The 69622-nt window shown below is 53.9% G+C and overlaps 1 protein-coding gene and 1 long non-coding RNA gene across 4 annotated transcripts in view; one reads left to right on the top strand and one right to left on the bottom strand.

Annotated features, from left to right (window-relative positions):
* Positions 1–15202: 15202 nt before the first annotated feature.
* DHRS3 (dehydrogenase/reductase 3) lies at positions 15203–53139 on the bottom strand. 3 transcript variants are annotated; one of them, XM_032393360.1, is made up of 7 exons: positions 52708–53139; positions 50920–51069; positions 23586–23729; positions 22811–22930; positions 22284–22522; positions 17947–18072; positions 15204–15715 (listed from the first exon to the last, which is right to left on the bottom strand). In XM_032393360.1, the coding sequence occupies exons 2-7, from the start codon at positions 51067–51069 to the stop codon at positions 15631–15633; spliced, it is 864 nt and encodes a 287-aa protein (XP_032249251.1). In that variant the 5' UTR covers positions 52708–53139; the 3' UTR covers positions 15204–15630. The 3 variants fall into 3 exon arrangements, with proteins under 3 accessions (XP_032249240.1, XP_032249251.1, XP_032249248.1); XM_032393357.1 differs by lacking the exon at positions 52708–53139 and adding an exon at positions 51236–51966; XM_032393349.1 differs by lacking the exon at positions 52708–53139 and having other exon boundaries at positions 15203–15715; positions 50920–51762.
* Positions 53140–68041: 14902 nt separating this feature from the next.
* The window catches only part of LOC116641096, a 3156-nt gene continuing 1575 nt past the window's right edge, over positions 68042–69622 (top strand). Inside the window, exon 1 of the long non-coding RNA XR_004301128.1 lies at positions 68042–68151. This is a non-coding gene — a long non-coding RNA (uncharacterized LOC116641096). The remainder of the gene's footprint in view (positions 68152–69622) is intronic.

Raw genomic sequence — 69622 nt, 5'->3', positions numbered from 1 at the left:
CCAGTGGGCTGGAGGAACTGTTCGGGGGGTGGTGCAGAGAGGGTGGGGGAATTCTGGGCTTGCAGGAAGAGCTAGCACAGAAAACCTCCTCTCAGGCTCCTAGCTTTGGGGTCCGAGACAGGACGGGCTTCTCAGCAAACCCCCCTGCTGACTGTGCTGGGCCTTTTACTTGCTGTGCAACCTTGAGTGAATTCCCTAACCTCTCTGAACCTGAGAGCCCTCATCTGTAAGGACCACCACTGCTTAGAGCTCCATGACCAGGTCCCTGCACCCACGACAGGAGACCTGTTAGCAGAGCCTCCCCTGCTAGGAAGCAGGGTCCTACAAGTGAGGCCTCAGTTTACCTGGCTGTCTCCAGCATCTCCATTTTCCACATGGAGAGACAAGCTCGGAGAGGAAAATCTGCCTGGGATCCCACAGAGAGTAGAGGCAGATCAAGGATTCTGACCCAGTGTTGTCTGGCTCCAAAGTCTATGCAGACGTTCCCAAAGCCCCAGCTTCTGGGCTGGAATTTCCCGGTAAGGATGGATGGGAAGGCCAATGACATAGCTCCTGGGCGCTTGCAGAGGGAAAGAGCCAAAGCCTCTTTTGGAGAGCTCCCTTTGCAAGTCATGAAGTGCTCAAGGTGGGGGACATCCTCACTGTCCTGGTGCCGCAGAGTGAACTTGAGGTCTGAGCCGTTCCCTGTACCTTGAGGGACGTTCCTCCTGCTCAGGGGAGTCACAGTGGCCTGGCGCAGCCCCAGGGTCCCTCCGTCCAGGGTCCTCCCACCAGGACCCAAACCTGTGCCCGGGACAGGACCCGTGTGGAGTCCCTGCTGCTTCACCCCTAGAGCTGGGAAGTGGTGGGGACAGAGCTGGACAAATGATTCTTTGGGTCCCAGTGAACCCTGGAAGGGGAGGAAGGGGTCTTCCTGGACCTTCCCAGGCCTCTCTGGAGGGGAAAGAACCAGCCTCCCCTTGGAGGAGACTTCACCTCCCCATGAACTCCCGAAGGCGGGAGGCCAGGCTCCAGCTGAGGTCAGAGAAAGCAGCAGGGTGACACTGGGGCTCTCCATAGCCTTCCTTGCTCCCCGGACACCTCTCCCGCTGTCAGATGAGGTGGAGCGGGGGCAGACGGGCCCCTGGGGGTGGGCTGAACCAGGAGAGGGTCCCCCTAAACACTAACCCAGTGGACCAGGAGGGACCCAGCCTTTCAGCCCAGAATCCCGGTGCCAGACCTTGACTCTAGCTGTGTGGAAGCTTACAGTTCTGTTTCCCACCCCAAGCGTTCTGCATGTGCTATTCCCTTTGTCTCAAAAAGACTTTGCCCACAGCACCTGGTTAACTCCCCGCCAGCCTTCAGAAATCACCTGCGATGTCACCACCTCTGGGAAGCCTTCCCTAACTGACACCCCTGGGCCCCCGGATCAGACTAAGTCACATTCCTGTGTCATGCAGCCCTCTAGCTCCATGAGCCCTTCCTTTGTAGTTCATCCCTGTTAAATGGCACCCTCCATTTATTTGTTAATGAATGTTATTTGGTTCATGATGATGAGCGCATGAAGTCAAGGGCCATCTCTGTTCACTTGGATGTCCCCGGCCGCCAGCAGACAGGCTGATACACAGTAGATGCTCAATAAATATTCACTGACAATGTGCTGTTAGCCAGTGTGTGTCTCCCCATAAACTGTGGGTTCCACTGGGGCAGGGACGTGTTTATTTTATTTACCGTTATATCCCCCAAATTCAAGACTTGCACATAGAAAGCTGCAAATTTGCTGCAAAAGAAGAAAGAAAGTGAGAACAACCACCAACACAAAAATCAAGAAAACTAACCCAGTTTGGGGCAAAAGCCACCCAGAATGGGGAGATTCTGAGTCCTTTCATTTCAGAAGAATGATTCCACAGGCTTCAATGAGCCAAGTCCCTGGGGGAACCATGACATCAGGGAAAGCTGACTGAGCTTGACACAAGGTCAACTAACTTACTCCAACTGGTAGACCTCCAGATTCTGGCTTCTGCTCACTTGGGTCTTGGGCAACCAAAGGAGAGGGGGGACTCTAATGCGACCCAGGACACCTTTGGGGAAGGAACAGATGTCAAAACCCAGAAATTTTCCAATATTCTAAATTCTGTGGACAGAGTAAAATGTCAAGGAATATGATGTATAGGAAGAATGGCTACAATATATAAAGAGCTTATTAAAATAAATAAGAAAAGAAAATCACGAGTCCAATATATGTGAACAAAGGAAAGGAAAAGATCGTTTACATACAAAGAAATTGGAGTAAGGCAGTTGGCGTGCCTTGAGCGCTTATCCTGCGGTAGGTACTCATTAAGAGTTTTACACCTCGTTTAATTATCAGAGGAAGTGCAGCAAGAAAATCCAACCAACAAATGTAGAGTTTGGTGACAGTGACATGTTCCTAACTTTTTCCTACATTATCTGTGAAATGCTATAACCCTTTTATTTGTCCCAAGAAAACCCCTGAATTCCCATCTTAATTAAATCTCTCCAACCAAGCAGATTTCTGATATCATCCATTCATTCGGGTGTGAAAGACTGGCAACTGCTTCCGTATTCACAACCCCGATAGCTGTGTCTGGAATAAAATTAACTTATTTCTGAGTTGTCTGGGTTCTGCGAATAATGTAACTCCTATTGTATATCCAAGCTACTCTTGAAAGACTCAGGGCAGTTCTGAGAAATACTAGAAAGACAAAAATACATATTGTATTTACATATTATAAGCTCTTGGGGCAACGAGCGTATTTTGATTTGGGTACTCTGAAAGTGCTGTGTGGGCCTAAAGCTCCTATAGATATGCAAATAAAAAGAAAAAAAATTGGCTGAATTGGAAAAATAAATGATGACAATAAGGCCATGAGGAGGTGGAGGTGTTATTCCCTTTCTATGTGATGAGCTGGGGCTCAGAGATGAATTCACTGGTCAAGCTCACTTGCTCCAAATTGCTACATTATAAAACATTTCTTTACACTAACAATCTAAAAAGGGCAGATTAAGGAGGTACTGTGAGATTATTTTATATTTACTAAATTGGCAAAAAAAAAAATGTTTTTAAGGCCACACCCAGCATTGGCAAGAGTGCAGAGAAATTCATATCCTTACCCTGCTGCTGATGGAATTGCCAATTGGCGTCACCCTTTTGAAAAGCAAGGGGCTGACACCCAGAATAAAAGTCATAAAACTACTTGTGTTCTTGGTTCCTGTACCCCCCCCATTGGAATCCATCCCAAGAAAAATGTTTAAAAGGTGCAAACCCCCACAGCTGGTAAAATATCCATGACCACAAGTTATCAATGGCAAAAAAAAAAAAAACCCGACACAACCTATACACCCATTAGGAAAGGAATTTACCAAAACTATGGGAAAGGTGAATGAAGGAAGAGTCCGAAGCCATTGAAATGATCTTTAAAGTGAGAATTCTGAAGGTTATGCACAGAAAACATCAGGGTGTTAAGTAAAAATTGAGAATCATAAACATAAGTAAAAAGCCTGGGCACATACAAATTTTGTGTGTGCTGAGCTGAGTCCCAGGACCATTCGCAGGCAGGAAAATGGTACTTGCTCGGGCAATGGGTGAGTGCCCTATTTTTTTTTTTTTCATTTTCTTCTTTCTTGACACGACACCATCTTTTTAATAATACTAAAGAAATACTTTAGAACAATGAGCCCATGGGCGGACCATCTGCTCCGGGAAGCCCCTGGCCCAGGAACTGTGGGAAAGACAGGAAGCAGAAAGGTCAGTGTGCCCCAGGGAAATCCCACTGTTGGACAGGCCGGAATTCAGGGAGAACCTGTTTCTTTGAGCGGGGGGGCAGGATGCTGATGGGGGCATGATGCCCCATTCTTAAAGTTGTCAGCTCTCTTTGAAGGATCCTATAATTTTCTTCCTCCTTCCTTCTTTCCTTCCCTCACTCCTTCGACACATCTGCGTGGGACACCTGCCCCGTGACAGATGCGGCTGTCGTGGGGCGATCAGGGAAGGCAGCCCTCACACCGCAACATGGATGCTGACACCTGAATGCCTTTTAACAGTATTTTAATTTTTACAAATAATGAGTGTATATTATTTTTATAACCAGGGAACACAGAGCTAATTTCATGTCAGGAAGTGCAAGAAAGGTGATGCTTTATGGAAGATTTCCTGGCATCAGGGTCTCTTTGTAGGGAGGGCCCAACTCTCATCTTTCCACGCCTGGCCCAAGTTCTCTGCCTCCGTGGCCCCGCTCTGGAATGATGGGGTGAGGTAAGCGGGGCCCATCCCCAGTAGCGCCCTGTCCACCACAGCCAGGGTCCTGAGCCCCAGAAGCCCCAGGTGGGAGGGAATGACTACCTCCGTGCCGCAGAGCCCCCTCCTGGGAACGCAACCCGGGGGGACCGGGTTCTCCACATCAGTTGGCCGCAAACCAGATACACTTGCTGACTGGGGAGATGGCTCTGGGTCCGATGGTGGAGCAGGCAGCTTCTCGGAGGCCTCCTCCCCACCCTCCTTGCCTACAGACGGCCCGGGCCTTCCTGCTGGTGGGGACCAAAGCAAGTGGGTTCTCATTCCCCCCAGGGGCTGCGGCCGCATTTCTGTGCGGAAGAGGAACACCAATGCTCACGCCTTCCTGCCGGGCTGCCCTCCACCCTCTCCCCGGGGCAGTGCCGACTCCCAGGCAGCTCTCCTCTTCCTCCAGCCCCGGGATGGTCGGCACTGAGTTCCCATCTTGCAGAACCTCCACCGAGGCTCCAGAGGCCGCTGTCAGGTGCTCAGGTCCACCCAGACCACCCACCTCCATCCACAGGGCTTGTCACTGCTTAGCCCTCCGTGCTTCTAGGTGTCCCTGTCAGGGAGGCAGGCTGCCTTGAGCAGATGACAAGAAGATAAGCTACCAGAAGGGCCAAGGGCAAATCCAAGGTCGTCGCCTTGGCCCGGCCTCCGCTGCTGCCCATCAGCCCTGTGCCCCAGGCCTGCCCCGCCCCGCGCCTCACCCCACACCGCTCCCTCCACAGGGGCGTCTCCTCCTTACGATTCTGACCTCAGCTCCCATAGCACATCCTGCAGGCAGCCTTCGTCGACCACCCCAGCCACCGACGGCTATTTGCCCTTGTGGCTGGTCCGTGTCCTCGTCTATCCGTCCATTCACCTGCTCCCGTGCTGTCCACTCAGCTGTCCCAGGCTCCTGAGCCCAGCTCATTCTGTGTCCCTGGGCCCGGGCCCAGTGCTTAGCATGCAGCGGGCGCTCATCCGCACGTGCCCCGAGAGCCAGTGAACACCTGGCAACATCCAGCCCCCTCCCCCTGCTGGTCTCCTGGCCCCGCGTACCTGCACGTTAGGGTCGTGCATTTCTTCCGAGCACCGTCTATGCATCCAGGCTGGACGGGAGAACGGGACAGTGGGAGGAGACAGCCCGGTGACCGTCCTCAGGACCTCCTCCTGCTCTTCTGCAGACTCCCTTCCTGGTGATGCTCCCTGGGCTCTGCTCAACACCGGTGGCCTCCCCTGGCACACACTTTGTAGCCTGATGACCCATGAGGCTGTGTCTGTCCATGGGACCTGGCACAGACCTATTTGCGGCACCGAGCCTGGGACAATGGCCATTGCTTGGAGGACCCCTCAGGCCCGCTTCGCCATAGAGAGGGCCTCTTGTCTTGCCCCCGAAGATGGAGCTGGTCCCCGTAAGGTGTGGCTCAGGCCAGAAGCAAGCCAAGAGAGGGAGGTCTGGGGTGAGAGGTCCCGCTGGAGATCCTGCCCTAAACCTCTAGGGCTATTTTCAGGAAAGACAACTCTGGCCCCACCGTAAGAGTCTCCGGCTCCATCAAGGACACGTGCCGGGTCTCAGAATCGTGCGACCCTCTCAGGATGAGGGTGTTGGGTGGGGGGAGGGCAGGGTGGGGGGTGCAGGAGTTCAAACTTCAGGCTGGGCAGGCGAGACAAGAACAGCTCCTCACCGGGCCGATGGCCTAGAAGCCAGAGGGCTCCATCCTCACCCCCTCGCCTCAGGTGGTCGTGGTGGTGGCTGGGGGAAGAGGCGGGTGACAACCCCCCCGAGAGGTGACAGCCAGGGGGCGGGAGATGCTCCCACCTGAGTGGGTGTGGAGCAGGTTAGCTGGGGGAAAAGTTCACCGAGAGGGGAGCTGTCTGTTTCCCTCGCTTAATTTATCCACTATTTGGCTAACCTTGCTCTGAACCCAGGCCCCGAGACCCTTTCCTCTCTCCCCCGCCTCCCCACTGGGCTCCTGAGCCCCGCCACCAGACCTCCCGCCCTGTGCGGGGAGGCGGGGGACACACCGGCCTGGAAGAGGCCTCGGCCCGCGGGCCGCCCTGGGGGAGGGGCTGGCTGCCCAGTCAGGCTCTTATTTATGACCTGAACCTTCCCATCCTTAGTAACCAAAATAAAGTCCCGTTGCTGTCGAGGTCCAGGCTCCCAAACGCCAGACTTGGGCCAAGCAAGCGCTCGGAAGGCGCCCCACCCCGCCCGCCTCTGCCAGACACACAACCACTGCTCGGGACACACTGACCTTTCCTTCGGGGGCCATCTGTCATCCTGGCCTGGGGCATGTCACCGGGCGCATGGACCAGCTGGTCGTGGAGAAGGGGCTGGCCTCCTTCCCTGGCCCTGGGGTGGCCTCTGGCCCGGCCTCCGGTCTGTCTTGGCCTCTCCGGGGGCTGGGGGCACCGACCCCTCCTCATCTGAGCCTGCTTTATTCCTGACATGTGCAGGGGGGTGGGGGGGGGGTCAGTGGGTTGGGAGGGATTTGTGGGGGGGGGAACCGGAGAGGACAGCCATAGCTGTGACAGCCGGCCCTGGCACTTACCATGTGCGATCTCCGGGACCCACCCGGTGGCCCCGGTCCTGGCTGGCAGAAGGGACTGGGCTGGGCAGAGCCGCCATCCGAGGCCTCCGAGCCAACCCAACAGGCCCGCGCCGGGAGCCAGCACGCTCCCTCTCGCGTTCTCACCTTTCATTCATTAGATCTCTTCTCAGAACTATGAAAGTGCCCCGTGTGGCAGCCACCAGTGACAACAGAAGACGCATAAAGCATGAATCGTCCCATCCCGCCCTCCCCCACATCTCAGGCGCCCTTCCTCCGCTCGCTCCGTGTGCACACATGCTCACAGACGGGGGGTGGGGGTAGGTGGGCAGATGCAGGGGTGTGTGAGTATGCCCGCGGGCACCGCGAGCGGCCGGGGACCCCCTTGCTTGTGTAATCACGGGACCCCACAGCCCCGTCACTGGGCGGCTGTTGACTAACTGTCTGGAGTGGGGGCAGCCCCCAGGCCCCACGATGCCACCTCCAGCGAGCTCACCCATCCGTCACATCCGCCCCTTTCTGCTGGGGGCCACCCCCCTCTCATCGGGATTACCCAGTTGCTCCCCACAATCAGTTCCCTGCATCCAGAAAGACCTTTCTAAAAGCCTGATCATGTCACTGCCCTTGGGAGAAGGGCCCAGATCCTTACCAGGGCCCAGCAGACCCTCTCTGGTTCGGCCTCCCTGCTTCTCCAGAGCTGGTGTACCCCTCCCCGCCCCCAGGCTGCTCTAGTCTTCTTTCCCTGCCTCAGACACTCCTCTAGCCGGGCCTGCGCTCTCGGCTCCTCCGGAGGGAACAGGCCCGGGCCTCAGCTTACATGTCCCCTCTCTGGAAGGCCACCTCCACCCCCATCAACATGGCACATCTAAGTCCGGATCACACGGTCGCGGAAGAGACCGGTTGCAAGCTCAGTGAGGGCAAGCCCTGCCTGTGAAGTTCATGGCCCCCACCGCTCCCCACCACCCTCCCCCAGCCCCAGCACCTGACCGGTGATGGGCCTTTCAGAACTCTTGGTGGAAGCTGAGTGGGACGGACCGTCGGGGCAAACCATGCGCCATTCTCACATTTCCTGAATCCCTGCATCCCGGGACCACTGTCCCCTGGCTTTCAGGGGCCACAACTCGCCCCAGAAAGTCCTCTAGCTCCGGCCTTCCAAACGCCATTTGCTCTCGGCCGCGGCTGGGGAGTGGCGGTGCAGGGAGGGGCAGACAGGGGTAGCGGCGAGCCCGGGAGATTTCCCTGTCCCCCTCAGGGCAGCCCCACGAAGGACTGCCAGATAGGGCTGGTCAGCTGCCAAGCATGCCAGGGCCAACTGCCCACCGGGGTGCCTGCTGACTGCCAGCCAGTAGGGGCCAGGGGGCAGCAGGGGGCCGCCAACCGCCTGTCACCACACCGGCCAACTGTCAGTCAGGAGAGGCCAAAGTCCCGCTCCGGGAACTCAGGACGGCCCATCAGGCACGGCCCAGGGGCAAGTCGGGGAGTCCGCCAGCGCTCATTCTGCCGATCGCTGCTTTCGCTACCCAGCATCCTTTCACCTTTCTTCTGTCCAGGGCAGCCCATTGGACTTCTGGGGACCCACCCCGGTTCCAACTCTCAGTCCAGGCGTTCCAATGGGCTTAATGCCCTTCCAGGCTGCAAGGACAGACCGCACGGCTCAGGTCTGGCCAATCAGAGCATTGCATTCCTCTGGCTTCTGTGATTGGATCACAGTGGACACGTGACTCAAATCAAGCCAATCATAACCAATCAGAACTAACTTGGATTGACTAGGAAAACCCAGTCTGGCTTCTTTCTGCTGCCCTTGAACCTGGGAGGGTGCGAGGCTGGAGCTGAGCAGCTGTCTTGCCCTCACTAGAACAAAATGTCTGAGAGTGAAGCCAGCCCAGAGGATGTGAACTGAAGGACAGAGAAAGAGAAACTGGGTTCTGAACCAGGTCCTGGAAACATTGCTAAAACTCCTGGATCCAGCCATACCTGAAATCATTTATCATTGGGATTTCTGATTATGTGAACCGATAAATCCCCCCCCCCCCCACCTTTGGCCTTAGCAAGAATCACTGTGGGTGGGACCCGTAGTCACTCAGGGAGTCCGCCCGTGTCCCATGCAAGGCCGTCTGCTGGGTAGGGTACCTGCTCTTGTCTGAAGCCCAGGCTGGCTCCCAGGGAACTCCTGACCGAAAGCCAGAGGCACACAGCTTCCATATGTGCTTTCCCCGCTCCTGGCTGCTGAGGCGCGTGATCGTGACTCCCCTGATCAGATCCTCCCTCAGCCTTTGACTCAAATAAGTGATGGAGAAGTGGGTGGTGGGGATTCTCTTCGGTGGCGGCCAGAGCCAGGATTGTACAGATGAGGAGACAGGCTCCGGGAGGTTAAGGGACGTGCCACACAGAGCTGGGACTCAGATTTGGCTGGCTCCAAAGTGCAGCCTCTTCCCCTCTCTGTGTGCACCCTGGCTCCTGGCTAGGTCAGCTCCCTGGGCCGGCAGCCGACCCTCAGCCAGTGGGGGCCCTGAGAAGACATTGGCCAGGCCAGAATCCTCCTGTTCCCCCATCCACGCCCCCACCCCCGTAAGAAGCCCACTGCCACGGGGCATCCATCGTGGCGTTTTGGGGCAGTTTGCCTCGCTCTGTGAACACGCCAGGACTACCCACAGCTCGCCCCAGGCAGGGATCTGCGCACGGTCCCCAGTGTGACCTCCCCAAGCAGGATCCAGTTACATCGCAGCCAGCAGCTAAGGAACAAACGCAGCTTGTGTCTTCCTCCAAGTGCTTATTTCCTTTGTCTTGTGAACATTGAAAAATGAAAGGAATGATAAGGATTTGGGGGCGGGAAAGGGGGGGAGAAGCCCGGAAAATTCTGCAGTGTTGGCAGAACTTGCCAGGAGGGCGGCGTGAGGGAGTTTTCAAACCGAGTCCAAAGACAGAGAAACTCAAGTGTGCTGCCGGCAGGGGAGGCCGGAGGGGCCTGAAGCCTCCTGGGTTCCGGGCTCCCGCCTGGGAGTCGGGGTGCACCCTGGGGTGGGCGCTTCCCGTCCGTCCTCCTCTGGAGCTGGCCTCTCCTCGGCCAGGCCACCGAGCCTCCCTGGGCCTCCGCCTCTCTGCCGGCAGGTGCCCCGGGTGCCAGCTCCCATTGCTCCGGCTCGTGATGGGAGAGAAAGGGGGCAATGTGTGTGCTCAACCCGGGGCCAGTGAGCCCCTTGGGGGACACGTGGGGAATGGCTTGGTTGTCACAACTAGGAAGGTAAGGCGCTCCTGGCGTCTAGTGAGTAGAGACCAGGGATGCTGCCAAACATCCTACAGCGCCCAGGACCATCCCCACGGAGAACTGTCCCCATCTAAATGTCCGTAGTGCCTCGGGGAGACCCTGGTGTGGCGCCCTGAACACTTCATGGTAAATGTTGGTTTTAGGATTCAGGGGCCCATCTGGAATGTAACGGGAGGTGGGTGGGGGAACGGGGCATGCTGTGAAGAGGGGAGCCCACCGTGGCTCCCTCTGGCAAAGGCTCCGTCTGACGGGCTTGCGTCGGCGCCTTGCGCTCCTGCGTGGACCTGCCCTGCTGCTCACGGGGCGTCCGCTCTCCAGGGGAAGGGAGCCAGATGGACCCAGGGGGCAAGGAGACAGGATGGCCCGGAGTACCCTCCCAGAGTGCGGCCTGGGTGAACAGACCATGGTGGACCCACACGCTGGACGATTACTCGGCCGTGCAAAGGCCCGGTTACCCTCGGCCACGGGCAGGGTGAGGCCTGAACACGTTTGCTAAGGGAAAGAAGCCGGCCACGAGAGAGCACATCCTGCACGCATGTTCCCAAAGGTGTCTGTGCGGCTGGTTGCACACCCCCGTGACTATAGCGAGCGCCACCGCACTGCGCACTCGGAGCGCTTGAACTGTGCGGCACGTGGATTCTGTCTCAACACAGCCGCGCACACGGAACCTTCGTCAAGGCTCGAGCCCACCTCCCGTCCGGTGAGACAGGCGCTGAGGGAAGGAAGGGAGCGGCTGCGGTGGGGCAGCCCAGGCCTCCGGGGGCAGGTGCACACCTCCCCGAGGCCCCCTCCGGGGCGGGCTGGTGTGCGCTGGAGAGGGGGCTATGCAGGCGCGCCCAGGTGACCTTAGCGACCTGGCGTCTAGGCTTCAGGGCCCTGCAGAAGTATTCCCTCCCAGCTGCTTCCATCCAGGGAAGTCGGTGACCCCCGGGTCACACAGCTGAGCGCTGGCCGACCAGGCTGCCCTGCCCGGGCTAGTTTGGGGTGGCGGCCCTGCCTCCAAGGCCTGCCATCCACCTGAGGGGACCCACGTGCCGAGAGCAGCTCCCCAGCAGGGCCTTGGCCATCGTGCCCCTCCCGGCGATGCCTGCCCCGGGGACTTCTGTGCTTATTTTCTTCCCGAGCCACCGAGAGACTTGGGCGCAAAGGACCTGCCCCGAGCCAACCATGGTGGGAGGGGCCAGAGAAATGTCCTGCCCCCCACCCCCCGCCGTGTGCTGGAAGACAGCAGTCCCCCCCACCCCCCATGAAACACCTCCCCGTCGGGCCTCTTTGCTCTGCCCTCCCCGGGGACCTCCTCCAACCGCTGCACCTACTACCCGTGCTGGGGCCTCCTGAGCTCCAGCTGCGTTCCACCCCAGCCTGCTGTCACAGGGCTGGCCAGCCCAGGCCAAGATGGTGACGCCAGGTGCCCTGAGGGGCACTTGGGTCCTGGCTGGGAGCTGTGGGAGCCGCCAGCATCATGTCATGCCCTTGAGTTTCCGGAGCCTTTGCACTGGACACTCATCCCTGCCCAGGAGGCCAGAGGGCAGGAACATCTCGTCCTTTCTACAGGAGAGGAGGGGTGGCCTCACATGCAGGAGACGGACGAGCCAGTGGAACTCCAGAGTCTGGAGTCCTCGGGGGCCTCCTACCTCTTGGGGAGCCTCTGGGCCTTGGTGGGCTGGGAGAAGCTGGGTGCTCAGGGGTCTGCTGGGTTCCTGGACGCTGAGGGCCTCAGGGGGACCGTGAGAGGTGAGAGGCGACAGCAGGCCCAGGCTCCGCACCACAGCATGCAGCCCCCAGCTTATGAGGAGAAGCGTGTTAACAGATGTTGGTAAATTGGACCCCAGGATGAGAGCCGTCCGGAAGGGGAACGGAGTGGCTGGGGTGCCCACGGGTGGTTCCAGGCCTTCCTGCTGTGCTGAGGGACAGGTCGTCACCCCCTGCTTTGCCTGAAGTGAGGGGTGTCTCTATACCGACGTTCTCTTCACAAACATAGACCTCTGGGCTCCTATGAATGATTCCCCCTTTACAAGGCCCTTCCTGAAAATCCGAGAAGCCCCCTCCGAGGGAGAAGTCCCGAGGTACTGTGGTGGGAGGGAGAGCCCCCACGGCAGCCCTTCCCTGACCCCCGGCCCCCATCCACCGACCTGCAATTGTTTTTTCCCTCTGCGCTGCTCAGCACCCAGACAGCAGGATTCATCTGTCTGTGACCTGGCTCCTTTTTGTGTCCCCCATCAGACTGGGACATCCCCGGGGGCGTGGGCTGTCCGCCCCGTCAGAGGGGCTCTTGTCGGGGAACGCAGGGCAGGGCTGAGCCCTGTCGTCACCCTGGTCCCTCCTGGCCATAGGTTTGGCCCGAGAAGAAGAGACTCCACTTCTCAAAGCGTTCTGGCCCCGGGAGCGGGGCTGCGGCCACAGGATTCAACTCTTGGCCATTTGCCAGGCCAGATAGCCTGGTGCCTGGAACCCTGCCAGGATGGGCTCGGGTCTGGTGCCTCCTGGGTTTAGTGCCCACCTCCGATCTGGTTCTCTTCGGAGGAACCAATGGCATGGCAACTGGGTCATTTCCCAGGGCCCAAGCCTTCTTTGCAGGGTCGGCATGCCCTGTCCTGCCCCTCGGGGGTGTCAGGGAGCCAGAGTTCAAGGTTTGTCACCCTCTCTCCCTTGGCTAAGCCCGGGGACAGAATTAGCTCTCCTCCCTCACTCTCAAGGCTTTCCAAGCACCCAGACCATCCCGGGGAGGGACCAGGCTAGGGCCTCCTGGGAATCTGCCCAAGGCTTTTTCCCTGGTTCCTCTGGGAAGAGATCCAGAGAAAGACTGAAAGTGTCCCAGCAGAGAGGGAGGGGACGGGGTAGGACCAGGCCCTGCCTGGCTGTCAGGAGAAACCCCTGGGGCTCTGGAAAGATGTGAGGTCCCAGTGGAGCCAAGGCAATTCCCTTCTCAGTGGGCCCTGGGGAGGGCTGGCCGGCCCTTGTCACTCCCAGAGTCCTCACTGTGTTCCTGGTCTGCAGGCCAAATGCTGCATTTTATGGAAACCTTAGGAGTCAAATCCCCTCCAAATGGTTGGCCTGGAGCCAGCTGGGAGCACAGAAATCTTCCTGCCGCTCAAGGATGATCAGAAAAGTCGGGGCTCAGGGGACAGGATCTCCCCTTCTCCTTCCTCATCTACCCCTGCCCACGAGATGTGCCCCCGCCTTCAACCTCCCTCCTGCGAGAGCCAGTGACAGGCTCCTGAGACAGCTGAGGGGCAGGCCCAGCCCATGGACCAACCCCACCATGTTGTCCAGAGAGGCCACAATGGGGTGATCGATACGTGTGGGCATGGACGTTCCAGGCCTGCCCTCACCGGGCTGGCCAGGGTGCCAGGAGGACGCCTTTAGCAGCTTTCTCTCCCCCGCCCCCCTGCCCCCACACTTTGGTGACACATATCCTCAAGCACCAAAACACGGGTGACGAGTCACTTGCTGCAGTGCGGGCGCTTGCCGGCCAGGGAGAGCCACGTTCGAAGGCTGCCTCTGGAGTTACAAGCCCTTGGAACCCGGGCAGGCAATCTCCTTGCTCTGGGCCTCTTCGCTCACCTACGAGACCATCTTTCTGGCACCACCCCCACAAATAGCTCAGTGCTTCTTTGGGGCTCCGCTCGGGACCTGGTGTGTGCACAGAGGGGCCACCACATCCCAGAGCAGCATCTGTCTGCTTCCCTCCATCCTCCGCCATTTCGATTTTTCCCCACGTTCTCGGGGACAGCTTCCGCTGCGTGGCAGACTGCATTATGGTTCAGAGTGATCAATCACGCTTCCACGGAGTGCATGTCCCACGGCAGCCACGGCAGGCTTGACCACATGACCCGCCCTGGCCCGTGAAATGTGAGCCGAAGTGACGCGCCCTGTTTCCAGGCAGAAACCTTCGGAGCCTGGGCTGGGTGGCCGGGTGCGTCTACCTCTGCCCCCAGACAGCGGCCCAGATGGAGGCTGCTCACTCAGCCAGGCTCCCAGCGTGAGGAGGACACAGAGCAGAGCTACCACACCCTCGGCGGACAGGGGGCAACCCTAAGACAAGCCTCCGTTGTCGGCAGTCAGGGAGACCTGGGGTCACACCCTGGCTGACACAGCTTGTGGCTGTTGGAAGGGGTTCCCAGGAGCTGCTGCTAGGTGCGGTGGGGCATTAGCGGTTAAAATGTGATGCTCTCGACTTGGTGGCCGCTTGGCAGGTACTCCACAAACAGTGGATGTAACCACGACTTGGCATTTCTGCGCGGACCCGACTGACGAGCGTCCGGACTTGGAGATTAATCTCCCGATAACGTGAATTGTGCATAAGGGCCGCCATATGCAGAGCCCAGGGAAGCTCCTACCTTGAACTTGCGACCTTCTCCTTCATCCCTGGGGAGCTGCTGCCCATCCCCCCTCCCCCCGCCTACCCACCCACCTGCGAGAGCCTTGTAGACAGAGGCCACCATCCACCTGTCCCCCTGCCCGAGGTCAGGTTGATAAGCTCACTGTAGCAGGAGAGAACACATACCAGAGGAACCATGGGGCATCTCCTCCACGTCTCCTTGGCCGTAAACCTCCTCGGTGACTGAGCCCGGGTCCACTGTGCCATTCCAGACCTCCCCGTTGCTTTCTATTTCACTTCTAGCCCCTGCCGTCAAATCTGGCTCAGGGGCCTGTAGCAGACTCTTAGCAGGGGACCTCTGGTGCTGGTGGTCTTCAGAGTTTTGGCTCCTCGGAGACATTGCCTCTCAGTACCCAGTCATGCTCAGTAGACTGACCCGCCGCTCAGTGGGTGCTCACTAAGGACTGGTTCTGCTCTCCCGAGCTGGTCGCTTTGCAGCTGGTGGGGCTGTGGCAGGGCAGAGGGCAGCTCTCTGCAGACTAGTTCATTCAGGTCGTGGGTGGCGAGGCCAAGTGCCCCCCAACCCACGGCTGTTGGGAGGGGCCTGGCAAAGGTGGCAAGGAACCACATACCCCAGGCACGGGCCCCAATTTCTCTCGCCGTCTCTGCCCTCTTCTTGCCCCCTCCACTCCTGGCAGCTGGGGACCCCGAGCAGACCGACCGTCTCTTAAAGGATGGGGTTTTGTGGTGGGGATCGGTCCCCTCCCCACTGCTAAGGACGAGGGGTCGGGGATTTCAACAAAGGAACTCACAAAAACCATCTCTTTATTTTTCATTCCTGCCATTCAACCAGTTTGCACAAGCTGAGGATGGGTGGATTTCGGAAAGAAGAGAGCATCTGGGTATAGACCCTCCTGGCAACAGTCTAGGCACACTGCTAAGGCTGGTTAGACTCGAGAAGCAATTTAACAATAAAATCTACAGAATTAGAAATGTATCAAAGTGTCAAGGTGGCTGCTGGCTGGTTTCTCGCCTCCCCATGGGGGTCAGAGTTACACCCGTCAGTCCTGTGCAAAGGTCCTGGGGCTGGCCTGGGGGGGGCACCCGGATTCTTCCTGGGGCCAGGAGCAGTCCTGCTCACCCAGCAGAAGTGTGCCAAGGGACAGGCGTGTGGGTGTGTGCCCAGCACCGTGGCCCCCTCAGGTTCCGTGGCTTGTGAGCGTGTCTCTGCGTCCGGCCTTTATGTCCGCCCTTTGAAAGTGTTCATGCAGGTGTAGGTTCCTGAGAATTTGTAGATCTCCTCCAGTGCGGCCTGTGGGAGTATGCTGGGGGAGTGGGGAGGGAGGAAGGAAGGTGGTTAGCAGGGGCGCCAGTGGCCAGGTCACTGTGGGCCACGGAGGACCACACAGTAGAGCAATGGTTCCCGTAAACCACCACCCCCCACCCCGCCCTCCATGGAGGAAGGGCTTTCAAGTAAGTGGATAGACAATGTTTCCAAGGTAAAGATGGGTGGTAGAAACAAACTTTCAAAGCCACATTCTTAGCATTTTGGGGCCAACAGGTATCTGAGAGATGAATTAACTCCACGTGCTACTTATTCAACAAATATTTGCTGTGTGGGACCGACGAGTCAGGTCCTGCCGTCACCTCCTCCAGGGAAACTTCCCAGACTCACCCCCAGGCCTCTCCTTGGGCTCCCCCACAGCCCCTCTGCTTCCCCAGTGGGCCCTGCGGTGTCCTTGTGTTTGCTTGTCAGGCCCATGCGTGCCTCGGAGGGAGATACTTCATCTCTGATCCAAGCCCCACACGCAGGGCTCAGTCCGTTTGTTAAATCAAATCCAAGGGCCCTGGCCTCGGTGCAGGATGGGAAGGGCTCTGGAAGGCTCCCTGGGGCGTGGGTGGCGCTAGAGTTGAGCTTGTAAAGATTTTTCTCGGATGGTGAAAAGGGGGTAGCGTGCAGGGGCTGGGAAGGGGGTGGCCTCTGCTTCCTGTGGAAAATAGTGGGGGACAGAAGAGGGAATGTAGGCTGGGGGCTTACTGTGGGAAACACTGACATGTTCTAGACAAACCAGCTTTTTTCTAGAAGGTTCAGAAAGGCTTCTGAGACGCTCCCTGCGGTGGAGGGTGGCAGTCTCTACTCTCCTAGGGGCTCACAGAGGCAGCAAGGAGCATCTCAGAGCAACAATCAGGATGGCCTAAGGGACGCAAAGATGTGGCCCAAATGCCCCCAGGTGCCCCCTGCCCCTGCCGCCTACCAGGTGTCTCTAAAAGAGCTATGAGTTTGGACTGATTGATGTTTCTCCTCCGTGAGGAGGTCCCCATGCCTGCAGTTGGAGCAGCTCAGCCAGAGGGGAACCGGTTTCCTGGGCCTTGATGTCTCATGAAGTCACCTGGGTCCTTCACTTCCTGAAAAGGCCTTTCAGGTCAGAGGGGTCCAGTCAGCTGGGGGCTGGGGGCAGGACTGGGAAGGGCAGGGTGTGCTGCCCAGAGGCCCAGAGGAGCCAGGAGTCCACGGTCACGGGGCTCCAGCGTCCAAGCTCTCCCTGAAGCAGCAGGTTTAGGTGGGCACCTGGAATGGCCGCCCCTTCAGGGCAGGACTGGGAAGGGCAGGGTGTGCTGCTCAGAGTCTAGAGAGTTCTAGGAAATGCGATGCTGGGCCAATTCTGAAGGAGGATGATCTCCTCTTTAAAGCCTACCTCCTGGTACATCCCACCTGACCAGCCCTGGAGCGTTTCTGGGAATCTCAAACATTGAGATCCCTGTTTTCCCCCATTAGATTGAATTTCCTGGACCTCAGGGCTAAGTAATAGTCTCTGGAAACGGTGGTTCTCAAAGTGTGGCCCAGGAACCCTCAGGGGATACCTGAAACCTCTTCAGAGGTCAAACTGTTTTTTGTAATAACACTAAGATGTATTTGCCTCCGTACGTCTCTCCCCCACATGCAGCTGAGTTTTCTGGAGGCGAGGTGACATGTGACATCATAACCGATTAAAATCAGAAGCAGATCTAAGCATCCAGTTGTCTCCAATTAAGTAGGCAATAAAGAACTTTGCAAAAATCAAAACAATGCCATTCTTCCTACTACTTTTATTTTTGGTGGAAAATACACTTTTTATATAAATATCATATTTATGTCAACAAAGGATGGAAATGGATTTATTACTGCTGTTTATAAATGAATAAGTATTTTAAATATAAACAAATACATAAATCTTGTAAAACTTTTTCCATTTTAATTTCTCCTATGGTAACTAATAATAGATACAACTCACATTAAAAAAAGGGGAGGCGCTTCGGGTTCCTCTAATTTTTAAGATTGTACAGGAGTCCTGAGACCCACAAGTTTCAGAACTGCGGCTCTATCCTAAGTGTAGGAAATCCCTGGCACACAGACCGCCTCTGTTCGCTCTCGCGCCCACAGCAGACATGACTAATCGATCACACGCGTCGTTTCTCCTGCCTGCCGCCCCCTCCCCACCAGCGTTCCCCAGCAGAAGGGGAAATGGCCAGCGTGAGCCTGCCTCGGAGCTGCCCTCCCCCACCCCCCAGCCCTTACCTTTTCAAGATAATGAGGGCATGCATGGTCCACGGGAGGAGGAGCAGGGCCTGATTGAGCTGCACGGCTTCCACCGTCCTCCGGGCCACCGTCTCCGGCTTCAGCGGCGGGAAGAGGTTAGGGAACCTGACGTAGGAAGAAACGATAGGGGATTCTTCTAGAGAAGCCAGTGCTTCTGCTGACCGTCTCCGTGCCTAAAAAATTTGGCCCATCCCTCTGGTGTCTGCTCTTTGGGAGACTTGAGTCCCCTTTAGAAGGTTCTGCCCACCCCCCACCTGCTGCCCCAGAAGGGGTGGGAGTCCACCCTTGAGTCTCCCCTTGAGAATGGAGATCTTGTAGCCCATCCCCTGGGACCCTTCTCCAAAATGCTTCCCAGGGATCCTTTATTTAAAATGTCACTCTGATCATGGCGCTGCCTGGCCCAGACCCTCCCAGGGCTCCCAGTGCCCTCCACCGCCCTGCTCCTTGTGGACCCTGCTCACCCACTGCCTGACCCCTCGCCCTTATCACTCTGCTCCAGCAATCCCGGCCAACCTTTCTGTTCTTGCCACTTAAACTCTTCGCCGGCTCAGGGCCTTTCACCAGCTGTCCCATCAGAGAGGGTTCTCGGCCCGTCCCCTCGGGGTGGCCTCTGATCTCCTCCCCCTGCTAATTCCCTGGACTGCATTGGCCACCTCGAGAATGGCGTTGCTTGTCTGCTTGTTTCCTTGCTCATGGCCTGTCTCCCCGCCTCAGACTGTGCGTTCCACAAGGGCAGAGGTCTGGTCGGTCTTGCTCTCTGTTTTATCCCCTCTGTGCAGAGTCTGGTACCTAGTGGGTGCTCAATCAATGCTCACTGAACGGATGGACACAGAACAACCTGCTGTTCCCCAAATGTGTCCTGCTCGTCCTGTCTGGAGGCAGGGGTCTGCGGGAACTCTGCCCAGCTTGCTGCTTCCCTCGCTGGTTCATTGATTCACTGAGCCATCCAAACATTGACAGAGCGCTTTCATGGGGTTGGTAAATGAACCACTGAATACACAAACGCCAGGGAGCTTTCTCATGCCTGTTCAGAGGCCTCTGACCGGAGACCCACACATCTCCCTAAGTGCCAGGCCTGTGCTAAATGCATCAGGAGCCGTTTGCTCCAATTTATAGGGAAGGAAGCTGAGGCTTTGGGGGAGATTAAGGGGGGGGCCTAAGGGCTCAAGCCAGGCCAGCATGGGCCCCAGGCCAAAGCTCTGTCCTCATCCTCCCTCGCAGCTTGTCCCATCCCTCGTGGGCCCTAGGCACAGGGCTGACCTCAATCCCACGGAGGGCTTGTGTGCTGTTCGGGCCCCAGGAGCACTTAGGGCGGTAAGTCACTCAGAGCTGATGTTACCTTGAGCAAAGGCAACTCTTGGGACCCGAGCATGGGCTGGGTTGGCCTCAGAGAACCCGTGGGTGTCCCCTCCTCCCCATTCTCCGCCAGGGGCTTCCTTCCCTATCCCAACATGCAGCCAAGATGCTCACAGCCCTGTGATCTAGAAGGGCAGCCACCAGGGGCCTGCAGAGCTGAATGTGCTGAGGCCGCTCACGGAGGCCGGAACAGACACCGCGGACAGTCTGGTTTTCCAGCCCCGACCTGGGCCGGTCCTGCTCGCTACTTGGGGGATGGGAAGACAGGATGGATAGGCCAAGCTCCGTGGGTTCAGGGGGGCCCTTCCTAGTAAGACCCCTGTAGGAGAAGCTGACAGAGGATGCCAGAGTGCCCACTGGAGGGTCCTTCTTTCCTTCTTGGTGGGTGGGATGGGTACACAGGGAACAGGCAGAGCCTTTACCCCCACGGAGGCAGCCCAGACTTGTGGAAGAAGCATGTTCAGCCGATTTCCCTCTGTGTGGCCCTGGGCAAGTAACTTCGCTCCTCTGAGCCTCAGTTCCCACGTCTGTGAAATGGGAACAAGAGCGCTCTCACGGGGCTGCTGAGGGTCAAATGCAGCTGCGTTTATAAAGTAGCTGTTGTGGCTGGAACATAGAACAAGATCAGTAAATAGCGATTTGCAGACAACAGCTCCCACCTCTACGACTCGCTCTTGCCAGAAAGCCCATCAGTTTTTTCATGGTTGGGGAGGAAGCCAATGCTTTTCTTTTTCTTCTTCTTTTTTTCTTTTAAGAAATGAGAGTTGGTTAAACACCAATCACCCCTTTATGACTCTCCCCACAGTGTGCGCAGATGTGCTCAGCTGCACATCCACAGGTCACTAACCTTCACCTGGTGGGTACCAACTGCCAGGCAGGCTAGTGGATCCCCACTAACCTGTGAAGCAGGGGGTACATTACCAATCCCTTCTTAGAGATGAAACCAAGGCACAGAAGAGCTAAAGTAACTTGTCCAAGGTCACACGGAGCTGGGGTTTGGCCCGAGGCTGTGTGGGCCCCCACTCGGAACCACTGTAGAAAGGTGGCTTGGGGGAACCTTGAATTTCTTTAATGCGCCAGAGAGGAGACTGCCAGAAGGTGAGACAGGCACCCTGCCAGAGGTCTGCTGATATCCTGCCCACTTCCGTGTTCCGGAGCCCATTGGAAGCCCTGGATTGCCCCTGCTGCATTTACAGAGCACCTCCTGTGTGCCCAGATGAAAAGAAGCCAAACCAAGAGGAGATGGGGGTGGGGGGGAGCCAACATGGAACATTAACTGTCATTAATCCAACCTCCTCCACATACAGAATCTACGATGCTTGGCACGTGAGTCGGGTGGAAATTTCAGTGGCGCACGGAAGGTGTGATCTCTGAGGAAGGTTAATCACCTACGCCTTCTTTGAGATGCTCACTGTCAGTAAGGACAGGTATGCGCCAGGCTTTGCACCAGAACCTTCTGTGTGTTACTTCGACCCCTTCTCATGAGCCCCTGAGGGAAATATGATTTCCACTCGTTTACAGGGGAGCAAAGTACGGCTCAGAGAGGTAGCAAAACTGGCTCAAGATTTTGCAAGTGCAGAGATGCGGGGCTGTCACCAAACCACTCTCGATACTAACAGTTCGGGGGGACTGAGGGATCCCCGTATGGTTTGCTCTCTGTGAAAGGTCCTCCACCGGCTGACTCATTCGATTCCCACCAGGGCCCTCCACGTCGTCCTCGTTTTTGGAAGAAGCTGATGTGTATAATTTGGAAGGCAAATCTATAATTGTATGCCATGTTGCAAAAAGCAAGGAAAGCAGCTGTTGGGTAATCCCGCATTTACATTTATCTATGACTTTATGCCCCTTCACAACCCCACATCATTATAGTGCCAATTATTGGGCAGGTAACATGTGGTGTTGCCTGCCAAGTCCCATTTTATCCTTATCACAAAACCCTAGGTGTGGACATCCTCATCATCCCATTTTTTTTTCTTTTTCTTTCTTTTTTTTTAGAGAGTGAATGAGCAAGCTGGGGGGAGGGGAAAGGGGCAGAGGGAGAGGGATAGAATCTTAAGCAGGCTCCACGCCCAGCATGGAGCCTGAAGTGGGGCTCGATCTCATGACCCTGAGATCATGACCTGAGCAGAAATCAAGAGTCGGATGCTTAACCGATTAAGCCACCCAGATGCCCCTCTCATCATCCCATTTTATAGATGAGCAATGGAGGCTGCAGTGGGGACTCATTGGACCCAGGGCCACAGGGGACATTACAGGTAAAGGTGAGTTGGCACCAAAGCATGAGCTCTAAACCAAGGGTTCCCATTCCCTTTGATTTAACTGGCCTGGAGGAGAGGTGGTTGGGCTTCAGGATTTCTTTAAATTGAGCTATAATTTGCATACAATAAAAAGGCATAAATCTTTAGGGTATAGCATGATTACTTTTTACCTGTGTAACAGCCATTCAGATCAGGAAGAGAGAACATTTTTAAAAGCCTAGAATGTTCCCTTGTGCCTCCTCCCAAGCTATGTCCCCAGCCCTCCAGGGACGGCCACTGCGCTGGTTTCTATTGCCATGGCCTGGCTCCAGAGCTTCATACAGTGCCTTCATGCAGAAAGCACTCTTCTGCGTCTGGCTTCTTTTGCTCCACACAAGACTTTTGAGATTCATCCATGCTGTTCATGGATCAATACTCTGTTCTCTTTTGATAGTTGGGGAATATTCCACTGCACCCATGCATGTAGAACTGATACTTTATAAAAGTCCCCTGACCTGAGAAGCAGGACCCTAAAGCACTACGGATGGAGAATCGGGTCTGAGACCACAAAGCCAAAGATTAACGGGCGTCGGAGATAGTTTTCACTGTCAGCTCTCCATGCACATATGCCGCGTGGCCCTGGTCCGATCTGCTGGGGGCCGTGGTGGGGGGTGTGGAGGGTTGGGGGGTGAGGGTGGGGAGGCGAGTCCCCCGCTCACTCACCTGACCCTCATGCCCTGGAACATCTCGGTGCTGGTGTGGAAGGGCAGCACGGTGGTGGCGCTGACTCCAGGACAGTCCAGCAGCCCCAGGGTGAGGCTCTCCATGAAGGCGAAGGCCGAGGCTTTGGACGTGCAGTAGTCAATGGCGCCGGGGATGGCGGAGAGCGCCAGCACGGAGTTGAGACACACGATGTGGCCGTTCTGCAGCTCCAGCATCCGCGGCAAGAAGGCCTTGGTGGTCTGAGGGTGGGCGGGAGGTCATTGGAGGGCCTCCAGCAGCCCCTCTAAACTTCTTCAGGGGAGAACGGGCCACCCCGAGGCACACGCGCCCCGCCGATGATGAGCTCTCCGAGGACGGGAGGGGAGGGGGCCGAGGCCTGTCCGCCGCAGGGCCCTGACCTCCACATTCCTGTACGTCCACATGCCCTAGCCCCGGTGAGCCTCTCCCCACGCCCAGATGGCACCCAGGAGGGAAGGAACGGGTCACTGTCACACCCGGGGCTGGCTGCGGCCCGGGACAGCCCTTACCCAGAACTGGCCCAGGGTGTTGATGTGCTGTGACTTGAGAAGGGCGTCATCGTCACTGTCCATGAGGCTTTTCCCGTGGACCACGGCAGCATTGTTCACCAGGATGGTGATATCGCCCACCTGCGGGCAAGGGGGCCGCGGGGCTGTTAGGGCACAGGGACCTGCCCCCTCAACACTGGCTGTGTGCCCCTGGACAGCCACATCGTCTCTCCGGGCATCAACCTGGATTTGTGAGACAGGGCTGCCAGCCATCCCGGGGTCGATCTGAGGGTCCGAAAGACTTTATGGTACAGAGCAGGTTTATAATCAATGGGGTTATTGTTATATAAAAGCAGTTAACATTCACCATGTGCCAGATACCAAACAGGGTGGTTTTTGCTCCCTTAGAGCTCACTGAGACATTCAGTGCAAACAGATGGCTGGAGTTAGGGCAAGGATTTTCCTAGAGAGCAATGGGACATTTGCCCCCCAAGCTCTAGGACAGAAACTCACAAGGTCTAAACTTCCAAAGAGGACAACAGGTGATCACTCCTGTTATGCAATCAACCCACACCCCTTATCCCTGCCCCGAATAGCACTCACATGCACACACACACTCACGCACACACAGCAGGGGCCGGCTTCCCAGGAGAGTCCCCAAAGATGCCCTGGAAACAGCCATTCTGCCATGAGCAATGCTCTTTCCCAGGCCAGGTGTGATTGATCTCTTTGGCTGGCATTCTCCTGGGTGTAGCCGAGCTAGAAGGGTGCAGACAGACCCTTCTAGGCCACTTACCTTCTCCCGGACAGCTTTGGCCGTCTGGTACACCTCCTCCCGGTTGCCCACGTCGCAGATGAAGTAGTGGCACTCGGTGCCCATCTGCCGAATCTCCTCCGTCGTCTCCTTCAGGCATTTCTCAGTCCGGCCCCAGAGAACGATCTGGAAGGAGAGGATGACAGAACTGATAAGTGGTCATTGGGTAAGCTGTTGTGATTCAGTGATTGGCATCAGAAATTCAGCAATCTGCCCGAGTAATTGGCAAGTGAAGTAACTGGCCTCCCTGATTGCATCCAAAGAGCGTATGCAAAGCACATGGACAACAGGCTTTTCTAAAGGGATAAAGCCTATTCTGAAATGAACAAGTAGTTTCTGAGCCCATTTATGACCGATCGATTGATGTGTTATTTACAAGTCCCTCTTAGACGTTGCTTTCCATAGGACGCCCTCTGCCAGCTCGATTCCAGAAGCCACAGCAAAACTCCTTCTCTACAGTGTTCTGGAATGCTCTCAGGAACATTAGAGCTAGAGCCAGGTTTATGAGCACCAGCCACCAGGAGGGACTGGAAGGTCCTGGCCGTGAGGCCCACAGAGGCGAAATGGGGCTCCCCACCTCGCTGCAGGCCCACTGGGAAGGAGGGCATGAGGAGAGGCACCAGGCTTCCACTGAGCAGGAGATGCTGCTGCCCCCACCGGTAATGAATGTGGGACCCGCCACACCAGGAGGAGACCCTGGTAGGGCCGATAAATGGATTCCTAATGGGGTGGGACAAATTTATGAATGGCTGGCCATAAAAGGCTCAGAAGAGAAGCCTGGCTAATTCTCAGCCTTGACCTAAGCAGGAACAACCCACCTACTTCCCCATGACATGAGAGAGAGGCCCCTCTTGGTAAAAGGGCCTGAAGATGGGGAACTAAGAATCCTCGGCGCAGAGGGATAGAGGCGGCCCGGGAGGCATCAGAAAAAGGAAGAGGGGAGCCTGGGTGGCTCAGTCAGTTAAGCATCCAACTCTTGATTTGGGCTCGGGTCATGATCTTGGGGTCGAGAGATAGAGCCCCACATTGGCTTGCACTCAGCACGGAGTCTGCTTGTCCCTCTCCCTCCTCCAATGCCCCTCCTCTCTCTATCTGAAATAAATAAATAAAATCTCAAAAAAAAAAAAAGGGAAGAGATGAGGTTTTCCTGGGGATTAGTCTAATGGGTTTCTATTTTTGTTTCTTCTTTCTTTCTAAAATTATCAATGAAATTCCTCCTTGAAGGGCGCCTGGGTGGCTTAGTTGGTTAAGTGTCTGCCTTCAGCTCAGGTCATGATCCCAGGGTCCTGGGATCAAGCCCCAAGTCAGGCTCCCTGCTCAGCGGGAAGTCTGCTTCTCTCTTTCCATCTCCCTCTGTCCCTCTGTCCCTCCTCCTACTTATGCTCACTCTCTGTCTTTCTCAAATAAATAAAATCTTAAAAAAAAAAGAAATTCCTCCTTGAAAAATAAAACTCAACATGAAACCCAGTGTGTGAAACGAGGGAAAGGAAGAAATTACATGTCCAACTGCATATTTTCTTCCTCTAGAAACAACTAAGGGGTCCTAGGAGAACAACTGATCACCTCAGAAGGTCTGGAGCAGCAGCACGGATAGGGTGCCCTTCACTCTGGGAACCTTAGGTTGCTTTTCGGCATAAACAGGTGTGCGGGGGATTCCAGCAGAAGGGGCACAAAGGGCCCAGGGGCTCCTGACCCCCCAGTTCTCAGATGGGGCAAGGAGGGTAGAGTATAAATCCCCCTACCCCTGGTCTGCCCAGAAAACCAGCAGCCAGGAAACCAGGGAGGCCAGGACTCTCTACGTGGCTGGAAGAATACCCTGAAGAGGGAAAGGGGCTGGAGTAAGGGGGTAAAATGAAAGCTGGGTCCCCTCGTCTACCATGGGCAGGGGATACACCCAGGCAGGACCCCCAGGTTTGACCATTTCCTTTTCGGGGTCTGTTGAGGATGCCGTGGGGGGCTGGCTTCTTCATACTCTGTGCTCAGAGTCCCCACCTCTGCCTGGGCACTGGGACAGGTTTGCTTTCTGCCCGCCTCACCCCAAGCCCACTGGGCTGGGAGCCCCGTGCGGGCCTCAAGTCTGGCTTGTTCATTTTCGTATTCCAGTGCCCAGGAACGCATGTGCTGTTTGCTGAGTGAATGTTCGGGGCCATAGGTGGGATGGGCTGGGAGGAGGTTTAAGGCTGAGACCATCCCATCTTCCTTGACTGAGCCATTTAGGGTCCCAGAACCTTCAACACAGAGTCTGCTTGGACCAAGATTCAGTGAGATCCAGATTTCCCCAGCGTCTCAAAACAGTCCTGGGGCTGAGCTGTGAGATAAAGAGTAAGTCAGAAGATCGGACCCTTGAAGGGGGGCAAGCGGTCAGTCTCAGGTGAAAATGAGGCTCAGGCCCATGCGTGCGTGCCTTGCTGGGTGGCCCCGAGCTGGTCCTCCAGGGATGGGAGGTGCGGGAGAGAGCTGAGGGGACGAACAGTTGGAGCTGCTCCTGCCACTGTCCCTTCCTGGCTTCTCCTCCTCCGATCCCCTGCCCGGACCCCTCTGAGGACCCAGAGGCACTGAGCAGGGAGCCGGCAGGTTCAGCCCAGCAGGCCTGCCCTTGTGGTCCCTGCCCAGGGTCACCTGCGGGTGACCTGGGCAGCTGACAAGACAAGAGTCCCACCCAGCGCCAGAACGAGGGAGAGGAGAGGACGGGCAGGCAGCCGGCAGGGGTCTGAGGAGCGTGAGGTGAGCAGCCTGAGGAGGGGGCAGATTTGTAAAGTAAGGGCTCAGGGTGGCTTCACATCTGCGGCCTCCCTGCCCCTCTAGGGGGAACAGTTAGCTCCCGTCCTTCGAGCTGAGTGGCTGGCCTACATGCAGGGAAGGGGAGCAAGACCTCCAGCCTCCCAGGGGCGGTGGGCCCACACTGTCTGCCTCAGGGAGCCAGTGTTCCAGCGAGGGAAGGCAGTGACTGGGCGAGAAAACCGTCGGACACAAATTATGGCGAGTGGGGTAAAGAGTAAGTGGGGAGAACTTCATTTAAGTTTGGGGATTGATGAGGTGGCCATGTTATGCCCATTGTACAGATGACGAAACTGCGGCCCAGAGAGGCTAAGAAACTTGTCTGAGGTCGCACAGCAACTGAGGGACAGAGCTGGGATTTGAATCGAGGTTTCTCACCAGCATTCACTCTCTCCCAGTAGGAGAAAAGCCATTGCCTCCTGGAGACAAAGAGCTGAGAAAATCAGCACAGCCTCTTGATATATCCTCACCTGCAGCCGTTAGAATGACGGGTGTTCACGACGCGGGAAAATGCTGAGGGATCTAACGCTGGGGAAAAAAGACTGCAGTCTTGTCCATATAGGATAATCTCAACTCTAAAAACTTAACAGGTTTTTTTTTTTTTTAAAGATTTTATTTATTTATTTATTTGAGAGAGAGAGAGAGAGAGTGGGGGGAGGGGCAGAGGGAGAGGGATAAGCAAGCAGACTCCCCACCCCAACCCCCTCGCTGAGCAGGGAGACAGATGTGGGGCTCGATCCCACGCCCCTGAGATCATGACCTGAGCTGAAATCAAGAGGCAGATGCTTAACCGAATGAGCCACCCAGGCGCCCCTGAAAGCCTAACAGGTTAATGGAAGTTGCCAGGCTAAGTAAGAACAGGGGTTATCTCGGGTGGGATCGTGGCTGATTGTGGTTTGCTTCTTTATGCCTGGGTGTACTGAGAAACTGTCTCTAAAGGACGGTGGCCATTATTTATGATCTTAAAAAAGGAAGGCAGAAGAAAAACTTCCGCACAGGTCATCCCCCAAACAGCTCCTTCACACATAGGTAACTCAGCACTGCGGGTCCCAGCCCTGCTTGCTTCCCCAGCCCCCAGGCGCTGCCTCTTGGGAGCTCCCCTCCATCGTGAGGTGGCTGTCTATTTGGATCTCTCTCCCCATCGTTGTGTGAATGAGCGAGGAAACTCCCAGAGGCCCCACAGTTAGGGTTTACGCCCACGCCTCACACACTGCACTTGGCCCCAAGTGCACTGTCGTCACCATCTCCCTTTTCGATCCTGTCTCTGGGAGGGCAGGGAATAAATCTCACTCATTCTGAGTTCCCTGTGACCCTACCTAGTGCCCAGCACAGGCTGTTTTTCTCTGTTTTAAATGCCAAGGCTACTGTGGACTCCTGTTCATCCCACAGAACCCTGCTTGAATGCCCCCTCAGGTCTGAAGCTTCTCTGGTTACTCCTTCCGTCCTCCCTACAATAGCAATGCCCATTATACAGCAGCTAACATCTAGTGAGCGCTTTCCGTGGGCTGGGAACATCCATGGGTTTTTTTCCTTTCATCCTTACTATTCCATGAGTGGGTAGAGTTATTCTGTTCAGGGGAGGCTCAGGCGGGTAAAATGACTCGCCCAAGGTCACACCACTTATGAGCAGTGGTGCAGTGTGACTCGGGACTCACATTCCCAGCTGCCAATACTAACCTTCGTTCGTGGATACCCCTGCCTTCCCCACAAGCTTGCAAGGTCCTCTGGGGAAGCCTATCCTTTCTTGTAACCTTAGTACCCAGCATGGGCCTGCCACAGAGTAAAAGCCAACTAACACTGTCAAACGGCGTTGGCCCGGGGAGGTCTCTAGAAAAATCTGCTGACCAGAGAACAGTGGGTGACTCTACTCCACACAGCCTGGCCTTCTTTGCCCAAAGGGGCTTGCATGAGTGCCTGGACTTGGCATTCATTGCTGGAGCTCAGCTGCAGAGCACAGTTCCCCCCGCCCCCCTCCCCCAGTGACGTGAGCTGGGTGGTCTCTGGGTGGGTCCCAGGAGGAGCATCTGTTTATAATTGGCAGCCCCGGAAAGATCCAAGTCCCTGGGAAGGTCTTTAGCAGAACAGCTCATGTCTCATGGGCTCCATGTCTTGGAGCAAAGTGGTGCTGAGTTGGCTTCTCAGAAGGAAGAAAATACCCCCCAGAGACCACAAACCATGGCAGGGCGGCGGGGGGAAGGGTCACGATTTGGAGGGTGCACAGCTCTCCTCCACTCTGAGCACCTCCAGTGGGAGGACATTAATAAGAATCCAGCCTTGTGGACAGATGAGAACGAGCAAACACCAAAATTCAGTGTGCCCAGGAAGGGGCGGGTGAGCGGTGTGCAGGGGTGTGGGCAGGTAATGCTGAGAGCATGGACGCGTACTTTCCAGTGTAAGTTGAATTTTGAGTTTCCCCTTCTTTCATAGTCCTGTCCATTTCCAAAAAGAGATCCCCTACCTTTTGAGTAGAATGGCCTAGAACACAGGCTCAGGAGCCAGACTGGCTGGGCTCCATTCTCTGATCTACCACTCAGGAGTCACACGAACTTAGCAAACCCAAGGAGCCTCTCTATAAATTAAGGTTATTCATTTCAAAGGGTGGCTTGGAAGATGCAGAAAGGACATGATAAATGCTGGCTATTCTTCTTTGTATTAATCCAAGAACAGAAATAGGCCCCCCCCTTGCTCGCAGAAGATCCCACTACCCCCCCATAAAAATGGAGTCACGGGGTGACAGCTGCCTGGAAGACTGGAACCGGGACTCCGCTGCCTTGTTTCTAGCCGCAGCCTTAACTGGGGCAGAACCACAGGATCTTAGAGACCCTTCCATTTCCATCCTTCCAGCTGACTTAGAAGACACTCCTTTGTCCACACCCCTGGCCCACGAAGGTGGAGACCATCGTCAATACTGTCCCACCTCAGGGTGGGCTGCAGGGCGCCCTGTAGGAAGGTTTCCCAGGAGAGGTTTTTATGCTGAGCTCTGGGAACCCTGGGGGATCTAGTGAGGAGCCCCAAGGGCTGTTGAGGGGTGGGAGGCTTGTAGACAGGGTCCCAGCCCCTTCCCACTGGCCATCCAGAGCAGGGGCACGTTTTTAAAGAAAAGATTTATTTATTTATTTATTTTGGTGCGGGGGAGGGAGAGAGAGTCTTAAGCAGACTCCCTGGTGAGTGTGGAGCCCAACACAGGGCGGGACCCCACGACCCTGAGATCAGGACTTGAGCGGAAACCAAGAGTCGGGCGGGCGCTTAACCGACTGCACCACCCAGGTGCCCCAAGAGCAGTGGCACTTTTTTTTTTTTCAAGATTTTTTAATTTATTCATTTGAGAGACAGAGTAAGGAGAGCACAAGCAGGGGAGAGGATCAGAGCAAGAGGGAGAAGCAGACTCCCCACTGGGCAGGGAACCCGATGCGGGGCTCGATCCCAGGACCCTGAGATCATGACCTGAGCTGAAGGCAGACGCTTAACGACTGAGCCACCCAGGCGCCCCAGTTGGGGCACTTTTATTAGTTTTCTAGAACAGCCATTTCTACAAAGATTCTGTTGCTAAAATTAAAATAAAGTTTGAATGCTAGCGCTCTGGATCCTTAGCCCTTTCTTCTCCAGGACAGAAGCTTTTTCTCTAGGAATGAACCCCAGTTTCTGCCTCTAGCTCCCACCCATTGGGAGTACCAGCCGGTCCCCCCACACACGCCACCAGCCTACCAGTCCTTCTTCCAAAGACAACACTTCAAAATCAATGACAGTGATGGGATGTCTCCTCGAGACATTCTGGACTTTCTAACCTTTCCACCTTCCCTTCCAGGAGCCCCGTTTCCACACTCCACACATCCCTGTCCGTACGCTGCCTTAGGTTCATTATTCATGTCCTACCACCGATGCCTGACCCCAGCGGGTCAGAGGTGGCAAAAGCACCGGGCCTCTTTGCTAGGCACTTGGGCTGGAGGCGGCTCCCCCTTCCTGTGCCTGCACTGCCGAGCTGCCCGAGTGACAGGCAGGACAGGCTCGCGCTGCCTTCGTTCCCTGTTCCGGCCTGCCGAGAAGGTTCTGGCTCCCACTGGCTCGCTGTTGGAGGGGACTATTACGGAGCTCCACCAATGAGATCAGGCAGCACTGTCCTCCTGCGAGTCCCTGACCACAGCCCGGAGCTGGACAGAGACTTCCTCCCTCCAACGTGCCACCTGGGACTGGCCCTTGGGCATGGCTGGGATAACTATGAGCGTCATGCGGGACACCTGCTGCAGTCTCTCACCTAGTCCTCTGACAGCTCTAGGAGGGAGGGACTGTGCCTGTCCCAGGCACTTGAGATGGAGTGCTCACAGCTGCCCTGTGGGTGTGTAACAGCTTGACTTGCGTCCCCCAAGAAGATACGTCCGATTCCTGATCCCCGATACCCATGCATTTGGAAAAAGTGTCTTTGCAGATGTAATTAATTAAGGATCTTGAGATGAGATCACCCTGGATTAGGGTGGACCCTAAAATCTAATGACAGGTGTCCTTATAAGAGACAGAAGAGAGACACACAGAGAAAAGAGGAGACTCCTCCCAGGCAGCAGCCACAGAAGTGTGGTCCTGGAGAAATGAAGGAGGGAGTCTAAGCCACCTTGGGGCTGGTGGAATGGAGCCCCCAGGAAAGGATGGTAGCACGGACGGGTGGAGGTAGAGTCCAACTACACAGTGCCCTTGGCCACGAGGACCAAGAACATGTGTCTGATCCATAGATAATATGCGGCCATTGGAGGATTTTTTTTTTTTAGAGCAGTTTTAGGTTCATAGCAAAATTGAGCAAAAGATACAGAGATTTACCCCCCGCACCCACTCCTGCACAGCCTCCCATTACCAACATCCCCTCCCAGAGTGGTAGACTTGTTACAGCCGATGAGCCCGCACCGACACATCCCAATCACCCAGGGTCCATAGTTGACATTAGGGCTCGCTGCTGGTGGTGTACATTCTGGGGGTTTGGACAAATGTATAATGACATCTTATCCACCACTGCAGTCTCATACAGAACAGTTTCAACTGCCCTCAGAATCCTCTGTGCTCCACCTGTTCATCCTTCCCTCCTTCCAACCCCTGGCAACAACTGACCCTTTTAAGGTCTCCGTAGTTTGGCCTTTTCCAGAATGTCATATAGTTGGAATCAATCACAGTATATAGAGCCTTTTCAGATTGGCTTCTTTCACTTAGTAATATGCATTTAGGGTGCCTCCATGTCTCTTCATGGCTTGATAGCTCAGTTCTTCTCAGTGCTGAATAATATCTCATTGTTTGAATGTTTCCATTTATTTATCCATTCGCCTACGGGAGGGCATCTCGGGGGCAAGTTTTGGCAGTTATGAATAAAGATGCCATAACATTCTTGTGCACGTCCTTGCTTTTTTACTTTCCAGATCTCTCCCAGTCCCTGGGACACACATCACCCTCCATGACGGAAGTCTTATGTCCCTGAGGATAGAGGGCGCCCCCCCTCCACCCCATACTTCCCACCTGCCAAGAGCCATGTCTTCAGCAACTATTCGGAAACCAAATGTGACAACTGGGAGTCCCCATCTCATCCCAGGGTGTGAATCTTTCTGGTTCCAGGACCACTGGGAAAACCCTCCAGGGAAACTACCTCAAAGGCCGACTCTACAGAAGAGCAGACAACTTTTCCCTTCCAGTCAGAAACTCAAGAGCTGATGCTCCTTTTCACAACATTCACAGCCTATGAGCCTGGCCCAAGGGCTCCACCTCCTTCTGTCTACCCTTAGACCACACTTGGCAAAACCTGGGGGTGGGCAAACTCGAGCCAGAGGTGTTAGCTGAAGCCCCATGACCTTTGCCTCAGTCCCTCCCTCTGGACCTCCTGGTAGAGAACACCACCTAACCTTGAGGTGCAGGGACTGGGAAGGTGGGGGGCAAGGAGAGCCAGCGGTTACAGGCCACTCTATAGCACGGTGTCCATCTTCAGTGGCACCAGCCCGAGAGATGGGACCAGAAGGGCAGTGCATGGATGAAGCTCAGACCAAGTAACTCACGCAGGCTGCACGACCACAAGTTTCAAAGCAACGCTTCAACCTAGACCCCAAAGCCAAGCTTCTTCACTGCTCCCTGTCCTGACTCACGCACTCACACGTTCAAGGGGGATTACTGAGCAGTGACTACGCGCCAGGCAGTGTTGGAAGCAGGACATAAATTCATCGCACTCTCCTGGCGTTTGTTTTCATGTGTGTATGGTGAAGACGGGGACAATGAACACAGGAACAAACTGACTATGTAACATGTATAAAGGCGACTGAAAGTGCATGGGAGGAACAGGAAGCTTTGTAGGGGGGCTGGATGGAATGATCATGGGGTAGGAAGCAGGGGACACAGAAACTCTCTCTGGTAGGGTAACATCTGGGCAGACCTGAGGGAAGTGAAGGAGGGAACGATGCAGACATCTGGGGAAAGAATATTCCAGGCAGAGGGAACAGCTAGTGCAAAGGCCCTGGGGTGGGAATGAGCTCAGGATGTTGGGGGAAGTCCAGGGGCAGAGCTGAGTGGGAGACATGAAGTTGGGGACTGTAGCTGGGAGGGGTGTGGGGGCTGTGAATTCTATTCCCAGTGAGAAGAGAAGCCCTTCAGAGGGTTGTGACCAGAGATGACAGCCTCTGACTTGGACTTTGGAACCAGTTCTGACTGCTGGACTGGGGGTTTGGAATGAGGGTGGGAACCAGAGCAGAGGAGGGGGGCGGAGTGGGCAGGTGTCAGATGAGCTAGATGGAGGACCCCACCTGGGGCAGTTGGGTAGAGCCCGTGGAAGAGGAGGGGTGCAGGACTGCGCTGCCAGAGGAAGAGGGGTTCCAAGAGGCCCCCAAAGGGTTTGGCCTGAGCAAATGTTAGAACGGTTGTCATGCCCTGAGCCCCTGAGCCTCCCTCTCCAGGAAAGGTTGGCTTTGGCAAGCCCCAGGTATGGAGGAAGAGAAAGATCCTGACTTGGATCCCCAGGTCCCTTCTACTCCAAGAACACTCCGCTTAAGCAAAGTGAGGGGGAGGGGTGGCGGTGAGTGAGGGAACAGTTCCAGGTGGCAAGGGCAGCCTCCCCAGGAAGAGGGTGCCTGGATGCCAGCCAAGCAGGCCAGCTACCCACCTAGGGCACTGGTAAACACACCAGTTCCAATAACAAAGCGCCGGCCACCACACCCCTGCCCCCCCCACCCCAGCTAATGGGTCCCTGCAGCAGGCTCCGAGCTGGGAGGCAGACTTGGGAGGCAAGTCTGCGCTCACATGATGGGGTGAGGGGGTGGCAGGAGGAGCCGCCGGGCAAAACCTCAGCGGGTCTGGCAGGAGGCTCCAGGAAGTCTCTGAAAGTGGGCCCAGGGGCGGGCGGAGGGTGGGGGCCCGCGGGGGTCCAGGGAGGGGGTGGGATGGGGCTGGGCTGGAGTCCTGGGTGGGGATTGGGCCCGGATCCCATTTGGCGGAAGGAAAAGGAAGGGAAAGGGTAGGGGAGAGGAGTGGGAGGTAGATGTGGAGGGGGTGGGGCAGGGCTATGGTCCCGGAGGTAAGGAGGGTGAGGAGGGGCGTCTGGAAGGTGTCCGGAGCGTGGTTGGGCTAGGGTGTGGGGACCAGGTTGGGCTGGGTTGGGGTGTGGGTGGGGGGGCACGGATGGAGAGGGGGTAAGGGAGTTGGGGAGGAGGGCCAGGTTGGGGATAGGGGTGGGGGCGCGGTTGGGGCTGGGTGGGGGGCAGTTGGGGAGGAGGGCCAGGTTGGGGTGCAGATCTGGGGTACTGATGGGGAGGGGGTTGGTGGGGAGGAGGGCCGGGTTGGGGATAGGGGTTGGGTGCGCGTATGGGGCGGGGTGGGGGGGGAGGCGGGGAGGAGGCCGGGTTGGGGTCGGGTCGCCGACGGGGGGGGGGGGGGGGGGGGTGTGTGTGTGGAAGGGGTGCCCCTCCAGTCGCAGGGACCGCCTGCGCTTCCTCCCCGCGGCCGAGGGGTAAACAAACGCGGTGACGTCAGGGGCGCCGCTGGCCCGAGGCTGAACCCGGCGCTGTAAATGAGATGCAAGGTGCCAGCAGGCTCCAGGCCGCGAGGCCTGCGCGCCACACACGCTCCTCCGCGCCGGCCTGAGCCTACCACAGCTGCACACACGGACAGGATGCTGCAAACGCCACCAGACATTGCAACACGCAGCCAGTCTGCTGGCCGCAGCGTGAACCCTCCACCGCCCCCCTGGCAGGCACCGGCCCAGCTGGAGCGCAGCCTCCCTCCTCCCGAGCATCCCGGGGCGGGGGGTGGGGGGGTGGGGGAATGGGGGTGGCAGCTTCCACCCAGCTGGGGTCAGCCTCTCCGCTGGGGACCCCATCCCCTGCCTCCCCAGGGGGCCTCCCAAACAGAGGGCTGGGCCTCTGGGGTCAGCTTTGGGCTCTCTGCCCAACAGATTGGGGAAATGCCTGCCTTTTTGTGCGGCTTTCTGGGAAGCTCATCCCTCTTCATGGAAGCAGAAGTGCTGGGGTGCAGAGGCCCTTCCTCCAGGTGTCAGCAGATGCCAGCCGGTGGGATGGCTGCCCCGCAGCCACTCCCCACCTCCCCTGAGCAGGGGACCCCAGTTTATTCCGGGGAGCTCCCAGAACAGCCCTGGACGGCATGCCCTTGGGAATGGAAGGCAGCCTGGCTGGGGCCCGCAGGCGGCACTGTGCTCTGGAGTGGATTTGCTGTGTGACTTTTGGATGAGTCACTTGGCATCTCTGGGCTTCACCATCTCCCTCTGGGGAAGTGGGGAGAATCGAAACTGGCCTCCCTGTGCTGGGGTGGGAAGGTCAAAAGTACAAGAAACCCTCACCAGGCTGCAGGGGCTGGCTAGCAGCCTCAGACGCAGGGGCCCGACGCAGAACTTGGGAGACTCCCAGAGAAACTGAGGCAGGGCCTCTCCTCACCCACCTACCAAACTTGCCTTCTGGGTTTACTGTGAGTGGTGGGAGCCGTGGGGATATATGAGTAAACAGTCCCCTGGGCCCAAGGAGCCCCCACACTGGCTCCCCTACTTGGACTCCACAAATTCAAGTCCTTGTGGGGGTTGGGGGAAACTAGAAATGACCACAGATGTTTAAAAAGGACCCCAGGAACGTAGCAAAGCACAGCTTAACACCAGCTTCCCTGTCACCGAAGTTAATATTTAAATCTCTCTCCCTCCCATCACCCTGTTTTATGGTCTTGACAGCATCTTGTCATTGTCCGAAATTTTAACAGTTAGTTCTTTGCTCCTCCAACACACACATTCTAGAATGTAGGCTCTCAGGATGAATTCCCAGCACCTGGTATGGTCATGTGAATGAATGAATGAAATCATGGCTATCACGAGGAGCGGTCACATCATTTGTGGGGCCCTGTGCAAAATATCAACGCAGGGCCCCTAGTTTAAAAATTATCGAGGATTTTAAGACAGCAACAGCGGGACATTCAGAAGTGCAGGACCCTCCTGAGCGTGGGGCCCTGAGTGTCCGCACAGGCGCCACACCCAGGAAGCCGGGCGGGGCCATTCCACAGAGGGTGCTCGATAGCAATACCCAGGGGTACCCAACGCCGTCACCCCTCAGCCTCAGTTCCCAAATCCCAAATCTCCAAAGTCCTTTTTTTTTTTTTCTTTTTTTTTTTCTCTCTTAATTTCACCCACACATTTAAGCAAGTCCTCAAGGGGCTTTGGACCTGAGCTATTGGCCCATCTTACAGATGGGGCACTGAGGTCCTGGAAATGTCAAGGCCCTGGCCAGGAGTGGCTAAGCTGAGAAACCAACCCTGGCAAGACTTGTAGGAGCTGCTGGTAGAGGTGAGAATATAGCTGTTGTTTTGGGAAGGAAAAGGCAGATTTTTTTCACTGGGGTATCTCTTTCAGCATCCCCTTCCTATCTCAACCAGACATTCGGAGGTCCCTGAGCTCGTGTGCCCAATAACACACAGCTGGTGTGTCCCAGGAAGACCTCGGGCTAATTAAGCATGATTTATGGCCCGGTCTCCTGAGGACAAGCTTTAAATTACTTGCAAGCTGTGCCAAGGTAACTATCTATCCTACAGGCTGTTAATTAGGAATTGGTTTAATCTCTGCTGGATGAAGGTCAAACGCCATGGAGTTGACCCTGCTGGCTGCTTGGCGTCATGCTATCAGGCTGGGGATCTGGGCCCGGAGGGCTGGGGGATTCAGGGAAGCAGTGGACACTGCAGCGGGAATCGGTCTGGCCGACACATCCTGCACAGGCGTGGATGCTGGGAGCAAACCCGCATGGGCCTTGCGTGGCCCAGGAAGCTGGGCCAGGAGGGGTTTCCCCTCAGCACCAGCCCAGCACAAAGTGGAGAATTCTTCCAGAAAACCAGCCTCCCCTCACCTTCCAGGAACCCAGTCTGGTCCTGCACCGTGTAGAAACCCTTCTGTGGCACCCCAGTACTCTCCCCATCAAGTCCCAACCACGCTCCATGGCCACTAAGTGCTGTGAGGGGTTGCCCTGCCCACCTACCACCACCCTCCTCACACTTCCCTTCCAGCCAGGCCACGCTCTTCCCCTTTGCCTGGGGTATTTTCTTTCTGTGGTCTCCACCTCATCTTCCTCAGTGCCTCCCCTGAGACCTCCGGCCTGGCCACCGCCAGCCTTCCTTCCCCAGAAGCCAGACCACGTGGCTTCCAATCCCATGACTATGGGTGCTGTGTGATGTGAAGTGAGTACTTAGCCTCTCTGAGCCTGAGTTTTCTCATTTTAAAAATGGGGACAGGAATAGTTCCTACCTCATAGGGTTACTCTGAGGAGCAAACCAGATTGTCCCTGTAAGTCACTTCATGTGTAGGAAGAACTGCGCGGACAGCAAAGTCAGACATTGGTTGGAAAGCCCAGGCCACTGGTCCATTTCCCCAGCTAGACTGAGGCTGGGACCCAGACCTGTGTTTTTTCCTTGTGATGCCCACCGGGTCCCTGTGACCTGGGAGAGCCCCCTACATATGTCCTGCCCTCCTGTCAAATCTATTCCCAGTAGGAAGCCTTCCGGGTTGACCCAGAGTATTCTCTCCCGTGGAGCAGTTGCCCACCCAGTGCAGGGTCAATAAAAGTCCCCTGTTTCTGTTTTGCTCTCCAAGGGCAAACCTTAGGCCACAGCCTGCCCTAGTCACAATGCCGGCCACTCTGTGGCGGGAACTGTGACATCTTCCATCCCTGGTGACTCTGGGGGGGCACTTGGAACAGAGCTTTGTATTCAGCAGGTGCTCTGGGCAGGGGCAACCGGCATTTTCTGAGCCCCTGCCCAGCATGTTGGACCATCTCCTGGAATCCTACCAAAGGCCCCGGGAGGGAGGTTGGGATTAGCACCGTCACTTTGTGGATGAGAAAGCTTCCCGGGGACACCCGGTCCTAATCCCCAGAAGTTGTGAATGTGTTACTTGACGTGGGAAAGGAGGATTAGGGTTGCAGATGGAATTAAATTTGCTAATCAACTCACTTTAAAATAGAAAGGTTATCCCGGATTATCCAGGCGGGCCCAGTATAATTACAAGGGGCCCGAAACCTGGACAAGGGGGACAGAAGAGGGGAATAAAGGGAAGATGTGAGCATGGAAGCTGCTGGCTTTGAAGATGGAGGAAGGGGCCATGAGCCAAGGGACACAGGTGCCTCTGGAACCTGAAAGGGCAAGGATATGGATTCTCCCCTAGAGCCTCCAGAAGGAAGGCAACCGTGACCCCTTGACTTTAGCCCAGTGGGACCCGTGTCGGACTTCTGACCTCCAGAGCTGGAAGAGCATAAATGCGTGCTGTCTCAAGTCACTGAGGGTGCGGCAATGTTAGAGCACCCACAGGAAGCTCCTATGGAGAGGTGGAGGGGCTTGGCCAAGGCCACCGGCCAGAGAGGCTGGGACTGAAACTCCATCTGTCTGCCCCAGTCTGTGGGCTCCCAGCGGCACAGCAGCCCCTCCCCAGCTCACCTGTCAGCATTACTTAAAACAAACCTGTCACAGGGGCACCTGGGTAGCTAGCTCCGCCGTTTAAATGTCCGGTTCAGGTCTTGATCTCAGGGTCATGAGATTGTGGGATCGAGCCCCACATCGGGCTCCGTGCTAAGCGGGGAGTCCGTTTGTCTCCCTCCCCTTCTGTCCTCCCCCCCCCCCCCAGGCCCCCTGTCATGCGGGCTCTCTCTCTCTCTCTAATAAATAAATAAATTTTTAAAAATAAAATAAAATAAACCAGTCAAAAAGAAATGCTTTTGTAGAGAGAGCACGGGACGGGTGGGAGTGAATAGTCAAACAGGATTGATAGCCTTACCACCGTGACCAGCACGTCCTGAGCACTCATTTTGTGCTCAGGACTCTCTATACATTATCTCCCTGAGTCCTCATTTTACAGATGAGAAAACTGAGGTTCAGACAGGTCTAGAAGCTTGCCCAGGGTTCCTCAGCAACGGACATGGAAGAGCCAACGTACGACCTTTGGTTCATTGGTTTCCGAGCTTAAAATCTGAGCAACTATTCTATACTGGCCTCTTGAGCAAGAAAAACAAATGGATGTGGGTGTGCATGCTCAATAAGCACGGGTGCGTGTGTGTGCGGGCAAACACATGCACACCCCCCCCTCCCAACACAAAGGCTCAAGAGATGGCCCCCCAAACAGGACAATGGGTCTGCCAGCCAAGGGGTAGGGGGCCCTCGAGGGCACTTGGGGTCCCAGCCCACTCTGTTCCTAGCGGGCCTGGAGGACCCCACCCGCTCTGCTCTGTGTTCACAGGGAAGTGGCCTGGAGAGGTAAGGCAGGAGCCCCTCTGTGCCAAGGGGGAAGTGAGGACACGGGGTGTGGGAGCCAAGGGTGGCCTGATGTCATATGGGCGTGCCTGGCAGGACTGCCGGCCTGCCTGCAGGAAGGTCGTGCTGCCCTTTGTGGTCACGCCGGCCCCAGCTCCCCGGGCTGACCTGCCTTCGAGGGTTGGAGCCGGCTTTGCTGGCTGGCTGGGCTCTCAAAGGACCCTGGTCCTGGGAGTTCGAGTCTCTAGGGCCCCAGAGACTCTTCTTCCCGCCCTGGAAGGGCCCAGTATGGGCTCCCTTCGGCTCACCTGCCCGTAGCCAGAAAGGAGGGAGAACTGGCTCCTCACATCCAGGAAAACACCACTATGAACAGTGACCCAGTAAAGGGGCTTCCTTTCCTTTCCTATCATAGTGTCCTTAAAGCTGCTAGAGAAGGTCACAAAGAGTCTCTTGACAACTTGCTAGGCCACCTTGACTGGCTGCTCATTTTGCCTCTTTGGGAACTACAAACTCCCTGAGGGCAAGGAGGTTTCCGCTCAACCCTGAAAGAAGCATTTTGTCCTTTTAGCCCCTAAGTGTCCGTAAATGGCCTGATAAGGCCTGCAGGACCAGACTTGGGAGGACTGGCTAACAGGTGGGCCTGGATCTCCCGGAAGTTTCCACTTGAGAAGGACTGGATTGGTCCTTCCACAAGGAGTCCTGGACATCTGCTCCCAAGGCCCTTGCTCCTGGTAACAGCAGTCCCACTGCCCCAACAGGAGCTCACTTCCCCACTCTCAAACACTGTGACTTGGCCAGGGCTGGTCCACCCCTGACTCCGAGACAGGCCTGTGACCCATCACGAGTGACTGCTTCAGGCTCAACCCTCACAGCCAGGGAGACTCAAGTCCCCTCCTGGAATTGCTGGAGCAGAAGATACGGGTCTAGCCCCTGCACTGGGAGCTGAGGGGGGCGGTATTTAAGGCAGCAAGGGGCAGACGTGAGCAGCCCCGTGGCAGAGGACCAAAGAGGCCAAACAGAGACCAAATCCTGACACCACTGTTTGGGCCCCTAAAGCAATGCCCGGAAGTAGACCGACCCATAGACATTTTGGTCACAAGAGCCAACAAACCAACCTGAAGGATACCTCCAGCCCCACCATCAGGAAAGCTGTAGTTATGGTGGTTTGATCCATTTAGACACCCTGGCTGCCAAAGGCACCCGGCACAGAGTCTGCTAGGGGCTGTCCACAGACCTGTTCTGTTCCACAGAACGATTAATGAAGAGACACCAAAACTCCCTGGTTCAAGAGGACACCCTGGGTTTAAATCCTGCTTGGTCGCTCGCTAGCTGTGTGATCTCAGGTTACTGACCCCCCGAGTCCTGACCAGTGGAGAGAGGATGGTAACAGTACCAAGGCTGCCACTCACTGTGGGGAGCTAATGACTTTATTACATCTGCAGTGCTCAGAATGGCCCCTGGGCCCAGCAGGTCCTCAGTAAACACAGGCTCTCACTAGTAGGATGGGTGGGTCATGCCGTTGCCCAGGCAACCAACATTTATTAAGCCCCTGCCTTGTGCCTGGTAGTGTGCCGGGGTGCTGAGGGCACCTGGTGAGAAAGAAGACCTGTCCCCTGCTCCCAGAGGGTCTTACAGTCTTTCGGAGAAGACACCTGGCCACCAGCAGCTGCAGAGCTGAGTTGTCATGGTAACACGTGCCTTTGGCCTCACCACCGCCCACCCCTGACCAATTGAGTTACTTGGATGCAGAGATGAAGATGACTAATATACCCATGGAGGGGAAGCGGGGTGGTTTGCAGGGGAGTGGGCAGCCGGGAGCAGAGCAGAGGCCCAGCCCTTGGCACCCTCTATTCTTCAGCCACAGAAGGGCCTGCACTGGACCAGCCCCTGCTCATGAGAAAAGGGATGGTCGTTACCAGCTATCTCAACAGGACTGGAGGCCTCAAGTAGGAGGGAAAACACCAGGCTTTGAGCCCTCTCTGTGGGAAGAGAGATTCCCTCCCACTATCTCTAGAAAGGGTCAAGAGCTAAAATCGCCGAGGGTTTCTGTGGCGTGGGTGGAATCCCCACCCTCCTGGGGAATCTCAGAACCAGAACAGATCTGACCAGCAAGTTCTTTGTCTTTTGCCCCCTGTGCCCAGCTGAGGACCTGGTTCCATAAGCAAAAAGTAGACAGCCACGGTTGGGGAGTGTCCACTGTATCCCCCCCCCCCACTGCCCCCAGTCCCTGACTCCCCATTCCCATTTTGTGCAAATGACGGACTAGGAGGTTTACACCTGTTACTTCACTGAATCATCACACCCTCATTTTTCAGATGGGGGAACTGAAGCCCAGAAACATAAAGTCCCTTGTCTGAGGTCACACAGCAGTTTGCTGAGAGGCCCCCTAGGTATTTATGGGATTAAATAGTACATGAGTGGTATTTATGGGATTAAATTTATGCATGAGTGCTGTGGCCAGTAGGCTGGCCTCTCCCTCTCAAAACGCCATAGCAGCTGTGACATGGCTGGGACACAGCCCGTGGATCAGTCCTGGGCTCTGGGGCTGGGGTGACCAAATCACATGCCTTCAGGGCTGGATGCTGAATTTGGGAGGCCGTCTCAATCCTGGTTGAGAAATTAGGGTTTCTAGCTCACGGATGCCCTAGTGGTGGTGGAGGGGCCCTGGCTGAGGGCTGAGCAGGGCCCGGGGTTCCAGGCGCCTGGGGTGGGAGTGGTGGGGGTCTCTCTCCTGTAGGGCAAAGGAACCGGCTCAGATGAGGACCTGTCAGTGCATAAGCTTCCTCACCTTGGAGTAAAGAGCCAGAGATTGAGGGGACGCCTGGGTAGCTCAGTTGGTTAAGCATCTGTCTTCGGCTCAAGTCATGATCCCAGGGTCCTAGGATTGAGTCCCGCATTGGGTTCCTTGCTCAACAGAGAGCCAGCTTCTCCCTCTGCCTGCCGCTCCCCCTGTTTGTGCTCTCTCTGACAAATAAATAAACAAAATCTTAAAAAAAAAGAGCCAAAGATTGAGGACCTATTGAGATGACATGTGACACACCCAAGTGAGGATCAACTGGGGAGAGGAGGGTGTCCTGAGCATTTCCTGGAACAGCTATTTTTAAGCTATGTTTTTTCTTTAAAGTAATGACATTCTTTCAAAATGCACACAAGAATTTTATGGGAATTCAAAAGTATTAAACAGAAGTGAAGCTGATCTAGTTAAATGGAGGTTGGGGGCCCCTCCGAACCCTATTTTCTCCACCTCCCATGTGGTTCCACCTTCTTGGAACCCCTCGGATGCTCTGGAACCCAGTCTGAAAACTGGGTCCTAGAACCTCAAATGGTATTGGGGCCTGCCTTGGGGGCTGCTGGGGCCCAGATGGGCCAAAGGCCTGTAGAATGAGGCATACAGATAGGAGACCATGACCTGTAAACAACTCCCCAGGAGTATGTTTCAGATGTGGACAAAGTGATCATATCATTCACGATCAGAATGCTTTTCTAGCCACTTCCCTGAAAGGCCACTGAAAAGGGAATTCAACATTGCGTTCCCCAAAGCAGGGGATGGTCAATCGAGTCAGAAAGGCTTGGGCCGGGTGGCCCGTTTCGGGTTACTCTTGTTGGCATTAAGCACCACCAGGCCACAAATCTGTGTTGTCCACCTGGGCTTGGCTCTGGTTTCTGGGTCACAGGACCCCAGAGGGGCCCCTGACTGTGCTATGAGCTCTAGTCCTCCACAGGAATCCAAGCCTGAGGGACTTAGATGGATTGTGATTAGATCTAGCACCAAACTTCTTAACCCGTGGCTGGGATAGGCATCAGGGGCATCCAAGGACCCCACAGAAGTTTAAAAAATGTGTATCATGTATTCTTAGGACGGGGTTTATACTTTCTTCAGGTCCTCAAAGGGTTCTACAAACAGCAAAAGATTAAGACTTACTACAAATCCCTCAGTTGCCACTTCCTTCAAGAAGTCTTCTAAGATTTCCCCTAATACAGTGATTGCTCCCTTCTCTGTACCATCAAAGCTCTGGGTCACTTGGGAGGATCCAGCTGGGTAGCCTCAGGATTAACTGGAAGTTGCTAGCATTCACTCTTCCTGCAAATCTAGCTCCTTGCATATTTGAGGTGTTACCCTGGTTATCCAAATGAAGTACAACTGTGTTGTTTTCCTGCTTATCAGTTGGTTGTTGAAAGCAAACCCTGATAACCACTGACTACCTTAACCCTTTGGCAAGCATCCCATTCATTGTATGCAAATACTGTTACTCGGTGCTTAAAAAACTACTTTTGTAAAGGGGACACGAACTCACTCCATCCCCAGCCCATCCTGTTGACTCCGGTACAGCTTATCAGTCCTCTGTTCAGAACCCTCTGTGTACTGGTCCCTACTATTGAACACCTTGTCTCTCCACCCCTCTGTAACCCTGACTGGGGCAGGCGGGGCCAGGCTGAGATGATCGGTCCTCACGGCAAAGGGCCTCGTTTCTAAGCTAGGAATAATTCAAAGCCTGCCTTTGGCCAAGCATCCGGGGCTACTCACTTAACCCGAATCTGACAAATGGGTGGCTGATCACACCTGACTCCGGGCACGGGCAAGACAGTGGGTGTGAAAAAGCACTGAACTGTCATGAAGACTATCACAGTGATGTGGGGGACAGTACCACTGTCACATACGGTGTCACAGTCATGTGGGGGGACAGTACCTGTCACCTTAGTACAACAGTCACCCAGCTGCAGATGGCAGTCACCGGGACCACCAGGAGCCCAAGGAGGCCCTCAGCATCCAGTTAGGGTGTCGCAGGGTCTGAGTTATGACTCAAGGTCGGTGTGAAGGATGTGAACGGGGGCCTGCCCCGCACCCTCCCGTCCTCTCTCCAACACCCTGAAAAACCCCAGGTTTTGGAAGGAATGACAGAACCTCTGAAGGCCATTGGGGAAGTCATGTGGAGAAGAGCTGTCCTCTTTTGGGCCTTGGTTGATGGATGCTGGTATCTTCTCCTCCGGCCCCTGCCTGGGTTACTGTCCTCACTGAGGTTACCCTGCTAACAAGGAGGCATGGAACCTAAAGGGTGGAAGGGACCCAGGTGGTCACCCAGAACCTAACCTCCCCGTTGCAGGAATCCACGGCATACTCACTTAAAGAGCAGCCCGCTGGGTTGCAGAAGGCTCCAGAGGGCAGGCAGACATTCCTGGGGCGGGAGCCCAGTCCCCACCCCCGAGCTCTCCCCACTGCCTGGTGCGGCCCACCATCCCACCTGGACCAGGTCGCTGAAGTCGTCAACTAAACACCCATGGATTTGCCATCCAACCTCAGCCATGGCTTCTAGTCCTTGTCATCCTGAGCCCGCTTCCTGGACACCATCCAGAGGCTCAAGGACTCTCTCAAAGTGTTGACCAATACTGACCACAGTGCTCCAGAAGTCCTTCGACCAAGTGGAACAGAAAAGTGTCTCCTTCACTCTGGGCACCAATACATTTGCTTTTATTTTATTTTGGGGGGGTGGGGATGGGGGGAGTTAATCTTTATTACCATTAAAGTCATCTTGCTGGAGTTGGTTCATCTTTCCAAAGCATCAGGGGCTGGCAACCTAGAAATAGTCGTCACAGACCGTTAAGTGCCACTGGGAGGGAACCTCGTTTATGTGCTTGCCTGCGGGAGCTCCAAGGCCTAGCTCGCTGAATCGATGGACCCATCTGACCGAGTCACAATTACCCAGAGCCAGGTCCCCCTCAAGCTGCTTAGCATTCCTTGCCGGAGGCATCGGGAAGAACAGATCAGGACCTGGCGGACTTCTCTGCTCAAAACCCTCCAGCTGCCCCCAGCTTCACTCAGCTTCAAAGCCAAAGCCAGTTCGTGAGATTGATTCCCACCTGCCCCGCCCTGCTCCCCACCCCCTGCCCTGCACCACCCCCACCCCTGGCCTGCCTGGAATGCTGCTACTCCTGCCTTTCCCACTAGGTTCTCTTGGTCTGCTTTGCCTCCTTGGGTTTCCCAGTAGCACTTAATACGACCTCATGTGCTCTCCATTTTATGTCTCTTGTTTATTATCTGTCTGTCCTCCTCCCTAAACTGTCCGCTGTTTACATGGCTAGGGATTTTTGTCTGCTCATTACTGTATCCCCAGTGCCGTTTGTTGAGTGAATGAACGAGTGAATGGATGAATGAATGAATGAGTTCCCACCCACCACTCATAGGCGAACCCGTTCTGGTATTTGGCGCTCTCTTTTTGCGAATCCAGAGTACTCGGATTTTTGGAGCTCAAATCCCTCCCGCACTGGTCCCGCCGTGGACACGTGTCCATCTGAGAATGCTAGTGTCTAAACAGATTCCACTCTTTCCTTTTCATTGGGCTTTAATATTTCCTGACCTTCATGGTTCATCTGAATAATAGGTTTCAAATGTTTCCTTTCAAATATCTTATATACTTGATGTATTTTTAGATTGTGTCTTTTGAAGGCAACAACCAGGCAAGCCTCTTCTAATATTCTAGGTGCGGTCGTGCTTTTGCACAAGGATAAAGGAGAATATGTTGGGTCTGGAATCGTTCCTGTGCCAATGCCCAGAACCCTGTGGGATTCTGATGGTGGTGGCAGGTTGGGACAAGGTCCTTCTAGGACAAGTTGCAGTGACTGGGACAACCAGAGAGCTTTCCCAGGTAGAAAAAGATGGCCCAGGGCTACCTTCTCCTAAATCTGGCTGAGATTTCTCAGTGATGACCTTGACAAATAACAAGCTGGAAATGGAGCAGGGAAAGTAACCATAAGGATAGAGAGATCAGAGGGCTCTGGGCAGGGATCAGAGCCAGAGGCTCTGAGAAGCTTGAAGCTCAGGAGAGCCTGGAGTGTAAGCGAAGATTCGCGGATGGGCTGTAGACCGAACATGAACTTGTCAACTGAGCTCAGTATCACCAGATCTAGTGAGCATGCTCTAAAGCCCTAAAAGACAATTGGGTGACTTTAGGATAAAAGCTGGAAGTTCTCCTTGATATGCTAGTTGGGGAATTTGGGCCTCTTGATCTCCTGAAAGCTATAGGTTGACAATATTAATATCTTCTATAAGAGTTGAAATAAACCCATGGCTGACAGCTCGCTGGAGGCTGCTGAGATAGTTGAGCAGTGGGAGTGAGCCTCCTACCCACTGTAGGCATGTTTCCCAACACCAAGCTGCTGCTTTTTCGGTCAATGGGATCTGAGGACTAGCAAGAAAGGCTGAGATCAGCAGGGAAGAGGACAAATGTGTTCTGAAGAGGTCTCTTCCTCCCAGCTTGGGAAGCTTGGCAATGTGTTGCTTTCCTGGGATGGCTGATCCATGATATGACACCTTTAAGGCATGCCAGGATCTTAGGGGTCATTGTGTGCTCTCTCATTTTATAGGTGTGCTTCTCAGCGGCTGCCCAGAGAAGGTAGTTACTTTCCTAGGGTTGTAGCAGAGCTGGGTCTAGAACCCAGTCTCTGCCTCCCAGCCCAGGGACGCCAGGCCACAGCTGGGATAGCTCCACAGTTCTGCGCCTGGCCCCCCACGGGAAGTGGGTGGGGCAGTGGGAGGGAGGTGTTTGCCCATTCATAACACGGCCCAAAGTGCAAGGCCCATTGTTTGAAACCCAAGGACCTGATGCTCCAAGCTGAAAGACTTTCCCTAGATGCCACAGGAAGGACAGGTGGTCTACCTTCTTGCTCCAAGCCGCATCAAACAGGAGCCTGGTCCTTTCCCCAGGAACTTCCAGCCAAGTCTGCATTCAGGGTGAGGGCGGGGGAAATGGGCCATTGCTGTCTCCCATAGCACCCCCTTTTTTGTGACCTTCACACATCATTGTTTAATAAGCTGTTTCGTCCTGGTGGCTCTGGGTCCCACAAGAATCCCTGTCTGGACCCCTCTCCTCTCTTCCTCCTTTTTCCTGTTCTCATCTGTACTGGCCTGACTCAGGGTCCGAGATACTAACTTCTTGCTTACCTCCCCAGCTCTCTATCCCACAGTACAATACTGTCCTTCTTTGCCTTCCGCCTCCCTTCCCCAATTCCAGTGGGGTACATAGTCTTTGATCAGGTGGTTTCTTGCACCTGGAGTGATCTTTTCACATCCCTTCTACTTGGAACTCTTGACTCAAATGCCACCTCCTTCATGAAGCCTTCTGTGAGCCTTTGTTATGGATTAACAGCTCTACTGGGCTCCCACTACGTAGTGTCCCCCCCCCACCACCAGTGAGCACTTCAAGCCCATTTAGAACCTCTGAATGTGACCTCATTTGGAAATAGGGTTTTGGAGTTGTAATTAGTTAAGCCTCATTACTGGTTGAGGCTTCATTACCCATTGACTGGTATCCTTATAAGGAGAGGACAGGACATAGAGTTGGACAGAGACAGAGGTTAAGGCCCCATGAGGAGGCAGAGACTGGAGAGGTTCCACCACAAGCCAAGGAACACCAGGAGCCACAGAGCTGGAAGAAGCAAGGAAGGAGTCTCCCATCGAGTCCTTATAGGGAGCAGGGCCCTGATAACACCTGGATTTCAGACTTCTGGCTTCAGTAACTCAGAGAGAGCAAATTCCTGTTCTAAGTCATCAAGTTAGTGGTAATTTGTTACGCGGCCAGAAGAAACGAATACATACTGTAATTTGTGCCTTGACTCTGAGCACCCAGCCATGTCTCTGGGTCTTTATTCGTCTTTGTTGTACCCACTCACCCCCCCACCCCCTCCATGCCTAGAGCCGTGCCAAACACCTGACAGACACCTCAAGCAGGTTCGGTGAACCAGCCGGTCATCGTGGCATCGATGGACCTGGGCCTGCCCCAGCGTCAGGAACGGGAAGGAGGTGGGACTTGCTGAACGGATGGGGCAGGAGAATAGGATTCACAAATCTACATAAAGGACTAGTTCCTGGCTAGCTGCTTTAGGAACAAGGCTCTCGACCCACATATTGTAAACTCAGTAACAGCCAAGCAGATGCAACTCTCAGCCAGCTCTCATACTGCCTCCCGGAAATGAAGGGGTCCCTGAGTCCCAGCTGCACCCCTCCTTCATGTTTGGACTCGGCCCTCATCTGTTGCCCCTGTCTCCACGGGCCTGCAATTGCAGCCCAGGACTTTAGTCTAGCCACTTGCCTCATACTGGAGCAAAAGCTGTAAAAGCCACTTCGAATACCATAGTCCACTTCTCCTCCTCCCAGGGGCCCCTGCTAAAACCCGGTCAAAGTCAGAGGCTTTGGAGGCTGTGCCAGCTGACTAGCTAGCCAGGAGCCTTGAGGGGAAGAGGGATGGGCCCAAGCTCTGTGAAAGCTTTTGTGGGAGGAATTCCAGGGGGCACAGAAAATTAAAAAAAAAAAAAAAAAAGAGTGTAGTGGGAATAACCCAGCAGCAACCTTCCCCTTGGAGACCCTAACCATGGTGGCCCTGCCTCGGTTAACCTCCGTATGTTGTGGGTAAGGACAGATGTCTCCAGGTGAGGCACTTTCCAACTCCTGGAGCCTTTGTGTCCCTTTAAGAAAAACCCTCCTTTGGGTCACCTTTGCAGCCTAAGGCACACTCCCACCCACAAATATTGCCCAAGGTCATTATGGGAAGCTGGGTTGTCACTCTTTCCCAAAGGTAAGCGGACTTCTCTTCTGGATACGCCATCTGTCGGCCGAGGCTCTGGTCTTCCTTCCTTCTTTCCCTTTTGGGGGCCTTCCCCCTCCAGATCCAATCCCACCCAAATCCAGGTTGGAAGGGCTCTCAGATGCGGCCTCCAACTCCCCACTCCACAACGAAGGGCCCTCTGTCCCCAAGCCCAATGGGCCCCCAAACACTCCTGGCTTGGGATTGTCCCAGGGCCCCAGACGGACTCAGGCAGATTCCAAATTCCCCACCATGGCAGCAAGTGGAGGGCTCATTAAAAAGTAGCTTTAGTAATTGGTCAGACAGTTACGAGTTATAGGGAGCACTCTGGTTCATCCTGAGGGCTGATGACTAAACCCAGCATGAATGGCACTGGAAGTTTCACAGGCCTCCATGGATCCCATTTCTGGTGACCCGATATCAATTTAAGACATATTTCTCATTGGCCCTGAGTTTATTCCCTGGAAGAGAATGTCCATTCCAAGTCAGGTGGGACACAGCTCCCAGTGTATGAAATTGCAGGGTGCCACTCGGCACTATTTTACTAACCGCCACCCCCTCGCCCCCCAGCCCTCGCCGCCGCCAATGCCATATACTTCTTTAATTTAGGATTGTTTATAGTCAGTCAAGTTTTTCCAGATTGACTAAAAGAGTTCTTCGTAAACCTACTGCAGCCAGTTACAAAAGCAGTAAAAGAGACCAGGACTTGGGCCAGCTGGAAGAGTCGGAAGAAAGTTTCTGCGGGATGCAGACAGCTAAGGAATGACAATCACACGCGACTGTCCCAAACCTCACATACCCCTACAAGGACACCTCCTGATCCCCCTCCACAAAGGGCTTTGGGAACCCTCCAATGGGGCATCACCCCAAGGAAATGAAACTGCTGAGAACAACTCTTACTTCTCCTTTTTCAGTGTGTCCAAGGGTTAAAAACACTTCCGAACTACCCTTCCAACTGCAAGGTCAAGCAGCTGTCCAAACCACCCAAGGAGAAGCAGGACCCAGGGACAAGCAGACTCCAGCTAGCAAGGCCACCAGGGTCCTCCCCTCCCCCACACTGGCCCGGCAGGGGAAGAGTTAATCTGCCATCGGCTTTGGTTGATAGTTCAGGCTCCAAAGTTCAGTCCCAGTCTGAGCCACCCCGGAGGAATTGTAAATCTCAGGGCAGTATTTAACAAAACAAAAGCAACCTGGAATTACAGGCAGGTTTGCTATCCTACAGTACGTATTTACTTAATCCCCTAGGTATGTGGCTCCATGTCAGATCAGCTGGCTTTGCTGGCCCTTTCACCCCCCCCACCCCCCAACAAGTTTCAAACTAATTCCCTGTTTTTGCTCTTCCTCCTCACAGGGCCAGCCTGCCAGCCTCCAGTCTTTCTCTCCTTTGCTCTAGTCACCGGGTGAGTCAGCCTGGCTTGGGTCAGAGTTGGGTGACAGCCGGCTCACCCTCCCCACTCTCAGGCACCAGGTCTGGGAAAACCAGAGGAAGAGATGCTGTAACCACCAAAAAGCTAAAGGCAGCCCTGGGGAAGGAGGGCCCTCCCCACAGTGCCACCCCCTCATTTAATGGGGAGGGATCCCCTCTGGGGCTGTATCTGGGGGGAGGGGGCAGGGTTGAAGGTGAGAACAAGGGCTCTTTATCAGCTGCTGGTTACCCCTGTCACCCTCTTTCTAGATTTCCAAACACCTGGGCGTGGGAGAGCTTGTCCCGCGGGCTAGACATCCAAGACCGCTCCCCCCTCTCAAACCCAAACCGAGTATCCCCTCTCTTCGTGCCTCCAGAACTGCAGCCGCCCAGGTTGGGGCTGGGAAGCGGGTTGCCAAGGAAAATACGAAGCCAGCTAGCAGGCGGCTCCCAGCTCTACCCAGGAGCGCGCACACCCTGCACTCACCAGGGTGGTGGCAATGGGGGAAAGGCAAAGGGGGGAAAACACAACACCTTCCTTTGGGAGGGAGGAATATGGGAAATGGGTGGGTCCCCTCGGTTTCGGGGTGGGGGTGAACGGCCAGACAGCCACCGACCCCAAAGGAGCAGACCAGCTCCGGACCTGCCAAAAAAGACAGCCTGGTGCCCGGGAAATTTACAAGGTGAAACTGACTAGCTCAGCACGCGCGGGTGGCGCCGAGAAGTAGGATGGCCGGCGACTCTCCCCGGCGCGGGTTCCGGCTGCGGCAGCAGGTGGGCGTCCCCCTCACCTTCAGCCCCCACCCCCTGGAGTCGCAGTGCCCGGTACCTTTCTGGCGCCGCGTTCTGCGAACTCGCGAGCGAGCTGGCGCCCGATGCCTCTCCCGCCTCCCGTGATGAGGACGTTCTCCCGCGACAGGTCCCGCAGCTTGGCGGGCAGCACCAGTCCGACGGCTGCTTTGGCCACCAGATAGATCATCTGCAGAGGGAACACCACCAACGCGCCCAGCCGTTTCCACACCATCCTCCGCGCCGCGGAGCCGGGCAGGGGGGCGAAACTCCCCGGACCGAGCAAAACAGGAATTAAAAAAGAAAACACCCCAAACAATAATAAATAAACCGAATTAAGGGGGGAGGCGTCCCACCTGGCCACTCTTGAAATCACCTCTTCCCAAATGCAAAACACCGGGTGAGAAAAAAAAAAAAAAAAAGATAAATCCTCCTCGGGAGGAGAAAAAGCGTCTGAGAAGGTTGGGACAGTAAGAGGGCTGGAGGGGAAGCCGGAGGTGGAAAGTTCTAACAAGAAGTTTCTTGCCCCAGCAGCCGTTTCGGCTGGGGAATTCTCAGGTAATGTTTACAGGCTGACAGAGGAGTTTAGGCAGGGGGGAAAAAAAAGGCACCAACCACACGCGCGCACCCTGCTACAGTCCCGCGGTTTCAAAGTGCAAGATTAAAAAAAAAAAATGCCGTTTCCAAATTGTAGCGCCCCCCCACCCCTTCTCCAGGAAAAAAAAAAAAAAGTGGTGGGGGGAGAGTGCTTGGAGCTCCCAATTTCAGCCCGCGAAAGTCTCCCGACTCATTGCTATTCTTGGGCTCAGGAAATTGCTTAAACGCGATCTGATTGCCAGCAACGTGCAGGAGAAGTGGGGGGTCCGGGTGTCAGTTTCTTTACGTGCATGGCTCGCCCTCGCGCGCGCTCGCTCTCTCCGGCTCTCGCCCTCCCTCTCCCAGCAGAGGCCGGGAGTTGCCGCTCGATCCGGCTCCCTTTCTCTCCCTTGTTAGCATTTATTGCCTTCTTTTTGTCCTTTCCAACTTGGAGAGGGCCCGGGTGCGGAGCGCGTGTGGATCGGACGCCCTCGTCAGCGCCGCCTTATTCATTCGCTCCCGGGGCAGCAGCGGCGCGGAGCGAGAGGGCTGCCCTTTCCTCCCCCCTCCCCATTTTTTTTAATACCCCATTAAGTCTGATTGACAGTTAAAGTTGTTCGGAGGCTTCACTACCGTTCCTCTGAGTGGCTGCCGCGGCCTCCCCTCCCCCCGCGCAGTGCGGGGCGCGCGCGCGGGCGCGCACACGGGCTCGCTCCGACTCGCGCTCTCCCCGGCTGGCTCCCCTCTCTGCAAGCCGGGACTTGCCCGCGGTGTCCCTGAGGGCTCGCGGCAGTAACTCGAACACGCTGGAACCGACTCCTGCGAACCGGCTCCCTCCCCGAGACAGTCCTCCTGGCCCGGGCCGCGGTCTCCCCGAGCTGGGGCGCCCGCCGGCCAGGTGCCGGGTCCTGCGCGCGGGGCAGGCCCGGGGGAGCTCGCGCACGCTTTGATCCAACCAGGTCGACCCGGGGTTATTTCAGGCTATTTGGTCACCCCCTGCCTCCAGGTAGGACCAGGAAACCACTCCCGCCCTTTGCCCAGACGCCTACTGTCTTCACTTAAGAGTGCACTTTCTTAGTCTGCCCGGGTCCTTCTTGTTGCTGGGGTGGGGGTGGGGGGCAGCTGGGAAGCAGGATTTTGCTTTGAGAGGAGGGGGTGAGCCGGGTGAAGGAACCTCTGCCCCCAAGGTGCCAATAAAATCCCCATAAGATTAGCTGGGAGCATATTTATTGCTCATCTGGGGTAGAATTACCTTGACTGACAGCAATTTCTTTAGTAACAAAAGCCTGTAAACAAGATGCCCTGGGCGGGAGCCCCCTCCTCCCTGCAGGCTTCGACTTCTGTCTTTGGGTCTCCTTGGGCTGCCCTAGCCTGCATCCACCTTCTCACCTCCTGCCCTCTCCCTGGGGAGAGTGTCTCCTGTGCTTCAGGGTGGGACCCTGCTATTTAGAGATGTCTGTTGCAGGAAGTCTGGGAAGTGAGTCACACAAAAGCAGCCCCAGTTAGAAGTGCTGATGGGACTTGCCTCCCACTGACCCTGACTGTCCCAGGCCAGGAGGTGAGAGGATGAGCCAGGGATCTACTTTGTAATCTGGGGCAGGAGTTCTCCAGCCAGGCTTGTTGGGGCGAGGAAGCCGGGCCTCACCCCCAGACGTTCTGATTCAGCAGGGCTGGGTACACTGGAATCAGGTTGTTCAGTGCTCCACCTGGGAGTTCTGCTGAGGATCCCGGTGAGAGAGTAGCTTTCAGAAAAGCTGATTTGGGGAGGGGGGGGGCGGGCAGTGGCTGCGGATGACCTTCCCGCCAAAGGCTCTCTAGTTAGGGGGAGAAGTTCTGCAGGTGAGGATCTTCCTTCCAGGTGAATTGGGCAACTCATCATCTGGAGAGCCACTGCAAGAGTGGGGTTGGAAGAGAGCTTCTACACGGAGGGCTTATATTCTGACATTTAATCCTCCCACTGACCTTGCAATAGGGTTGTAGTATCTCCATTTTCCTGGTTACCCAGCCAGAAACTACAGGAAGGAGGGATTCGAATACAGACCTGATTTCTCCCCCAACACCACCCCACTCAGGCGCAAGGGGAGGAGAGAGTGGGGATGAGACTGCCTCCCGTCTCCATGCAACCCTTTCAAAGTGTGACCCAAGGGTAGGCCTTGTCTTCATCTGACTCCCAGACCATGGCAAAAGGCAGGACTCCGTCAGAGTGCCTGCACCCTCCCACCTTGGAGGTCTCTAAAAATGGAAAAGAAATCCCAACCCGAGAGAGACAGGCCGTTTCTACCCAGTCACGCCTGGTGTCAGCGGGCCTGCTAATAAGACGCTGGGGAAATCTGGAGCTGGAAGCCAGCACTCAGCCTGTTGTCATCTGTCATCTGTTATCCTCGGGGCCGCCTAGTGGCCTGCCTGCGACATTGCGCCTCCGAGCTGCCCCAGCGGTGGCCTCCCCTGTTCCAGCTCACTCACCAGCTCTCCTTTTGCTTCCAGACTTTTCTCCTACATCAGGGCAACACTCCAAGCCTAAAAGGGCCTGCGAAGATCATAGCCCCACCTCCGCATGTGCCTGCTGCTTGACCGAGGAGAAAACCAGCACAGAGACGTTAAGCCACTCATAAACACTGTGGAATGTTCACCCGTGCCCCCTGGTCCCCAATCTACCTGCCCCATTCTGACGCCAGACTGGCTGGGGGACCACTGGGTCCTGCTTATGTTTCCCCTGCATGTGTCTTTAGGATGGAGGGCGGGCAGGAGGCAGACAGGAGGTTGAGGACCCACATTAACCTCCAGGGTATCGGGCCCTTTACATATTCTGATTTCAGAAATGAGACTGCCTGCAGAGATGGGTGCCATCCCAGCCGTTTAATGCAGGAGGAAACAGGCACAGCATATCCAGGTGACTCACGGAAGGCCACAAGGGAGGGGCCGCTTCCCTCTCCCAGCCATCAGCTTTGGGGGGAAAGCAGAATAAAAAGGAACAAGTCAGGCAGTCCTAAAAGGGGGTGGGGATTGGCTTCTGGCTGAGAAGCAGACCCCTTTTCCTACTTGTCCTACCTTCAGGATGTGGGTTTTGTGGGCCTGCCATCTCTGTGGGCCTCAGGCTTCTTCCATTATCAGCTGCCCAGAGGGGTGCTGTCTGTCACCTCCTCTGTGCCCCACCCCCAATCTGGTCCCCAGGAAGATGAGGTTGAGGGGGCACTGGGCTGGGGGGTGTCCAGAGGGTCCCTGTGGCTTGGCTTTAGTGAGAACTGCACGAGACAGGCCCCCCCCCCCCCCCCGCCCTCCCGCCTCTCCCATCCCTTGTCCTTTGCTCTTGGTACCCCTCCTCCCTTAGTTTCCTTGGGGGCAAGGGGTGGGGAATTTAACTCCAGGGCAAAGTTTGAAATTTCACATCCCAGCCCAGGGAGAGGGCCCCACAGCCAGCCACCCCCCCCCCAACCAAAATCAGTGAAAGGAGCCTTTGTGGGTTTGATGGAGTGGGGGGTGAGCTGTAGCCTGGAGAACTAACTTTTTCCATGACTCAGCTCTCCTGGTGCAGGGCGGGCACAGGAGGTGCAAGGACCCAGCTGGGCAGTTCTAGAGCTGCCTTCCAGCCCAGAGCCGAGCTGCCTTCCAGCCCAGAGCCAGCCGGGCATCAGGGTTAGAGGTGGGCCCCCAGGAGAGCCTCCCCTGTAACTAGCAGGGAAACTTGCTGGCCTTGGATAGGCCACCAGCCTGTAAATGTGTCCCTCCCCCCTCCCCCACTGGGTCCCCTATTCTTTACTTACTATTGCAGCCCCGGTGCCAAGCACTCGAATGTTCATGGCTTGTTGCTTATCACCATCTCAGCAGAGAGCTGGAAAGATAAACGGGCATCAAGCCTTGCCTTTTATTTATGAGGCTCAGAGAAGTCAAGAAAGTCACCCAAGATCACACAGCTAAGAGATGGAGATAGGATTTGAACCCCTGGTCGAATGCCATGTTCTGTCTCCTTTATCCATGGATGTCTCTCACAGCGTGTAGGATCACCTGGGCGCTTGTCAAAATGCAGATTCCTGGGCTGCCAGCCTAGACTACTAGAACCAGCATCCTAGGGTGGGGGCCCGTGAGTGTGCATGCAGGCCAGGCAGGAGATTGTTGGGCACCCAATGTCCGCAGCCCCTTGCTACTTCCGGGCCCTGCAGGAAGTTTCCCTTGCTTTTACACTCCTGGGCAAGCCCTTCCTTCCTTTGCCCTTAAGGTCTATCAGGGCACTGAGCCCTCACTCCTGGGCTGTTCTGGGTTGGTGGCTCTCAGCAGCTCTACAGATACCTAACAGGGAAGAAAACAGAAGCTGGAGGAGCAGAGGTACGTACACTCACCCATTCAGTTCATCCTGCAGCCAACCCACCCTGGTGGGGTCCTCTCCCTGGACTGCCCCGGACGGGTCCGGAGGCTTGCGGGGTAGTGAAGCGTGCTGGGTCAGAGAGGAGCAGAGCCCGGCAGCTCTGGTTCAAGTCCCAGCTCTGCCAGCCCCTCATCCCCAGCTTCCTCATTTGTAAAGAGTGGATAACAATGAAGATAGATTCAGCTACTTGGAAAATCCCCTACCAGGAGCTCAGTGAGTACCAGCTCTTGTTTTTATGGTCCCTGCTTGTCAGGCCCTTTCCATCTTGCTGGGGAGCCAGTTTGGCCCCATGCAGAGATTACGGGGCTTATGTTTTGCGGCGTTCCTGGACCGCCCTGGAGCAGGGCTCCTGAAACACCTCGCCAGGCTGGGCACTTTCCCTCATTTCCTCCCGTCACCTTCTACCCCCACAACCCCCCCCCCCCCGCCCTCCGCCCCAGCACACTTTCTCTAGGACCTTTTCTCTCTGGCCAAGGAAACACCTATTCGTTTCACAATGTTTCCTTTAGCTCCTATGCTACTTTTTTTTACCCCCAGGAAACTCTTCCTAGCTGCCTCCTTGGTCCCCAGTGTCCTCACCTCAGCCAAAGATGGCCCCAGGGTCCCTTCACTTGACCCCAGGGTTTCCCTCCCTCCCAGCACACTCACACTGCGCTGTAACTGGTTCCACATGGGACTCTCACAACAGACTGGGAGCTTCTCAGGGGTAGAGGTTGGACTGCCTAGGTGGGCGTGCGACCCACTCAGCGGTGCTGGATCCCCGTGGGGGTTAATGCTCTGCTGTCACCATCTTGAAATTGATCATTTTTTACTTGTGTGTTTTGTAAGTGAAGTCAGACCTGCTCTCCCCCAGTGAAGAAACTGAGTCTCTAACACTAAGCCTCAGAAGCAAAAGTAGTGAAAGATTTCATATGTATATTCATTCATTCATTCATTCATTCATTCACCAGCTGTTTATTGAGTAGTCACTGGGTGCCAGGCCTTGTTCTAGATGGTGGAGAGATAGTAGTGAGAAGGACAGCAAGGTCCCTGCCCTCATGGGGCGGGCATTACTGCCTTGCTGGGAGGTGAAGAGAGGAAGGATGTAGGGGAGATGCTCCTGCTGCAGGGTCCAGAGCAGCCTGCAGGGAACCGGGAGTGGATGCAGCGATAACTTGATGTGCTCACACGTGCGCGTGCACACACACACATGCGCGTGCACACACACACATGCGCGCGCTTGCTTCATTTGACCATTGGCAACTTTGCCCTGAGCAGAACAAGCTAGCAGTGTTGAATGAGGGGGTTGGATTTGGAAAACCTCGTGGTCTAGTGGAAACCAGTGTTTCGTGAAGTTTAAGATGGGCTGCCTTGTGTGTGTGGGGGGGTGGGGCATCTATGTGGAGACGGACACCTGGGGGGAAAGGAGCTGTGTAAGATGGCCAGCTAGCCAGGGGAACCTGCCCAGCCAAAGGAAACAGGACAAAACAGGCTTCAGACAGCGGAAGATCCCTGTGGGGAGGGGGACACTTGGTCTGCAAAGGCTGGAGACTTTAAAAACCTAATAAAACACCCTGCCCCCTACCCCAATCCAGAACATTTACCAGGTGGGCCCCTTTTCTCCTTGGTGAGACTGGATACATATATAAAAAACCAAAACCAAAAACCCAGAGCAGATAGAATGGCTTCTCTCCTCCGTGAAAGCCTGCCCCCCACAGGTGAGTATTTTCCGTGGAGTTACGACTCCTGTCCGCTCCAGGGGTGTGGTTGGCTCACACAGGCAGGTTTTGCTGGTGGGTTCTGTGGGCTCCATGGGAGTGGACGCTGGGGCAGGTCGTGTTTATTCCAGCTGCTGGGGCTGGGTGGAAACGCAGACCACAGCCAAGGTGGACACGTGGCAGGAACACAGACAGGGTGGGGTGGGGTGGGGGTGTAATCCGAGAAATCTTGGGCGGAGGCCAGGAGGGCACCCAGCGGTTGTCTCCTGCCTCCTGTCTCCGGGTGGGTCACACAATCCTAAATCAGGGCGTGGAGTCTTGGTCTGAGGGTGGCTCTGGGGTTGGCATGACAGGCTTTGAATCTAAGCTCTGCCTACTTGGTTGCTGTGTGAGTTTGGGCTGGCTCTTTGCCTTGCTGAGCTGAGCCTCTGTGTTCTCATCCCTAAAATGGAAATTACCACCTACAGAGATGTCTTTGAAGGGCTTGGTACCTGGCAGAGAGAAGATGCTCAGTGGGTGTTCTTTTCCTTTGTCCTGGCAACACGTCCTCAAGGAACTCACAGTCTGGGACTGGGTGGGGCGGATGGAGAGCCTGAGTGACAGGGTCCCCGACCGGGGGGAGGTGAGTGTGGGGGATATCTGAGTGGCAGGGTGTAAAAAGCCTTCCCTGGCACCAGAACGGGCCCAGAGGTGGGGCCCGAGGAGTGCTTCATCCTTACCCCACAAACCTTTTCTGTAGACAGCTCTATGGGCCATGTAGCCTCTGTTGCAGCAGCTGGACTCTGCTGTCCTAGCGACAGACATTATGTAAACAGACAATATGTAAAGAGCTAAAGATGTGCCCTCTCTCATGATCGTGGCTGTGTGCCAATAAAACTTTATTTATGGACACTGAAATGTGAATTTCATATCATTCACACATCGTGAAATATCACTCTTGTCTTGATTACAAACATTTAAGAGACCCGCAAACTTTAGACAAAAAGGCTCGGGCCAAACTTGCCTTGGGGATTGTAGTTTGGCAATTTCTGCCCTAGACTACCACCATTGAGCCAGCAAATATCAGTCTTTTGAGACCTAAGAAATAAATGAAGTGCGAACCTCAGTAAAACAGAAGCTGTTTTCTTGCCCTCTTTCTGGAAATTGATCATAGGGACTGGTCCACATTAATGTCCACCATAAGAAGTAGAGAATCACTAGGGAGACCAAATGTACTGAGTTTTTTAAAAAAAGCAGTAAGACATGAGAGTCTAGTGATGGATTTAAGTCCCTACAAACAGCTAACCTTTATTGAATGTTCACCACGCCCTGGGTGCTATTTGTAGATGCTCAAATGTAATATCTCATTTAGTCCTAACAGATGGGGACACTGAGACTCCAAAGGTTGTCACTTGCCTCAGGCCATTTGGAAATTCTCAAGCAGGAGGTAGACCTCTCCGGGTCTAACTTGCGATCCTAGGGCCTCCCCTTTGTTGCTTCTCAACAATGGACCTGCCTTAAGATTGATTACATCTCTGCCATTTATTATGAGAGTGCTCTTTGTTATGATGACAAAGAGAGCCCGGTCGCCTGTCCCCTTGGTTCTGCATATGCGTCCCAGATACTCCAGACTCTTGTTTCTTTTGCCACATCCGGCCTGCTGTGGTTCAGTGGGTGGGGACGCAGGGCTCCCTCCTGCCAACTCTGGTTCCATCATCGAAAAGCCCTTGTTTGGGCAATTACTTCAGTGTCTTTTTGCATGTTGCCCTAATCAATTTATAAAATACGAGTAGAGAAATAGACAAATGGAAGCGCGTATATTCATGATATAAAGATTATGTCTCTTAAATATAAGAAAATTAATAATAGGGACTTCTGGGTGGCTCAGTCGGTGAAGCGTCTGCCTTCAGCTCAGGTCATGACCCCAAGGTCCTGGGATCGAGTCTTGCATCTGGCTCCTTGCTCAGTGGGGAGCCTGCTTCTCCCTCTGCCTGCCACTCCCCCTGCTTGTGTGCTCTTTCTCTCTGACAAATAAATAAAATCTTAAAAAAAAAAAGAAACTTAATAATCATTATTATTTTACTTTTTCCTAAGTGCTTATTAGACACCAGATTCTGTGCTTTGTGTGGATTTTGTCCCTTAGCTGTCATGGCCACCGGCTGCCGGGGCACTGTTGCTGTCCCCATTTAACAGATGAGGAAACCGAGGCCCACATGGGAGGAGCAACTTGTCCAAGTTGTGCAGTCTTGGGTGGTGTCGCTGAAACACAGATGGTATAATCCAATCTTCTAAGCTCTTGTTGAGTTTATGGTGGGGTGGTCAGTTATAAAGAAAAAGAACAATACCCCCCAGCCCCCAAATCATATGCACACTATTGACAATATATTACCTCGTTACAGAGTCAGTCTAATAAGCAGGGCATAATTAGGAATTTTATACTTTTTTTTTTTTTAGCTCCCTGGGAAGAGAAGTCTGTTTTCCCACAGTTAGGGCAGTAAAACCCTTAAAGCGTTAGGATACACATTTGTATCACCAGCATGATCCCACATTTGGAAAGAAAAAGCCAAAAGTACATATTCGTATTGATTTAGTTACCATTTGGTCAGGATTTACTGTGTGTGGGGCAGTATACTAAATGCCTCATGTTCATTGACTTTAATCTCATTTAATCAAAACGGTTCCTTTGAGGAAGGATCTATATTCCCCGTTTACAGCTATGGAAAGGAAGGTCAAGCAGCTTGGTCAAGGCCGTGGAGTCAATGAGTGGCAGGTATGGAATTCAAATTTAACTCGGTTTTTTTTTTTTTTTTTAAAGGTTTTATTTATTTGACAGAGAGAAAGACAGCCAGAGAGGGAACACAAGCAGTGGGAGAGGGAGAAGCAGGCTTCCCGCAGAGCAGGGAGCCCGATGCGGGGCTCGATCCCAGGGCCCTGGGATCATGACCTGAGCCGAAGGCAGACACTTAACGACTGAGCCACCCAGGCGACCCTCAAATTTAACTCGGTTTACTGCAGAGCCCATTCTCTCTGCTTCTCTCTCCCCCTGCTCTGGACCTTTGTCTTTCCCTGTCTCTCTCTGCATGCACGCACACACATCCTCACGCAGAAAGAAGACAGGAAAAGAATACATCAAAACGTTACCTGTGGCTGTCTCTGGATGATAGTAGGTGCATGTGGTTTTCATCTCCTTTTTAGGTCTTTTTACATATTCCTAACATTCTATAATGAGCTTATACTAAGAAAAATCTACTCAATCTTTTTGTACGAGTATCTTGTTTTAGAGTCAGCAGGATATAGGAGTTCTGGTGTGAGGCCACAGAGCCCCTGATCATGGGCCTCCTCAAAAAATCTGCTAACAAATAAGACAGGGGAGCCAGAACCTTTGCTTCTTGGAACTGCCTAATCCGTCCTATAATACCTTGCTTTGTAGGAAAGTTCTATGCATAAATCCCATAAAATCCCATAATGTGGAGCTGACACTGAGCCTACCCAGAACAAAATCTGCTAATGATCACTGCTTGCCAGGAGCCTGCAGAAGTGATCAGACGTGTCACAACCCCCATGCCTGCCTCCCGCCTAAACCTTTTCCGATAAGGGCTCTTTTCACGAGTTTATAAAAACCCTTTGTTCGGATCACGTTGGCTTACTTTTTGTAAGTATTTATTTTGTCTTACTTGTGTGCTGAAATTCTGCGGGGCCAGAAGGGGCTGAGGCTAATCCTGAAGTTTGGGACCCAGGGAAAACCATGGGTTTGGAAATCCAGCCTGACAACCCACCTCCCCCAACCCACTGCCTCCCTGCGGGTACCGGCCCTCCTCCAAGGCTGCTGCTGGAGGTGAGGGTGGCCGCCCCACCCCAGAGTGGCCGCTGGTGGTGTGCCCTGCCCTAACAAAGCCAGAGTGACTCCGGGCAGGACTCTTAAGCACTCTGTGCCTCCACTTCCTTAGACTGAAAATGAGGGTGATATTAATTACCTGGCTGGGCCACCTGACGCTTGAGATAGGTGTCCTCCCCTTCCTGCCCTTCCCCCAACATACTGCCCCCCCACCCCCGCGTGCGGGTACCTACTGGTTAGGTTTTCACCACTCAGGGATTGATGGAAGTTTGTAAACTGTAGGTCTGAAAAGACTAACAGAAAAGTTGCACAATCGGGACTAAGAATTCCTGTGTACTCTTCACTCATGTGTTAGCTAACATTTTATAGTTGCTTCCATCCATCCATCCATCCATCATCTATCCATCATCTGTCTGTATATTTTTTTTCCTGAGATTACGTCACAGACCCAATTGCCTGATAGTCCCAAATACTTTGTGTACGGTTCTTAAAAATAAGAACTTCCTACCACATAACTACAGTACTTCTTTTTTAAAGATCTTATTTATTTATTTGAGAGAGAGAGACAGCACAGGGGCAGAGGGAGAAGCAGGCTCACTGCTGAGCAGGGAGCCTGATGCGGGACTCGATCTCAGAACCCTGGGATCATTACCTGAGCTGAAGGCAGATGTTTAACCAACTGAGCCACCTAGGTGCCCCTACAGTACTTTTGTTTTTTCAAAATTAGAAAGTTGCCATCGATACGATGCTATTATGGAATAAGCTACAGGGCTTATTCAGGCCAATTGTGTTACTAAATCCTTTATAACAAAAGAAAAACATTTTTTTCTTGGATAGCATTTTTTTTTTTTTTTCTAGTCTGGGAACCCAGCCAAGGGAACACGTGGAAGTTAGTTTTCATGCCTCTTTTGACACCTACATTCTGGTCTTCTACCTTTCTTTGACTTTCATGACCTTGACATTTTGGAAAAGCACAGTTTGCTATGGGCTAAACTGTGTTCCCCATAAATTCGTATGCTGGAGCCCTAATGCCGGTACCACAGAACACGATTGTCTTTGGAGATGGGACCTTTAAAATGAGGCTGCGAGGGTGGTCCTAATCCAGTCTGAGTTGTGTTATAAGATGAGGAAATCTGGGCCCACAAAGAGACCCCAGGGATGTATGCACAGATGGGAGAGACCATGTGAAGACACAGGGAGAAGGAGGTACAGGGGAGGGAGGAATTTCCTTCTTCCCTCTGGGTTCTTCTAGCTGGTTTAGGAATTAAATTGATACCAGGCAGATTAACAGGAGAGAAAACCGAAGTTTTATTACACGTGCATGGAGGCCCAATAATGAAATTGAGACCCAATGACCAAGGCAGGTGGTCTTTCTACATTTTAGACAAAGAGACAATAAATTTGTGAGAAATTGACAGGATAAACGAAATCAGGTGTTTGGGAGCTTTAGTTAGTAAGGAATTCTAAGCAAATTTAGGCTGAAACCCTAGATTAGGAAAAAACCCAGCAGGGTTTGTTTCTACGGTTTTCTCGACTTCTTTAAAGTCCCTAACTCTGGTGAGGAGGATGTCTTTTTGACTTCTTAGTACAGGGAGGATATTTTTCACGTGGGAGATTTGTGTCCTGCTCTCAGGGGGTTGGAGGAGGGTCTGAGTGTCCTTGTTCTGCTGGTTGTTTTCCAAGGAGCTTCAATTCAAGATAATCAATATGCCATTGGGGTACATTTTGGGGCGGCCTGCCTGGGCCCTTACAGTTCCCTCCTCTGGCACTGTCCTGGAAGCTCACATTCTAAACGCTGAGCTGGGGACCGGGGAGGGAGAAACCGAGTTAGTCAAGGAGTGGTAAGAGATCTGCAAGAGAGGAAAGAACATAGATCCGAATGAGGACGGAACAACAGGAAAGGACAAATCTGAGTACATTTCTGCACACCCCACCAGACCAGTCTCCCACTCTGGAAATAGATCAGTCCAATATAATGTCTATGCTTCATTGACCTGGTGAAAAATATTCACTCTTTCTTTTGACAGATTTAAGTTACATGTTACTTGGCCCGGTTTGGTTTACACAGAGGCCACATTTTCCACCGATGATTGGACCAGCTCCTCCTTGCCAGGCAGTCAGGATATCCAGAGCACGCAGATTTTGGAGAATCATAGAGGCTAAGCTGTAAACTCCTGATCCGGGTGTTGTCAAAGTTGGCCCAGTGGTATTGAACTCTTGTTCCATTACCAGAGAGAGAGTTTTGGATTGTCTTTCCTAATTTGTAATCTCTGAAATTTGGGACTAAGACTTTTAATGCAGTATAGACGTTGGAATTGTCACATCTCAGTGGATTTTCTAGGATTCCTCAATGGGCACATTTGGGTGGCATAATTTTATGAACAAAGGAGCCCAAGTTTGCAATTTGGCTGGCATTTAGGGTGGAGTGCTTAGTGAAGGAAGGAGCCAGGCATCCAGCTCCACATCATTCAGACCATTTAGGTGGGAGCACTCTATGTACTTTGTTGCCACATGAAAGTAAGAAAGCCCAGTGTGGTTTATAGGCAAGGTTAGGTTGGAACCTGCAGCTTTCAAAGTCTGGAAGGTTCAATGACCCTTGCCACTGCTAATGTTAATATCCATCTAGCTTTGTTCGTCATGTGGTCCTGTCAGTCTCCAAGAGCAGAACAGGTTGAGAAATAGCTGATGTAGGAGGCCTATGGTTGGTTCTGGCAGCAAGAAGGCTTAGTATTGTCACCTCCCCAAGTAAGTCCAGAATTTCAATCCACCCAAATATAGTCTGTGGTATTGGGCAATCTAATGAGGGGGACAGCTGAGATACCCCATGTCATACAGGGCTGATCTGCAAAAACATTTTGGTGATTTGGCAAATGTCTGTGCTGGTTATTTTTAATCTCCTTGCTAAGTTTGAAGATGCCATCAGCAGCAGCAGCCACAGGGTTTGACTGCAGGAGAGTCCTGGTCTGTCTCCCAGGAGAAGTCCGATGGCACATCTGTTTTCAGTACAAAGGGAAACACTTTCAGCCATCATTTCTACTCTGACAAGGGATAGTCCTTAAGCTTCTGTGGAGATTTTCTGGGGTCCAAGTAACTCTCCGGGGAAAAGGCAGAGTGACATTCTCCTGGTCATGGATACCATACCTGTGGCCCATCCATCTTCCGTGCTCAGTCTGCCAGGTGTCAGATCAGCAGGGAGAAAGACCAGTTTGGGTTCTTTGCATTATCTGAATGTTGACAGCCAACCATCAGACTGATTAGTTAATGTGGCCAGCTTTGGTGAATTGGCATAAAGGGGGTGTTCGGTTTGTGCCCCACCTGCTGAAAAAGAGAGTGTCAGTAAGAGCAAGACAGGTTGGGAAAAAGCTCATAGTACAGACTTAGGGAAGTAGGATAGAGGGAGACCAGCACTCCCCAGTCAGCCTTCTATTAAGGGACTTAAACTGTGACAAAGTATTCAAAGAAAGTTGTTTTAGTTTTTGTTCTTTATATCACAAAGCCTGTAAAGCGAGAAGGGTAGGTGAAAGAGAAGTTTCTTGATCTGTGCTCTTGGGAAAAGCTTTCTCCATGGTGGTGTGGTCTGCTTCTGGGGCTTGGGACTTGGCCATGGAAACCCTTATTTTTAGGTCACCTGTTAGAGCTGTCTCCCAGTCGTCTTGAGAGGGATATGCTGGGTCTACTTTGGTTGGTGCAGCTTGCACGAATGCAGGACGATCTTTCTTTTATTTTGATGGCAGTTCAGGTGCTCAGCAATACCTCAGAGGGTCATTCCCAGCGAGGTGATAGAGCGTGTTTTCTTCTAAGGATCTTGATGTACATCTGGTCCCTGGTCGAAAGGGGTGGCCAAGCTCATCAGGTGGTGGCGGGCATACCTCTTTTGCTGTGGGTGATATGCTGCAAGTATACCAGTTAGTCCTCATACAAAGTTAGTCATGGCATCGGATTGTTCCCTTAATCCCTGAATGGAACCTTTAGAGATACCCATAGGCATTGGACCACCAAACATTTTTTCAAAGGGAGTTCAAGCCATATCTTCTATTTGGAGAATCCCAGATCTTCGTAAGGGCCAAGGGCAATGGTTCCGGCCATTGAAGACTGATTTCTTGACAGATCTTTCCTAAGTTCCTTTTTATGTCTAGATTTTTAGATTTCCTTTGCCCTGATAATCGAGGCTGACATAGGGTATGAAATTTTAATGAGTACCCCCGAATTTTTGTAATTGGGTGATTTATCTCTCTGCTAAAGTGAGTTCCTTGGTCTGACTCAATCCATAAAGGAATGCCAAAACAAGGAATAATCTCAGGTATTAATTTTTTAACCATTGTGGCATCAGGACATCTAGTTGGATAGCATTCCATCTATCCACTAAACCTGCAGACAATAATCAAACAATGAGAATATCCCAATGCTGAGGGAAAATCTATAAAATCCATTTGAAAGGCCAAAAAGGGCAGTGTGGACCAAAAAGGGTAAACTGAGTTCTTCCAGAAATCTGGTGAGATTTACAAGCAGCACACTGGGAAATAATTTGGCCAGAAATTTTGTGGATGCCAGGACAAAACCAATGGTCTTTTAGTTCCTTAATTGTCCCCTGTTTGAAACATGCCCATTTTGGTGGGAGATAAGTACAAGGCAAAAGGTTACAAGAAAAGGGGCTAGGGAGTCCTTTTGGCCCAGGGTAGAATCCGTCGGATAATTGTTTGGCATCCTTTTGGGTCCAAGAGTCCTTTTCAGATTGTGGGGCATTTGCCTGATAATGAATAATATCACTCAATGGATAAAGGTAAAGTTAGAAATTGGGTGGAGAAAGAATAAGGCTGCATACTTAGCAGCTCTGTTTTCTTAGTAGGGCTGAGCGGTGAACAATGACAATTTCAGAAGGGGGTGAATAAATCGTAGTAGGTCAGCAATTACATGCCCATTTGCAAAGGGAGTACCCGCAGAAGTTAAGAATGCCCAGGATTTCCAAATTTTGCCAACAGCGTGGCCGACTCCAAACGCTAACTTGGAGTCTGAGTACATAGCAGCTTTTCCTTCTACCAACGTGCAGGCTCTAGTAAGAGCTATGAGTTCAGCCACTTGGGCTGAGTTAATGGTGGGTAAAGAATGTGCCTCCAGTGCTTTGTGCGGGGAAACTACGACATAACCTGTTATTCTGTTTCCCTGGAAATTTTATTTATAGGAGCCATCACAAAATAGAAGTACACCTGGATTGTCTGGAGGGATGTCTGAGAGGTCCTCTTGTGGCTTTGAGACCATGTCTATGGTTGTAAGGCAATCGGGAATAGAGAGGGGTTCTCCTACATCAGGAGGGGGAGTAAGGCAGCTGGATTTAAAGGTTACCCTGATGGAAGAGGATGGGTTAGTCAAATGAGCTTTTTTCTAAGTGGTCTGTTGCTATGTAGAAAGGTGCTGTGTCCTATGAACTTGTAAGTGAGAAGACCCCCCATGGGAAACATACAGGTGGTGGGGGATCCTTGGCTTTGTCAATCAAGGTGGCAGCTTCAGCCACTGTGCGTAGCATGGGAACATACCTGATGGCATAGCGTCTAACTGGCCTGAGAAATATGCTATAGGCCATGTCTGAGAAGCCACAGTTCGTCCTAGAATGCCCACAGCAATGCCATTATTTTCATGGCAATATAAATGAAAGGGCTTGTCAAAATTAGGTTAAGCCAAGAGCCGGGGGTGTGGACAGAGCTAATTTGAAGGCTTCCAAGGAGATTCATGCCTCTGAAATCCAGGAAATAGACTCTAAGCTGATATCAGAGAGAATAAACAAGCAAAGGTTTAGTAAAAACCACAAAATTAGGAATCCGTTGGTTAGCAGTAGCTGGTGGCCCCTAAAAATTTCCAGAACTGTTTTCTCATTTTGGGGAGAGGGGTGGACAGAATTGACTCATGGTGTTTTGAAGTGAGCTTTTGAACGCTCATATCCTAAGTGGAGAACAATTGTTGGCACTCACTGGAGTTTAGATCCACAGGCTTCATGGCCTCGTCCAGCTGGTGTTGGCAAGAGAATGGGGAGATCTGGAAGAGCTCCCTTCTTAGTTTGATTACAGAGTAAAAGGTCATCAACATATGGCACTAGGGTGGAACCTTGGGTAGAGGTTATAGAGTCTCGATCTGCTTTAAGGACTTGAGAAAACCTTGAGGGAGACCCACAATATCCTTGCGGTATGCAAGTCCGGGTTGCCTCCCTCTAAATGTAAATGCAAAAAAGAAAAATTGCGAATCAGGGTGCAGTGGGATTGAAAAGAAAGCCAAGGAGAGGTCACTCTCTGTAAACCAGGCCGCTTCAGCAGGAAGAATGTATCAGCTGTGTTGGGGACCACAACTACCAAGGAATTACAGAAGTCTATGGCCCTCAGGTCCCGTATGAATCAATAAACTTGGTCTCCCTCCGAGTCAAATTTGCCTGCTTTCTTTACTGGCAAGATTGGGATGTTCCAGGGTGGGAGAGTAGAGAGTAGAGAGTAGAGAGAGTTGCAGGAGAGTCTATTATAGGCTCAATTCCTTGCTCCCATATCTTTGGAGAGAAGGTTTCTTTTCCAAGAAATGTGCACACATTCCCCACTTCGTAACAATCCAACTTCACTTGCATGTGTAACCCAAAGATTGATTGGGACATCTTTTAACTTTTTTTTTTTTTTTTCATTTAAGTAAGCTCTACGCCCAACTCACGACCCTGAGATCAAGAGTCCGTGCTCTACCAACTGAGCCAGCCAGGTGCCCCCGATTGGGACACCTTGAAAAGACTTATCTTCTTCAGAGGAATTTGGAACAGAAGTAGGAAGAAAGTAGGAAACGGAGGAGCTTGGTCTGATGGTAAAGAAACAAAAACACCCTTCTCACTGTGATTTATAGCGGCATTAAATTTACATAACAGATCTCTATCCAGAAGGTTTGCTGGTGAAGAGCAGCATGCTCGAAAGAAAGGCTGGGTGAAGGAGAGGAGGCTTACAGATCGATGCTGGGCAGGGCAGAGATCTAGCTGTAGGACAGGTCTCCCTGAGACTGACAGCCTGGAGCAAACAGGGTTGCCTGGTGGAGACAAACTCTCCGAACTAATGGTAGAGAAAGTCGCGCCCATGTCAGCTATGAAATCTGGTTCCCAGTCTTATATTTAAATTTTATGGTGGGCTCTGTGTGACTTAAGATTGGCTGACCTTCTCATTTTTGGGGGGTTCTGGGTATAAGGGAATTGCTTTTTAAACCTTCCCTTTTCTTAGCTGTGGGACAATTTCTCTTCCCGTGTCCTGGGTTGTTTTGTTTTGTTTTGCAATGTCTGCAATTATCTGGAGGCAAATAGGGATATCTCTGAATGCGCTTCAAGTTATTCTGAGTCGTGCTCTTGCCTTTGCAAAGATTGACATTGCATAGGAATGTCTGAAGCTGGCCGAGCTTGATGACAAAGCCCTGGAAAATATGAGGAATTAAAAGACACAGCAAAATGAGCTTTATGGCCCTTCCTGGGTGCTCTTATTGGATTTACTTCCTGACATTTCACAGTTACACAAGAAACCGGTATTCCCAGAGCCTGGAGATCCGGCCCAAGTGCTCTCTGCAAAGCTAGTAGAAGGGAGCTTAAAATAGGCAGCTGGTTCTTGAAGGTTCTTCTGGAGAATCTGGGGTTTTAGGATTTAAGGAAATTGGCTGAGGAGCTGAGGTTGGGTTTGAAAGATCAGGGGCCCAGAGATCCAAAAGCCTAAGGATCTTTTGGAGGGTCAGGCACAGGGAGTTGGGGATACAGGGAGCTATAAGAAGGGGGTTTGTGTCAGACTTGGTTTTTGCTTTTTCTTCTTTTTTTTTTTAAAGATTTTATTTATTTATTTGACAGAGAGAGACACAGCGAGAGAGGGAACACAAGCAGGGGGAGTGGGAGAGGGAGAAGCAGGCTTCCTGCAGAGCAGGGAGCCCAATGCGGGGCTCGATCCCAGGACCCTGGGATCATGACCTGAGCCGAAGGCAGATGCTTAACGACTGAGCCACCCAGGTGCCCTTTGCTTTTTCTTCTGACTTCTGTTCTTTCATTTTTGAAGGGATTCCCTAAAGCTAGTCATGTTATACTTTTTTTTTTTTAAGATTTTATTTAATTGAGAGAGAGAGAGAGAACTCGAGCAGGGGGAGGGGCAGAGGGAGAGGGAGAAGCAGACACCCCACTGAGCAGAGAGCCTGTCGCAGGGCTTGATCCCAGGGTCCTGGGATCATGACCTGAGCTGAAGGCAGACACTTGACCAACTGAGCCACCCAGCACCCTAGCCGTTATAGTTTTGGTTTTGTTTGTTTGTTTGTTTGT

This window comes from Phoca vitulina, unplaced genomic scaffold (genome assembly GCF_004348235.1).
Source record: "Phoca vitulina isolate PV1807 unplaced genomic scaffold, GSC_HSeal_1.0 scaffold2, whole genome shotgun sequence".
Classification (NCBI taxonomy): Eukaryota; Metazoa; Chordata; class Mammalia; order Carnivora; family Phocidae; genus Phoca; species Phoca vitulina.
Note: the sequence above shows the minus strand (reverse complement) of the source record. Positions and strands in the feature narration are given on the sequence as shown.

Excerpts from the sequence above, each read along its gene's own strand:
- DHRS3 (XM_032393349.1), bottom strand. The coding sequence starts at position 51,114 with ATGGTGTGGAAACGGCTGGGCGCGTTGGTGGTGTTCCCTCTGCAGATG. Across the intron at positions 22,931-23,585 it reads CCAAAGCTGTCCGGGAGAAG|GTGGGCGATATCACCATCCT; the intron begins GTAAGTGGCCTA and ends CCTTGCCCGCAG. Across the intron at positions 18,073-22,283 it reads TTCCAGGGCATGAGGGTCAG|GTTCCCTAACCTCTTCCCGC; the intron begins GTGAGTGAGCGG and ends TTCCTACGTCAG.